Source organism: Grampus griseus (assembly GCF_964374135.1).
Source record: "Grampus griseus genome assembly, chromosome: 6".
In the NCBI taxonomy this organism is placed as follows: Eukaryota; Metazoa; Chordata; class Mammalia; order Artiodactyla; family Delphinidae; genus Grampus; species Grampus griseus.
In genome coordinates this window covers 111894552-111966640 of record NC_139000.1, presented here as the reverse complement: position 1 = coordinate 111966640, position 72089 = coordinate 111894552, and the positions used below count along the sequence as shown (strand labels likewise).

General features: G+C 48.7%; 1 protein-coding gene across 1 annotated transcript; it reads right to left on the bottom strand.

Moving 5' to 3' along the window:
* Window positions 1-17264: 17264 nt before the first annotated feature.
* Window positions 17265-37610, bottom strand: MFAP3L (microfibril associated protein 3 like; the record flags this gene model as incomplete). Its single annotated transcript, XM_082657509.1, has 2 exons — window positions 17265-18193; window positions 37319-37610. The coding sequence occupies 2 exons, from the start codon at window positions 37608-37610 to the stop codon at window positions 17265-17267; spliced, it is 1221 nt and encodes a 406-aa protein (XP_082513635.1).
* Between the last annotated feature and the right edge of the window lie 34479 nt (window positions 37611-72089).

Genomic DNA, 72089 nt, shown 5'->3' with positions numbered 1-72089 from the left:
TTTCTGACAAAGCCTGCCTGTCCGCTGTTCCCACGGGCTGCCTTCTCTCTGCTCCCAAGAGAGCATTTAGAACCTGAAGCCCTTTCCCTGCGCTGGGTGACTGTGCTTGTTGCAGAGCTGCCCGTCCCAGCCAGCCTGGCAGCCCGAGTCCCACATCCTCCTAAGAAGAGCGCCAGCTCCCTGAGGGTGTAGAATTCCCTGACAAACCATGGCTGTGGCTGGAGAACTTGATTCCAAGTGGTCCTCGTTTCTATGGCTACGAGACTTCCCTGAGTGGCAGAAAATAAGGGCAGGTTGCTCTCAATTTCTCAATACATTGATGTAAAATGCTAAAAGAAAATCCACCCTCTAGCTGTTCATCCTCTCCCTCTCCACCTCCTACCACTGGCATTACAGCGAATGCCACTGAGGCCTCCCAGCCTCCATCTGCCTCTACTGCCCTCCTTTCTAATATAACCCTGGTTTTGCTCAGGCCTCCTCACCCCTCTTCATAGCTGACGTGGTTAGATTTCAGGTGAGACTGGCCCCGTCCACGGGGGGTTCATCATGGTTGATATAAGCCAGGGACTGATTTAGGGACAGGCATTTCACTCAGTCCAGGGAAAAAAAGAGATGTCTGACCAGCTCAGCTGGGTGTACTTCTGAGAAAGACTTCCCTTCCTTAAAACAAACAGAACGAACAAACAAGAATAAGAAGCAATGGCCCTTTTGTATTTTCTGTTTCCGAATGCCGAGTGTGAAGGGTGATGCCTGTACTTGCTTTTCCACCTGGAGACCATGAGGGAAGCCAGTGAAGGTCCAGGGGAAATGGAACTGTTGGAGGCTGGATAAAACCTCAGTACTTAATTAGGCTGATGATTTAATCACCCTGAGAAACTCTCCACCGCCAGAGCTCTTATCATGTGAGAGTACAAAAAAAAAAAAAAAAAAAAAAAAAAATCCTAACGTTGCTTCAGTCACTTTGAATAGTGTTTTCTACCTTCCTGGCAGCCCAAGGCACCCTAACTAAGCCATGTGACTCTGCTGTTTGCTCAACATGTCTTTATAAACCCCTGGCTTGGGGACTTTTGAACAACAGCAGGATTTTCTAGTAACGAATACGTCAATATATCAAATAGATGAGTCTCTACCTCCAACAGAAGACAAATCACTGATTCTATTGTTCAGTGTTGTTTGTATCGTATTTTCAGTTTACAAAGCGCCACTGCACACTCTCAAGTCCTGCCCTGTGCGCAGGTCCAAGAACAAGCAGGCACTTCCTAACTGCAGAGGTACCGAGAGAAAGCAGTGGTCCATCTACGTGTTTATAGACACGTACCTGTCAATCTCAAGCAGCCGGAAAGGACTTGCAAACATCACAGCAGTAATGGGTGTAACTGTTCCAAGTGTTCGATTTTTCGTACGTTCTCCTCCCCGCTTCTCTGACGGCAATGTGATTCTCTTAGCCATCCAGGCTTAAAACCTCCAATTTATTTCTGCTTCTCCTACCCTCTTACTCCAGAAACTACTGTGGCCCAAGCCCCCGACGAGGCCCTCAGAAACATCTCTCAGGTCCAGGCAGATCACCCTGCCGTTCCTGCCACTCACCGGGTTCAGACCCTCATCAAGAGCCTCTGAAACCCCCACGAGGGGCTTCACTCTCTCCCGAGCATCTTTCCAAAGCAGAGGTCTGTCCTGTCCACTCTGCACACTGGCCTTTAGGAGACCTCAACCCACTTCTCCCCTGCGCCCCGCGTTCCCCACTCCAGCCCAACAGACGGCCCTCTGGGCCCTTTATTGCCTTCACCTTTCACCTCACATCCAGTCCGTCTCCATCTGCCGAAATCCCAACTACCCGTCACAGATGATCTGAAATTACTATTTTTTTTCAATTTAATTTTTATTTATTTAGTTTTGGTTGCATTGGGCCTTTGTTGCTGCGTGCGGGCTTTTTCTCTAGTTGCAGCAAGCGGGGGCTACTCTTCGTTGTGGTGCGTGGGCTTCTCATTGCAGTGGCTTCTCTTGTTGCAGAGCACGGGCTCTAGGCGCACAGGCTTCAGTAGTTGCGGCACGTGGGCTCAGTAGTTGTGGCTCACGGGCTCTAGAGCACAGGCTCAGCAGTTGTGGTGTGCGGGCTCAGTAGTTGTGGCATGTGGGCTCAGTAGTTGTGACTCATGGGCTCTAGAGCGCAGGCTCAGTAGTTGTGGAGCTCGGGCTTAGTTGCTCCGCGGTGTGTGGGGTCTTCCCGGACTAGGGCTTGAACCCGTGTCCCCTGCATTGGCAGGTGGATTCTTAACCACTGCGCCACCAGGGAAATCCCCTGAAATTACTTTTTTACTCAGAGTTCTCCTGATTTCTCCCAGTCAAAAGTATGGCATTCCTCCCTTGACTTTTACTAGGATTTCAGTTCTCTATCCATGAGGGCATTTATTACTTTTTTTTTTTTCCGGTACGCGGGACTCTCACTGTCGTGGCCTCTCCCGTTGCGGAGCACAGGCTCCGGACGCGCAGGCTCAGTGGTCATGGCTCACAGGCCCAGCCACTTCGCGGCATGTGGGATCTTCCCAGGCCGGGGCACGAACCCGTGTCCCCTGCATCGGCAGGCGGACTCACAACCACTGCGCCACCAGGGAAGCCCCAAGATTCACTTTTAATGGATTTGATAGTGAGGTGCAAATTGGAGCATTTTATACAAGAGCTGATGCTTCTATAGAGCTATGTCTGTTTGAACAAGAACAGACTTTCAAAATACAACATAAACCTGAACCAACTATATTTTTTTCCTGCAAGTTATAATATTCTGATCAAATAAAATATAATAAAATTCTTGCTTCCCCACAGGTGTAGTGTTTCCTTATAGGCACAAGGAATGGTATCTTAGATGCCTGACCACAGTTCTAGGCATTTCTTGAGAGCTGGATTAAGTGGATTTATGCTTCACAGGACATAATCAGTTTTATCCACAGAGCAAAACCCTGTCTTCATTCTGGCCTCTCTTTAACATTAAGTAAGTGTTTTTACCAAGAACGGGGTGTTGGTAGTTCTTCCTCTTGTAATGAGATCCGTGCTGCTCTGGAGTTTCACACTCCATGATCACCAGTAGCAGAAGACAAACATCTGAGGCATGTGTTTCAAGATGATGTTGCAATCTAATCTTGAGCTACTCTTTTCAATCCCTAACATCTCTGAGGGTGTGCCACCTTTTCTCCAACATTTATTACTTTTGGAAAAATCATCTACTGTAGATATTTACTACGTACCTTAAGTACTTTCTAGAAAGTTTTAAGGACAGGAACCAGGTCTTGTTCACTTTTATGCTCTTGGAGTCTAGTGTTTCCTTGGCCCTTACAAACATCCAATAAAGATACGTGTCTGTAAACACACAGTTTGACAGAACTGCTTTCTCTCGGTACCTCTGCAGTTAGGAAGTGCCTGCTTGACCTTGCAATTGCTCACAGGGCAGGACTTGAGAGTGTGCAGTGGTGCTCTGTAAACTAAAAGAAAGTTGAATTACTAAAGAGGGACTGGCTTTCTGTTGAATCCTGTTTTGTGTGTCCGAACCTTATCATCATCTGATTAATTAAAATGAAATAAAATTTTGCAAAAACATAAAGGACATTATTTGGTTCAGCTGGTCACTAATCGACTGTATGAGGGAGAATTCGTTAAGGGTTGATGAATGCAGAATCATATTAACTGCAGAACAGGATAGATACCTTCGTTTTCTATTTCAGAGAGATTCCTATTAATCTGAAAGAGTTGGAATAACATACATGCTTCAGGATTATTCCCCCAAATTTATAAGCACTTTTTGGCCTTTCATCTGAAGATTATCACTTGAACTTTACAAAAAAGGACTGTTTTGCTTTACTGAAAAACACCACTTTTCAACGAGTCAAAAGATTATGTGTACCAATACCAATATGAAGGATGCTTTTCAACAAGCAAATGCCCATGTCTTCGCTGGGCAGACTTCTCTACTGATCAAGGCGACGTCCTACTGTTCATGTGTAGGCACCACGAGACGACGAGGTGCGTGTTACCTAGTGGGCAGTTAACACCAGGACTTCCTGTTGGACCCCAGGAACCTGTACTCAGCTAATCTGCAGAAAAGAAACGCACCACAGACTCATGCTGGGGGAATTCTGAGACACATCTAGGCTTACCCTCCACGTTTTCTTATGCTTATTTTTTCCCCCTACTATTTAAATTTAATACACAGTGTAAAACAGAAGTAGACTCAGAGGTTATCAGATCAGGAAAACTGTCGAGTAAATAAACCCTATTCATGTCCATGAACTTACTGCTTGTTGGGTAAGAAGATGATGTAACTAGATACCATAGTAGGATTTGTTCTGACTCACTTTAAGGACAGGTGACGAAGTAAACACTTGATCACTGGTAAAACTGAATTCCCGCGTATTTAACAGGAGCAATTAAGACTTTATTTGCACAATATTCGTACAAAAGTAAAAACCAACTGGACCCACCTTTAACCCATATCAGGATGGAACAGGTCCTTTATCGGGTGGAGATAAAGAAATCAAGGGCAGCTGAGACACAAAGCAAAGTAGACAGAAGTGAGTCACAAAGGGTTCAGAAGGATTTCTACCCTATAATTAATACCTAGAGTCTAGCCTCTTGTGACTGCAGATGCCAGGAAAGAGGATTTACAGCGAGGTTGGGCACGGCTGATGTTACATAAGCAAGTAGGCGCCCAGTCACCCTGCCGGATGCCGGGGCAGTGGATGGAGCTCTGGGTCTGGGCCCTTCTCTGGTCTGGGCAGCAGCGATTACGAAACCAGGCTCCACAGGGGGGTGGGATAGAGTGGCCGCCGTGGACCCCAGTGGAAATGTTCCCCTGTTACTGCCTCTGGATGGTTACTCAACGTTCGGATGGGAGGGTGGTGTTAGGACCAAGACAGAGACCTGGATGACCTGGTGGCAGGTGCGTTTCTGTCCAGGTGGATGCCATGGAGGGGGTGACAGGGGTTCTTATAGCTCAGATCTCAGTCGCCCCATGGCAAGACCGCGTGTGTACCACGTGTTGATGTGGTTCTGCTGTTGGAAGAGCATCCCCTTGATTTTCCATAGTTACTGTTTCTGAGAGGGACCAGGAGGGATCACAGTCCTGGAAGAAGCTCTTCTTCCTCCTTGCCTGCCTCCGGTTGCAGGGGGTGCTGGGGCGCATGCGTGTGTGTGTGTGTGTGTGTGTGTGTGTGTGCACGTGTGCGGCGTGATGGGAAAGTTGGGCTCATGGCACCTCAGCAGTTTGTTATACAGGGAAGCAGTTCATGGCCCAACAGCTCGAGGCCTCTCAGAAGGGTCTGCACAGTTCCCGAGGTCAAGGGTGAACAGTGACGATGATGCTCTGATGGTGGTGCCAGGGCCGGGGCTGGTCAGTGGAGGGAGGCTGGGGAAGAGGGGAGGCTGGGTTTGTGCGGCCCGGCCTAGGACAGTAAGAAGGAATCAGCCCTAGTGGAGGACAGCTTGGCCTGCTCCCCTGTGACGTTTGGAAGGAAAGGTGGAATTGAGCAAGTAGGCAGGCTGATCTTTCAAAGAGCCTAGTGAGCACCGGGGCGGGGGGAGGTAACTCACAGCACTGAAAGCAGTCGCTGTTTGGACGTGTTTATGTGCCTCAGTCGCGGCACATGGTGACCAAGAGTGGCTGGAGGGGACCAGAGGTCCCCAAGATGGAAACACGAGAGCCGGTGGAAGCCTCCACCTCCTGGGCTGCATGCTGGGGCCTTCTGTGGGAGCCTGAGCCCAGCCCCTCCCCAGGAAGCACCTGACTTCAAGACGGGAGGAAAACACAGGTGCTCCCTGCCCGCCGGGGGCTGAGGCCCCACGACAAGACCAAGATGGAGGGGAAGCTGGGGAGGAAACGATGGTGACCCCTTGAGCTGAGGCTGCAGCTGCAGAGGCCCTTCATCTCCCCAGGAGGGTGGTGAGCGGCGGCCCTTCACAAACCCCGGGCACCGGCTGCACCAAGAAGCCCTCATGGGCGACGCCACAGCACGCAGCTCAGCGGCAGCACACGTGTGAGTCGGGGTGACATGCCTATTATGTCACATCCCGTCTCTCCTCAATCCTGAAATAATTCCCTCACTTAACGAGCCCAGTTTTCCCGCTCCTGCAATGAGGCCCGTGGGCAGCGCTGCCCTGCTGTGCCCTGAAAGCAATTCAGGGGGGTACACACCCCTGGTTGTTCAGGAACAGTTAAACCCATCAGCTGTGTGTGGGTTCATTTTCCACTGGGGCTGGTCTGCCCTGGTGAAGATTTAAGGAGAGGGGCAGCTTGGGCTCGAGGAAGGGGATTCTCCACTAGAACTTTGTTGTTTCTTTTGAGGTAAAAGAAACTTAGAAGGGGGCCAGGGCAGCCTGGGTGGTTAAGCACTGACCTGTCCCCGGGATGCATGGACCGTCCCCACCAGCATCTGAGCTGCAGAAAGGATGCGGTTTTTATTCTGCTCGACCCTCCAGGGTCTGAAAAGTGCCCTCAGAGAATACGACATGAAATGACATAGAGGTGATTCCAGTGTCACTATTCCTTTCTGTTGAATCCACTGCAGGTTTCTAATTGTGGAAAGCTGTCTCACCAAGACACCACCAGAGTGGACGGAAGACTTTTAAACGGCTCTTTAAAAAAATATATTAAGTTAAAGTTCGACAAAAAGAGAAGAGTTATAATCTACTCCTTGAAAAAGAAACCTACCCCATCCTGTGACGGGGGGAGTCTGTTCAAGTATGGTTTTATGTTCCAAGAGATTCTTCAAAGTGTACTTTTTACCCTTCACTGGGCCCTATGAATGAAGACATTTAATCCAATATCAATAAATCCTAATTAGCTAGAAGACAGATTTGTTTTCATTTAATTAACGTTTACTAAAGGCTAGTAATCTTTACGCTCCTGTAGGAAGCATTGTGGGGATACAGACATGATTGCTGTCTGCACAGAGCTCACGGTCTGGTAGCTGTAGATTCTCTTATGCTCTTGGAAAAATGACTTTTTTGTTTAGAACATGGGATCATCTGTTAGGTTACCCTGCCGGTAAGACAAGGAAGAAGAAGGGTGCGTCTTGTTATGAAGGGGAAACCAAAGAAAAGACTTAAGGGTTTATGCAATCATATATCTGATAGGGGACTTGTATCTAGAATATAATAAAGAACTATTACAATTCAACAACAACGACAAAAAGACTTAAGGGTTTACCCAGCTTTACCTAAATACTCTTTGATATGAAAAATGACAGGAAATGTTACATCCCACTGCTGATGAATGAACATATGCAATTTTGTAAGGCTGTGAAATACTGCCTATGCAGAGGAAACAGAGCAAAACTTAGCTGGTACAGAATAAACCTGAACCTCATGGTCAGAGCATGGTGTGCACATCTCGTGCTTAGTCCTGAGTTTCGAGTGGGAAATGCAGAACAGCAACTTTACTGACGTGGCAATTATGACAAAAACATTCTTGAACTTGATGGAGACACATTTTTGAACTTGACGGAGACAAAGTATCCTAATGTAGCACACTCAAAATAAATATTTGAAAGAGGCTTCAATGTTGCTGCTTAACGGAAAGTCTGCCCTCCACTATCACTGGGAATCATTTCTTAGTAATGGTTTAATAACCTGAGTTTTGTAACAGGACCCTACTGATTAGCTTAGCACAAAATGCTTCAGTCGTTGAGGTTCGTGTCACCGGGGAGACAACCAGGACCAAAACTGGAGGGGTTTCTTGGCTGGAAATTAGGTAATGAGTATAATTTTCTGTAATTTTTTTTTTTTTTTTTTTTTTTGCTGTACGTGGGCCTCTCACTGTTGTGGCCTCTCCCGTTGCGGAGCACAGGCTCCGGACACGCAGGCTCAGCGGCCATGGCTCACGGGCCCAGCCGCTCCGCGGCATGTGGGATCCTCCCGGACCGGGGCACGAACCCGTGTCCCCTGCATCGGCAGGCGGACTCTCAACCACCGCGCCACCAGGGAAGCCCAATTTTCTGTAATTTTTATGACTGATTCACACAAGCTAATGCATTTACCATTTTCCATATTTTAAAAATTCACTTTTATCTGGGCACAGCTGCCCCTGGCTAACAGCGTGAAGGAGAGTTGTTTTTCAGTTTTCTCCTGCTTCCAAGAGGTCAGCGTCCAGCTTCAGGCTGCTCAGGACCTCCGGCCAGGGCTGGCCTCCTGGAAGTCCCATACCCTCCTCAACACTCCTGGGTCCTGGGCACTCAGATTTCAGCTGGTTGTTAGATAGAGTCATAGGAGCAAACCGACCCACGCTCTGTACCCATAATGCCTGATGGAAGCCAAATGTGATTACGAGTCCAGGGCATCTGCACAGTAAGAGAACAATATTACTTGGAAGGATTCTTTCACGGTTCCTTTCCAGCGGCTCCGAATGAGGACTCTTCGAGACTCCTCAGATGCCCCTGTTCTGGAATCTGCCTCCTGTGCCTTCCTGCGTCGGGCAGAGGATCTTTTCCTCACCACTGTGGCCGGCTGTCTTAAGTTCAACACTTGAGATGCTTTCTTAATATAACGTTAGAAGTGACAGGTACCTCATGGCGGCCTAGGGGCTGGCACTAACCTGCCCGTCCCGTCTTACCCAAGGGAGCGGAAAACAAGGCTATCGAGATCCCCAGCATCACAGAGCTTGTCTGAGCCTTTACCCCTCTGCGCCTTAGTTTTGGAACTTCTGGACTGTCCCTAGACGTTGTACATTTGGGAGGGAGTACTTTCTCTTGGAGACTTTTCAAGGCATGGAGCAACCACGCCCTTGTTCCGTGCTCTGCATCTTCCGGCTGCTCCAGAGTGCAAGGCGTGAACTGGGCATCCCAGAGTTCCTCCTCCAAGACACCTGCCTCACGTTCCTCCTTCTGAAGGGTTTTCGAGGATTTCAAATGTCTGGCCGTCTTCCCTTTGTGTTTCAGAAACCACACCTGTCTGTCTTCATTGTACAAGTCCTTTTAAAGCAACAGGAATTCAGACATCAAGAAAGTGACAAATTCCCATATATTTCTATTGGTAAAACATACTTATTACAGTTGGTTCCAGAGAAGCTTCCGTTATCTAGTTAAGTTTACCGATGTAAAAAAACATATATATATGTTCTGGGGTGGCAGGGAGGGAGGTGTGCTTGTGAAAGGGCAACTCAGGGGTCCTTGTACTCATGGAATGTTCTGCACCTCGCTGGTGGGGGTGGATGCACAGACCTACATGTGTGGTAACATTTCACAGAACTAAATGCTCACACACAAATGAGTGCGTGGAAAACTGGGGTGACCTGGTTAAGACTGGAGAACTCTATCAGTATTGATGCCCTGCTGCGATGGTGTGCAATGCTTTTGTGAGAGATAACCACCGGGGGAACCGGTCAAGTGTACGTGGGATCTCTCTGTAGTATTTCTTACAACCATGTGGGAATCTAGAACTCTCAAAATGAAAGGTCTCATTACCATAGACTGGCATCTTAAAAAAAGCATTCATTTCTCACAGTTCTGGAGGCTGGGAAGTCCATAACCAAGGCTCTGGAAGATTCAAGGCCTGGTGAGGCCGGCTTCCTGGTTCAGAGATGGCTATCTTCTCGCTGTGTCTTTGGAGTGCTCTGGGCCTCTTTTATAAGGACGCTAACCCCATTCATAAGGGCTCCACCCTCATGACCCCATCACCTTCCAGAGGCCCCACCAACCAATACCATCACATTGGGGTTTAGGATTTCGATGTACGGCTTTTGAGGGGACACAAACATTCAGTCTGTTTGTATGGCATAATCATCTTATTCTTGTGTTACAGCAGAAAACCTTCCATTTTTAGCTACAGATAAAGAAAAGCATTTCTAGATCATCCAGCTGTTCTGCCTTTAGAGTCATACTGAAAATCTCTCATGGTTTCAAAATGATTGGGAATAAAATGTCTGATTAATAAAGCAGTTTGGTTATCGAGTTAGTGAACTTGTATGAAACACAGCAATTACTATTGTCAGAGGACGCACAGAGAGTAAAACATATTTAACTCCGTCACCTCAAATCCATTATGGGATGAGAGAAGGTAACATAAAATAGTTAGATGATATCGAACTACTTACCTGCATATATTTTTTAAAAACTTGGGTTAATTTTTTTTTTTTCAGGATCTGGCAGGGTTTCAGAAATATCACTAATGTATCTCAATAACTACTATAATGACAAAAAGTTAGGAAAGTGGTATTCTGAACACACAAAAAAACGGATCCCACACTTCCCATATGAGCTGTCACAAGTGGAGCCAATATTAAAATGTACCTCTTGTATGTTCAAGTGTCTGCCACATGGTGGATGAATTTTCTCAGTCTCTAACTGTAATCAAGCATCTTACTTCATGCATAATAGCTTGGTCCACTGGCCCAACAGGTGAGGTAATGCTAGCAGGAAAGACAGGAGACATCATCTGACAGTGAGGGCTATCTGCACAGCTGGTATGGAAGAAGTTTACCTCTTTTCTTCAGACAGACTTGTCCTTTCTTTCCTACTTCATGTAAAAACCTTGAGGTTTAGAACTAGGAATATTTTTAAAGCTTTGGGACAACTTTATTCACCTCATCAAACGGCTGGGTGGAAGAAGTATGCCACAGTAGAAGTAATAATCCATCAGACCTAAAAATCAGAGACGCCGATCTCGTCAGGGTCTCCAGTGCATGTGAGCTTCCTACGAATCATGAAAACTTTCAGGAAACAGATGCTGTACAGCATGAAAACCGAACAACAGAAAGACCCTCAATCTAGCTAGAGTTCTATGCGCAGGTAATTTTTTTTTGCATGATTCCTGTGAATTCCCATTCCATGATGAGCTTTAAAACATGAGTCCATTATAAGAAAACCTATGCCATTGGTAGTGAGAAATTCGCTTCTTGAAAAATTCATACTGCTATGCATCAATCTTCATTCATAGTTTATTTAATATGAGTTAATATCTTAGGAAAATTCTTATTTTACTCTTGGCGTCTTTACTTTACCCAACAGTTAAATGCAATTGCTGCTGGCTCTGATTCACCTATTATTGAAAAATACCTCAATAAGCCACTTAACACATACATACGCTTCTTTCAGTGTGTCATCTCTAATGGTCCTTCCAAAACATACTAATCTACTGAGGCACTTAATTTCCTGGTTCTTTCATTTTTCTGGCAGTTGAACCATCCTTTACTTAATGAGCTGTAGCGTCAGGGCATCTCCGGGGTTGGGGGAGCACCTGATTCGCCTACTTCTGCCTCCAACACCGTTGGCAGAAACCATTTCAACTCAAAAGGGTCTGTGCCACATGGCGTGTAATTCATGTCGTGGGTGCCAGGAGCACCCACGTTTTTTGGTAATCGTCTCTTTGACGTGAATACACTTATAAGTTTCATCTGGGGTTGACAGTAAAGGAAAATTTTATCGTGGCAGGACAAACTCACGCTTTCAGCTCCAGATGCTCAACAAGGACCAGTGTGGAACCACTTTTAAGATTTCTGACTCAGCGCTTGAAACCTACCAACACCGGAGCATGTCCTCAACGTGGTCACGGGCTCTGCTACACCAGAGATGTTCAAGCAGAGCGGAACGCCTGCGTGTTAGGGACTCTGCCGAAAAGACAAGGAAATCAGAAAACCTGACACTTGTTTTCCAGCTCTGTGACTACACGCTTTGAAAATCACTCAGATGAATATTAAGCCTTACCTAGGCTCCTGTGATTAAGGCCCATGAGAATGCACTATTCCAAAACCTGTAAAAAAAAAAAAAAAAATGGCAGCTGTTTGTTCTGGGTCTGCAGATAGGTACCGGTCAAAATTACGCAGTTAGGACAAAACTTTCCTATCTTCTCTTCCCTGGTGGCACAATTGTTCATTTTTCCATGAATGCCACCATAGTTCTCTTAAACCTTTTTTTTTGCTTGACAGAACCTCTGGATCTCAGTTATATGCACAGTTTATCCAGTAACCCATTCAATAATTTTGTTGGCCTCTCCAGATCTACAGCAAAACACTGATTTTCTTTCCCATTTGGTGTTGTCCTTTCTTGTTTTGTTTACATGACCTCATCCTATCTGAGAGGAATCCAGCTTTCAAAGCTTTCAAAGGGCACCTCCTTAGCATATTCTTGGATTTGGTCTGGACTGGGTTCTGTCTAGGTGTTTCGTGTTGGATCTATGACTAATGCCTTCTCCCGTGGAATGTTCTGGGTAGGGGAGTTTCCTGGTCTTTGTGGATTTTCTACAATAAGCTTGATGTTACATGTTAAAAATTATTTCTTCGTATAGATAGCCATTTATAAAAAATAAATGGCTATCCTGTTTGTCAGGCCAGAGTTAGGATTTTTGAATTTGGATAAAGTTTGTAGATTCACGTAACAATTACTTCGTTTTTCCCTTTTCCCCAAGATGTGCCACAGATGCAAAAGGTAGGGGTGAGGATTGACTACAGATTTCTTACCACTGGAAAGAGTAAATCAGGCCACACTCACACAGCCTTGAGCTGGGACACGACACGCTCGGCACACCTGTGCAAATCCTTTATTAAAGCAACAACCAAAATACAGGATGGCTCACATGTTTTTTTGCTGCTATATCAATTTAAATATTAGTCATTTGTTTATACCTTTAAATTATTCTTAAAAGGTGAACATTTATAGCTCACAAATCAACAGTTTGACATTTCCGCGCAGATACATTTTTCCATCTTATTTCCTGGCTTTAACAAAGAAATTCCAGAACCAGAGGAATAGCACATCAAACGTTAAGCGCCAGCACCTTCTGTGAGCGGTGCTGGGGTGTCTGAGAGATACAATGAAGGTTTCAATTCCTCGTTAAATAAAAATAATTTATGCCAGAATATTCTTAGAACTATTTGCTTTCTGTTTTTACATTCTCTATGAGCTTCAGTTTCGACTGTGGTATTCTAAGCATTAGTCCCCTTAAAAATGACATTTCTAAAATATCTCAGTGAAAGATCATTATCACCCTCATACAACATTTTCTTGTCTAACAGACACTCAGTCCTTCAGAAAGCATAAGAAGCAATTGTTTTTTTCCATTTTTTCCCCACCACTGATTTGTTTAATTCAAACCTTGTTAATCACTGGTTTAACCCTAAGGGTCATTAGGAAGATGAACTCTGTTATCTACTAAAAGATTTTTAAATCAATAGGTGAATGTAAAAACGACTAACACCGTGAAGGTAACAGGTGCTCAAAACACGTGTGTGAATATACAATGAGATCTGCTGGCTATGTAAAGAGGACCAATGAATTAGCTTAAAAAGCAAGAACAGAAACCAGGATTATGATCTAAAAGGACTGCCAAAAGGGTACGTGAAGACAGGTACAGGGAAGTAGTCGCTGAACTGCGCTGAGTATAAATTAGAGTATCTGAAAGATAAAGGAAATGCTCCGTTTTCTTACCCAGTGAAACACTGGGAGGAAACCCCTGTTCACAGAACCACAGGGGCTGCCCTTGAAGAGTTTTAGCACTGGTACAACACTGAAATTCAACCTGCACACACAGGAGTCTGATCCGCCTTCTGAAACGGCTCGTCCACTGGCTGGGACCAGGGTTTCTAAGGCTCAGCTGGTCTGTGTTGGCTGCACTACATTTAGAGGCTGTCTGTCCAAATCTTGCAAACATTCTGTCTGCCTAACATTTTCTTCACGAGCTAAACAGCTGAACAGCTCTGAGATCACCAATAAAGAACAATCCAACCATTAGATAAGAAACGTTACCAGCCCAGTGAATAAGTTACACAGCCATCCTTCCAGCCAAGTCTTTCAATCAAGTTGCTTTCTTATCTCACATTTGCCCTTCAAAGGAAGTCTGAACAACACGGGATGTCTACAATTAAAAATGAAACACACAACGAAAAAGATAAAGAAGGGAAGGATTCCAGACTCCACTGTGTGGGAGGCCAGGCCTTTTGGCTTGGTTTTGAAAAAAGAAACGCTCACCAGCCATCATTCCGGGTGTAATGACACAGCACAATAGTGCTCAGGATGGGTAAGGACATTCAGTTACTTTCTGAGCGATTTCTATACATTATAGATGTCACATTTGGTTCCTAGAGATTTAGTCAAGTATTACTAGTTCTTTTTGTCAAGCATGATATACAAAAAGATGAGAATAGATGTGCCCTAAAAATATGAAAATATAATATATAAAACAAAACCATTATAAATTACATAGATTTGCAGTATAAAATTTTTTCCCATTTAGAATAAATACCATCCAAGTTTACAGATCATCTAAGTGAATTAAATATGCACACATATCTGAATCATTTTCAGAACTTCAAGAAAAAAAAATCGCTAGAGATATGACCAGATGACTCAGAAACCAGAAACTGCTTACTTTTGAGAATAATGACCTAAGACCCAAAGGACATGGCTTGGGATTTAGTGCTAAGCTGTTAAAACTGCCCAAATGAGTCTGACGTATGCATGTGTGCATACACACACACACACACACACACACACACGCTCACAAGCAGCCATACTTTTATGGATTTCTATGAAGCTCAACGGTTTATCTTTGAAAAATCAGCCCAAAGTCACGAGCCCAAAAATCAGCCCAAAGTCTCCTGCTAGAATATGTTCCATATTCTAGCAGGAGAGCTTTCCTATTCTGTAAAGAAGCTACAGGACGAACAGGAAGAGTGTAGCCTTTCTGGACAGAGAAATCTTCGTCGTAAGCCAGTCTCCTCTTTGGTTAGCTGTTATTCTATCAAGAGCTTTCTGATGCCTTAAAGAGGGGAAAGGTTTTGAAAAATCTATATAATCTCGCCAGTCTAAAGAAGCTAAAACCAACCTGAAAACATTCTTTGGTCACACGTTTCTGCTCCTGCTCCATAAAAAATCTGCCCGTTTTTAACTTTCTATCCCTAATCAGTGCCTAGATGGGAGAGATAGATGCCTTTTCCTGTAATTTCCACGTGGAAATGTGCACATGGGTTTCGGTGGAGGGAGAACTGGACAGAATGGGAAAAAGTTCACGCAGTGTCACAAAATGAGTGTGGGTCCCTGCTGTTGCTTTGGGCGTACAGATCCATGGTAAGAATCCGCTGACCTCCATGACAAGTGGAAAATTCTAAGAGGTGGAGATAAAACTCTTCTGCAACTCCAATACAGAAAACCCTTGTCCAGAGAGTGCAAGTGGGAGGTCAAGGTTTCTCTGGACCGTTCACGACTCATTTTTTATGTGACCACCCAAGACACTCCTACCTGATGGCAATGGGTCATTTGAGGCCAAGAGGACGCTGATCCAACTGAGTCTTGTCAGACCACCTGTCACACCAGTTATCTATACATAGAGAAACCCCTGAAGCCAAACCCTCTGCCCTCAGCTACAGATTCAGATGCTTTTGCCGTGAAGGTTGGCGGCAAGAGTATCTAACCTCACGTGCCCATGTTTGCTCCCAAGACCGCTTGTCTCCTGCAAGGGGGGCCATCACAAACTTTCCCTAAAACTCTAAAATGTCTGAGCCGGATGGGATCTGGGGACCCATCAAGTCCCACCTCCGTGTTTGTCAGATGAGAAAGATTAAACCCAGGGGGGTGTCGAAGGTCACTTATCCAGATAGCGAGAGTGAGGACTAAACATCAGGTCTGCTCTCACGATCCGTGTGGCCCAGGGAACCTCCATGGAAACCATGATGTGGCCGCGACCCTCAAGACGACTTCAAGGTTATGGCTCCCCTGCTCATAAATGGAAATGAACTAATACCTCTCATTCTTCCACGATGACATCTAAACTGCAGACGCTGCCCTAATGATTTTGGTTTTTGAAACCGAACCTCTTGATTTGCATCAATACTAACTTTCACCATAAAGAAGATTAGAGGAACCAGAGAGGAAAGTGAAAAATCTTTCGAGTAATTGTGGAGGAGGGCCAGGTGATTCTGTGGGAGAGGGGACCATCTAGATGGAGCTCGAGCCCGTCTGGTCTGTCCCTCTGCCAGGGAAGGAACGGAGGCCCCACCTGCCCAAAGCCTGCGGTGCTTACTGGCACCATCAGACAAGACGCTAGCCTTTGGGTGACTAGTTTTGTCGTTTCTATAACATCATTCTGCCGCACATACAACTGCTTTCTTGTGGAACAAAATTAATTCAAGAATTCTGGCGTGAAATTTCATGCCATCACCCGAACCTTTCACTCTCCCCTTCAAGGACGGACAAGTTAGCCCTGCAGTTCAGGGAAGTGGGCCTGGCTAGGCGATCCCACGGACCCTCACACTTGCTGCCCCAAACCAAGTGTTTGGGTCACCGGACGGCCCCTGGCGGCCCACATTCTACACCTACATGGATTCCTCAGATGCCTCTGTCTCTGGACGCACCATGCGTTCCAGATCAAGCAGCAGCCGTGTTTGGAGGATGACGTTACTTACACGTAAAAACAGCATCTTTCATGGACAGTTTGGGTAAATTCAAGTTTACAGTCTCCCTGCCACCTCCGCTGAGCTCACCTAAAGGCTCTCAGAATCGGACAGGCAACACATTTTTATTTGGCTATTAAAGTGCTATCCTGGGCAAGGTTTTTTTTTCTTTTTTCTTTCTCAGTTTCACAACAGTAGCTTCATTGGAAACAAACAAACAAACAAAGCAATGGATGGAGACAGGCCTGGGAAATGACAAAAATCACGAGGCTGGTAACTGCTTTGGAACATCACAGATGACTTGTGGGTATCAGCCCTGACACCAAAGCCTCTGAGGTAAAAGCTTGGCGGGGGGTTCGAGGGGGTGGGGGGAGAGAAATAAGGACAAAGTGGCAAAGGGGACGAAACCAGAAGGAACGATTAGCATCCGTATCACAACGACTCGGTTATAGGGGAACGGAGAAGGGGGGTTAAAACTGAGAAGAAAGTGCAACAGACCCACGGACGTGCAGTTGCTCTCGTAGCAGACCTATAACTTTTTAAAGGAAAAGCGCTGCAGTGTGCATTGGACAGGGCTCTTGACCTCAGAGTCTCTCACACCAAAAGGGCATCAGTGATTAAGGTATCTGGCAGAGAAGAGCCTCTGAGATTCATGCCGCGCGCACAGACACCTGCCCAAGGTCGCCGGCTCTGCACCCTGCCGCTGCTTGCATCCTCCGTCGCGGGGCGCGGTCCGGGCACACAGCATGCACACAGGCGCTCCCTTCTGAAGGGGCCTGGCTCCTACCTACGGGACAGGCGTCTCCGGTAAGGCTTAGCGGCGAGGGCGGACTGCGTCTGGCCCTGGGGGTGGGGGGGGCGGCCCTGATTCTCGGGGTGTGCATAGCTTCTCGGGGGGGCGTTGTTAGACATGGCTTTCATAGACGACGCGGGCGTTGCTGTCGCACGCCCCGGCCGGCTCTGTGGCTTCCAGGAGACCTGGGGGCAGGACACGGTCCGGTACCTCGACAGGCGTGGGCTCCTCGGAGGTCAGCGCCGCGGACGTGACCTCGGTGGAAGGCGCCGCGGACTCGGGGGAGTGCTCGGCCGAGGGCTCGGTGTCCTCCTCGTCTCTGGCCTCGAGAGGCCCCCCGTCCCGGTCATCCGTGGGCTCCCTCCGGGCCTGGGGGTGCACGGACACCTCGATGGCAATCTGCTGGGGCTGCTCGTGCAGCGACGAGGCGTCTGAGTCAGCGGTGGGGGACTCGCTCCGCTGCAGGGCGTCGGGGATGGTGTAGACCTCGTCCCCGCTGGTGGCCTCCTGGCCCTCAGGCGCGTGGCGCACGAAGTTCTGGCCCTGCTCCTCCAGCCCTACCACCTCCATGAGCTCCTCCACGATGGTCCTGCAGTTCATGATGAGCGGGGGCAGCGGCACGCTGCGGGCCAGCTCCTCGATGTAGCGGGCGAACTCCATGGTCTTGAACTGTGTGACCTTGGCCAGCTCCAACGTCTTGGCCGACGTGATGATGGGGATGCGCTTGGCGATCTCGAAGGCCTTCTGCAGCTTCTCGGCGCCCTCTGTACGGAAGAACTCGTTGATGGCCTTCTCGGTCTTCTTCAGGTGGCTACTCATCATGCAGAGGCGGGTGATGTTGAGGGCCAGCACCACGGTGAAGGCCACCAGGCACACCACCATGTAGTACACGCCCATGTCCCCCGACGTGAAGACCACCCTCAGCGTCACCGTGTTGTTCACGGTGCCGTGGACGTTGGCCGCCACACATGTGTATCGACCTCGGTCCGTGAAGGACACCTTGGTGATGTTCAGGAGGCCGTCGTGCATCTGCCACTTTCCTGCAGGAGGAAGAGGACAGAGTCAGCCGGGCCCTCCACTCCCTGCAGCCACTGCCCCGCACGTCGCTGAGCACATCTCCCACCACCATGTCTGCCACTGCCGACAGCGCCCACGGCGAACGCCGACTTCGCCAGACGGTGACAGTGTTAGCTCGCCTAATCCTCACAACTCAGGGAGGAGCTACCAGCACCGGCCCATTTTACAGGATGGGGAAACTGAGGCACAGGTCCACTAAGCCACCTCCCCAGGGCGCCAGTTTGGAAGCAGTTGAGCTAGACGTGAACTCGAGCCCAAGAGGCTGTACTCTTAATACCAAATCATACTGTGTGATTCCACATCCTAGAACAAAATTAGAAAAATAAACAGTATGGAAAATGCTTGCTCTTACTAGAGAATTCCTTCATGTAGCATCTGATTTTCTAGCCTGCCTGTGAGCGTGGCTCTACAGAATATATATGTTCACTGGAGAGTTTTAATACTTTTCAGAAGATAAAGTACTTTAGGATCAACATAAAAACTGGAGTAAATCAATTAAATTGTAATTGTTCACCTGGGTTTCTCATATTTGAGATTGAAGTAGTCCTGGTATGACCTCCGTTGATGGAAACATAAATAATTAATTTTGAGAAGCTACAATGAACTACGTCACTTACAGTTACAAGCTAATGCTGTGGAGACTCAGAGGCTGGGTGTGAATAAGCAACAATTGGGTTTCGCTTTGCAAATAAATCACAGACCCATCAGGTTGAAACCAGGCCTCACACAATGGAGAATGCACACTGAAAAGCGTTGTCATAGATAAGAATTCTACCCCCCTCTGGCCTAGAAAGGATCGTTGCCCTGGGAATGAGGTTCTTAACCTGAATTAATCTTTGCTAGGGATTACTCCTTAGTCTGCCTGTGTACCCGTCGGTCAGAGGACCCCGGGAAACGTGATCCTAGCTTTGCCTTCCAGGTCTTGGGTCTGAGCCTTTCTGAAAACCCTCCACCTCCCTAGACTGTCCTGTAGAGAGAGAATGGTCCCGGCCCGGCCTCGGGGGAGTTCTGAGTAGCAGGAAGATCTTTCTGCGTAAAAGCACTTGCGTCCCCAAGCAAGCCAGAGGCCTCTCCTGAGAGATGCGGCAACTTAGCGTGTGGTTTCCTTTTAAGGGTGTATTATCGATTTGTATTTATTTATTTATTTATTTTTTGCAGTACGTGGGCCTCTCACTGCTGTGGCCTCTCCCGTTGCGGAGCACAGGCTCCGGACGCGCAGGCTCAGCGGCCATGGCTCACGGGCCTAGCCGCTCCGCGGCATGTGGGATCCTCCCGGACCGGGGCATGAACCCGTGTCCCCTGCATCGGCAGGCGGACTCTCAACCACTGTGCCACCAGGGAAGCCCATATCACTTTGTATTTTTTAAAAAAAGAAGAAATTTGTGAGCACCAAAGCGCCCAGGGTCTCCAGGGACTGTGGGATGAGACAGCAGAGGCCCCCGTTATTCCAGGTCCTCTGCTCCAAGGACCATCCTTCGGGAGGCTGGCCGGAGCCGTGGGGGCCGTCGGGGACCTGCAGCCCCTCCTCCCGCTGGTCTGGGGAGCCTGGCAGGAAGCCTCTTGTAGATGCTGCCACATTCCTCTGCTTCCTGAAGGAACATCTGAGAAGAGTGGGTCCTGGTGTCCCCTAGTACCCTGCTTCTAATAATTCAGCCAGTGTACTTTCCCGAGAGTAGGAAACACTGGTTTGGGAAATCGAGCGCATTTCCGTCTCTTGTGAACGTGTATGAACAGACCACCCTAGCGCCCGGCCTGTGAAACCTTCTCTCGTCCAGATGGGCAGAGGCAAGCCTCCCACCCTGTCCGTTCGTTCCCGAACATGCAACTTGATACTTCAGTGGCAGATTTATCCAAATAGAGAATAATCTGAGCAAGGGAAATGATCAGTTTGTTTTCTTCAAATGGGCATGTTTCATCAAACCACACTACAGCAGGCATAGAAAAAAATAACAACTCCGGTTGCCTGAAAGCTTATGATAGATGTGGAAGGTACTGGGTACCAGAGAATTACAGACTCTACCTATAGGAGTTTCTCATACTGATTGTTGGAGAACAACAGGAAACAGGAAGGGAGAAGGTGAGAAGGTGAGGTTCTTTGTATGAGGAACAGTTAGGATCAATTTGTCCACCTCCTAACCTCCCACCCTCGCTCCCTCTGTGGAGGAATTATTATCTACAAATTCAAGGACACAGAGGAATTATCTACAAATTCAAGGACAGGGTAGGGGGAACCGGGGTGTGGAGGAAGAGCAGAAAGGAGTGCTGAACTCAGAAGGCAGGCACCTGACGGTAACAGAAACAGCTCTCTCCCCACACCTAGGCAAGGCGCTCAGCGATAAATGCACCTAATTGTGATAGAAAAGTGAAGTGTAGAAATGCAGGCCAGTTACAAGATGCCAACAATTTCCTCTACTGACTATTCAAAGGGTTTCTGAACTTGGATTTTATAGTTATCTTTAGGCATGTTTTTATTTTTGGTGGTATGTGGGCCTCTCACTGTTGTGGCCTCTCCCGTTGCAGAGCACAGGCTCCGGACGCGCAGGCTCAGCGGTCATGGCTCACGGGCCCAGCCACTCCGTGGCATGTGGGATCTTCCCGGACCGGGGCACGAACCCGTGTCCCCTGCATCGGCAGGCGGACTCTCAACCACTGCACCACCAGAGAAGCCCTAGGCATGTTTTTAATCGTCTATTGATGTATATTTATCTATCCTGGACCTAAGCGATTCAAAGCAGATACCGACTCAGACACTCCAGAAGTTCCCTGTCGCACGGTCAAAACAGGCACAGTCTGGAATCAAACACAATTAGGTGACACTTGTAGTTCGTTCTGGGGAAACCGGTGAGATGTACAGTGCATAACTTATTAGTTTGGCACGTATTCTGCTTCTCAGCCCAGGGCCGTGGGTCCTTGGACGAACATCTCTCATATACCTTATCCAATAATTAACCTCGTTTGTTCCGGAAGCCCGAAGCCCAGCCATGAATCTGCCAAGTGACTATATTTGCCTAACGATAAACCACAACAATGAATCACATATGATTATCCTGAAACAGGCAGGTATCACCCCTAATAGGAGCTGTGACACTACAGTTAAATAACTGAGACCCATCTCTCTGCCAGCAAGTCCCTGTTTCGAGTCCACGACAAGGACACCAAGACGTCCCTCTCTTCAGGGTTCAGTCCTTCACTGTATTTCGCTTGAAACAAAACCCATGTCACATTTACTTTATGGATTACGGTAATAGTAATGCTGCTTAGGCTTCTCAGGTACGACGAGGTAAAGGGAACGTGTGACCTGGACTAAACCTTGTTTTGCCAGATCTCAAAGCGAGTCTTGGGAAGCCAACACACACACACACACACACACACACACACACACACACACACACACACACACACACACACACACACACACACACACACACACACTCATTCTGATGAAAGACGATTCTGGCCTCAAAGGTGATGTATGTCTGTATCATGTCCTGTTTAAAGGCTGATACATTCCTTCCTTCCTAGGAACTAAGACTCTAAATCCTGCCTCTCAGCCTCAGCATGACCTTCGATTAGTGAGAAATAAAGATTTCTGCATGTTCTCCTGCTGTATGCAGCCCCGAACACTATGAACCCCACCCTGGGGGTCCTACCACATCAGCAGGGGCCCAGGCTCATGGAGAATCACAGGCAGCCGCCCCACTAGGATCGTCTCGAGAACATTCCTGGGCCACATGTTGCCTTTCTCCTTACTCTGTAAATACCTTGTCCTGAGACCCAGCCTGGAAGGTCTGACTTCAGCCATCAGGAGGTCGAGGGAATAAAAAGGGCCCCAGTGACTGTCACAGGGACCCGAAGACCCAGCCACCTGGGGCGGGGAAGCTGGGTGCTGCAGCTCCAGGGATGATTTTAAACTGGAGTTGAGCAGGGAGGTCACAACCATGTGCTGAATTCTCACTAAGCTGCATCATTTCAGCACAAGTAAACACCTAAAATGTGAGCCGCTGACGCTGAGTCACTTCAACAGGCAATGATTCTGGAGGAAATGCACAACTAAAAGATCCTGCATGCCGCAACTAAGAGATCCTGCATGTCCCAGCGAAGACCCCAATGCCACAACTAAGACCCGGCGCAGCCAGATAAGTTAACCAGATTTGTCTTTGATTTTTTTAAAGGCAGATGTTGAGCCATCACTTTCTGATTCTAATACCAAAGATTCTGTGTCAAACGTTTCCCTGACAGACTGGTTCAAGATGGCCGACTAGAAGGATGTGATCTCACTCCCTCTTGTGAGAGCACCGGAATCACAACTAACTGCTGAACAATCATCGACAGGAAGACACTGGAACTCACCAAGAAACATACCCCACATCCAAAGACAAAGGAGAAGCCACAGTGAGACGGTAGGAGGGGTGCAATGACAGTAAAATCAAATCCCATAACTGCTGGGTGGGTGACTCAGAGACTGGAGAACACTTATACCACAGAAGTCCACCCACTGGAGTGAAGGTTCTGAGCCCCACGTCAGGCTTCCCAAGCTGGGGGTCCAGGAACGGGAGGAGGAATTCCTAGAGAATCAGACTTTGAAGGCTAGTGGGATTTGATTGCAGGACTCTGACAGGACTGGGAGAAACAGAGACTCCACTCTTGGAGGGCACACACAAAGCAGTGTACGCACTGGGACCCAGGGGAAGGAGGAGTGGCCCCATAGGAGACTGAACCAGACCTACCTGCTAGTGTTGGAGGGTCACTTGCAGAGGCAGGCGGTGGCTGTGGCTCACCGTGGGGACAAGGACACTGGCAGCAGAAGTTCTGGGAAGTACTCCTTGGCGTGAGCCCTCCCGGAGTCTGCCATTAGCCCCACCAAAGAGCCCGGGAAGGCTCCAGTGTTGGGTTGCCACAGGCCAAACAACCAACAGGGAGGGAACCCAGCCCCACGCAACAGCAGACAAGCAGATTAAAGTTTTACTGAGCTGTGCCCACCAGAGCAACACCCAGCTCTACCCACCACCAGTCCCTCCCATCAGGAAACTTGCACAAGCCTCTTAGATAGCCTCATCCACCAGAGGGCAGACAGCAGAAGCAAGAACTACAACCCTGCAGCCTGTGGAACGAAAAGCACATTCACGGAAAGTCAGACAAGATGAAAAGGCAGAGGGCTATGTACCAGATGAAGGAACGAGAAAAACCCTAGAAAAACAACTAAATGAAGTAGAGATAGGCAACCTTCCAGAAAAAGAATTCAGAATAATGATAGTGAAGATGATACAGGACCTCGGAAAAAGAATGGAGGCAAAGATTGAGAAGATGCCAGAAATGTTTAACAAAAACCTAGAAGAATTAGAGAACAAACAAATAGAGATGAACAGTACAATAACTGAAATGAAAAATACACTAGAAGGAATCAATAGCAGAATAACCGAGGCAGAAGAACGGATAAGTGACCTGGAAGACAGGATGGTGGAATTCACTGCCGTGGAACATAATAAAGAAAAAAGAATGAAAAGAAATGACGACAGGTTAAGAGACCTCTGGGACAACATTAAATGCACCAACATTCGCATTATAGGGGTCCCAGAAGGAGAAGAGAGAGAGAGGACCCGAGAAAGTATTTGAAGAGATTGTAGTTGAAAACTTCCCTAACATGGGAAAGGAAATAGCCACCCAAGTCCAGGAAGCGCAGAGAGTCCCATACAGGATAAACCCAAGGAGAAACACGCCGAGACACACAGTAATCAAATTGGCAAAAATTAAAGACAAAGAAAAATTATTGAAAGCAGCAAGGGAAAAACGACAAAAAACATACAAGGGAACTCCCATACAGTGAACAGCTGATTTCTCAGCAGAAACTCTACAAGCCAGAAGGGAGGGGCATGACATATTTAAAGTTATGAAAGGGAAGAACCTACAACCAAGATTACTCTACCCAGCAAGCGTCTCATTCAGATAAAATGGAGAAATCAAAAGCTTTACAGACAAATAACAGCTAAGAGAATTCAGCACCACCAAACCAGCTCTACAACAAATGCTAAAGGAACTTCTCTAAGTGGGAAACACAAGAGAAGAAAAGGAACTACAAAAACAAACCCCAAACAATTAAAAGAATGGTAATAGGAACATACATATCGATAGTTTGGGTAATACATGTTGATAATTACCTTAAATATGAATGGATTAAATGCTCCAACCAAAAGACACAGGCTCGCTGAATGGATACAAAAACAAGACCCATATATATGCTGCCTACAAAAGACGCCCTTCAGACCTAGGGACGCATACAGACTGAAAGTGAGAGGAAGGAAAAAGATATTCCATGCAAGTGGGAATCAAAAGAAAGCTGGATGTAGCAATACTGATATCAGACAAAATAGACTTTAAAATAAAGAATGTTACAAGTGACAGGAAGGACACTACATAATGATCAAGGGATCAATCCAAGAAGAAGACATAACAATTATAAATATATATGCACCCAACACATGAGCACCTTAATACATAAAGCAACTGCTAACAGTTATAAAAGAGGAAATCAACAGTAATACCGTAATAGTGGGGGACTTTAACACCTCACTTACACCAAAGGACAGATTATCCAGACAGAAAATTAATAAGGAAACACAAGCTTTAAATGACACAATAGACCCGATAGATTTAATTGATATTTATAGGACATTCCATCCAAAAACAGCAGATTACACTTTCTTCTCAAGTGTGCATGGAACATTCTCCAGGACAGATCACATCTTGGGTCACAAATCAACCCTCAGTATATTTAAGAAAATTGAAATCATATCAAGCATCTTTTCGGACCACAACACTATGAGACTAGATATCAATTACGTAAAAAAAAATGTAAAAAACACAAACACATGGAGGCTAAACAATACGTTACTAGATAACCAAGAGGTCACTGAAGAAATCAAAGAGGAAATTAAAAAATACCTAGAAACAAATGACAATGGAGACACGACAACCCAAAACGTATGGGATGCCGCAAAAGCAGTTCTAAGAGGTAAGTTTATAGCTATACAGGCCTACCTCAACAAACAACAAACATCTCAAATAAACAATCTAACTTACACCTAAAGGAAATGGAGAAAGAAGAACAAACAAAACCCAAAGTTAGCAGAAGGAAAGAAATCATAAAGATCAGAGCAGAAATGAATGAAACAGAAACAAAGAAAACAATAGCAAAGAGCAATAAAACTAAAAGCTGGTTCCTTGAGAAGATAAACAAAATTGATAAACCATTAGCCTCACTCATGAAGAAGAAGACAGAGAGGACTCAAATCAATAAAATTAGAAATGAAAAAGGAGAAGTTACAACAGACACCATTTTATTGGCAACTCTATGCCAATAAAATGGACAACCTGGAAGAAATGGACAAATTCTTAGAAAGGTATAACCTTCCAAGACTGAACCAGGAAGAAATAGAAAATATGAACAGACCAATCACAAGTAATGAAAGTGATTAAAAATCTTCCAACAAACAAGATGGCTTCACAGGTGAATTCTATCAAACATTTAGAGAAGAGCTAACACCCATTCTTCTCAAACTCTTCCAAAAAATTGGGGAGGAAAGAACACTCCGAAACTCATTCTATGAGGCCACCATCACCCTGATACCAAAACTAGGCAAAGATACTACAAAAAAAGAAAATTACAGACCAATATCACTGAGGAATATAGATGCAAAAATCCTCAACAAAATACTAGCAAACAGAGTAAATCAATCAATGTGATACACCATATTAACAAATTGAAGAAGAAAAACGATATGACCATCTCAATAGATGCAGAACAAGCTTGTAACAAAATTCAACACCCAGTTATGATAAAACCTCTCCAGAAAGTGGGCATAGAGGGAACCTACCTCAACATAATAAAGGCCATATAGAACAAATCCACAGCCAACATCATTTCAATGGTGAAAAACTGAAAGCATTTCCTTTAAGATCAAGAAAAGACAAAGATGTCCACTTTCATCACTATTATTCAACATAGTTTAGAAATTCTAGCCACGGCAATCAGAGAAGAAAAAGGAATAGAAGGAATACAAATTGGAAAAGAAGAAGTAAAAGTGTCACTGTTTGCAGATGACATACTATACACAGAGAATCCTAAAGATGCCACCAGAAAACTCCTAGAACTAATAAATGAACTTGGTAAAGTTGCAGGATAGAAAATTAATGCACAGAAATCTCTTGCATTCCTATACACTAACAATGAAAGATCAGAAAGGGAAATTAAGGAAACAATCCCCTTCACCACTCCAACAAAAAGAATAAAATACCTAGGAATAAACCTACCTAAGGAGGTAAAAGACCTGTACTCAGAAAACTATAAGACACTGAAGAAACAAATCAAAGATGACAGAAAACATATGGAGAGATATACTATGTTCTTGGATTGGAAGAATCAATATTGTGAAAATGACTATACTACCCAAAGCAATCTACAGATTCAATGGAATCCCTATCAAATTACCAATGGCATTTTTTACAGAAGTAGAACAAAATATCTTAAAATTTGTATGGAGACACAAAAGTCCCCAAATAGCCAAAGTAATCTTGAGGGAAAAAAATGGAGCTGGAGGAATCAGGCTCCCGGACTTCACACTATACTACAAGCTACAGTCATCAAGACAGTATGGTAGTGGCATAAAAACAGAAATATAGATCAATGGAACAGAATAGAAAGCCCAGAGATAACCCCATGCACCTATGGTCACCTTATCTTTGATAAAGGAGGCAAGACTATACAATGGAGAAATGACAGCCTCTTCAATAAGTGGCTGGGAAAATTGGACAGCTACATGTAAAAGAATGAAATTAGAACACTCCCTAACACCATACACAAAAATAAACTCAAAATGGATTAAAGACCTAAATGTAAGACTGGACACTATAAAACTCTTAGAGGAAAACATAGGAAGAACACTCTTTGACATAAATCACAGCAAGATCTTTTTTGACCCACCTCCTAGAGTAATGGAAATAAAAACAAAAGTAAACAAATGGGACCTAATGAAACTTAAAATTAAGCCTTTGCACAGCAAAGGAAACCATAAACAAGATGAAAAAACAACCCTCAGAATGGGAGAAAATATCTGCAAACGAATCAACAAAGGATTAATCTCCAAACTATATGAACAGCTCATGCAGCTCAATATTAAAAAAACAAACAACCCAATCCAAAAATGGGCAGAAGACCTAAATAGACATTTCTCCAAAGACATACAGATGGCCAAGAGGCACATGAAAAGCTGCTCAACATCACTAATCATTAGAGAAATGCAGATCAAAACTACAATGAGGTGTCACCTCACACTGGTTAGAATGGGCATCATCTGAAAATCTACAAACAACAAATGCTGGAGAGGGTGTGGAGAAAAGGGAACCCTCTTGCACTGTTGGTGGGAATGTAAATTGATACAGCCACTATGGAGAACAGTATGGAGGTTCCTTAAAAAACTAAAAATAGAACTACCATACGACCCAGCAATCCCACTACAGGGCATATACCCTGAGAAAACCATAATTCAAAAAGACTTATGTACCACAGTGTTCACTGCAGCACTATTTACAATACAGGACATGGAAGCAACCTAAGTGTCCCTCGACAGACGAATGGATAAAGAAGATGTGGCACATATATATACAACGGAATATTACTCAGCCATAGAGAGGAACGAAATTGGGTCATTTGTAGAGTCGTGGATGGACCTAGAGGCTGTCATACAAAGTGAAATAAGTAGAAAGAGAAAAACAAATATTGTATATTAACGCATATATGTGGAATCTCGAAAAATGGTACAGATGAACTGGTTTGCAAGGCAGAAATAGACACAGATGTAGAGAACAAATGTATGGACACCAAGGGGGAAAGGCAGGGGAAGGGTGGTGGTGGTGGGATGAATTGGGAGATTGGGATTGACATATATACACTAATATGTTTAAAATAGATAACTAATGAGAACCTCCTGTATAAAAAAGAAAATTAAAAAAAACAACAGGGTTTCCCTGGTGGCGCAGTGGTTGAGAATCCTCCTGCTAATGCAGGGGACACGGGTTCGAGCCCTGGTCTGGGAGGATCCCACATGCCGCGGAGCAACTGGGCCTGTGAGCCACAACTACTGAGCCTGCGCGTCTGGAGCCTGTGCTCCGCATCAAGAGAGGCCACGACAGTGAGAAGCCCGTGCACTGCGATGAAGAGTGGCCCCCGCTCGCCGCAACTAGAGAAAGCCCTCGCACAGAAACGAAGACCGAACACAGCCAATAAATACATAAATAAAAATTTAAAACAATAACAAGAAACCGCCTCCTTGACACTCGGGAGGGCAGTCCCCGGTTCCGGTCCTGTGCTCGGATGGGAGCTCCCCCGCTGCCCCTCAGGATGGCCTTCCCCATCCCATCCTCCCGCTCTGTCCTGATCCTGATGCACGGACGGAGGCTGACACCCCAGGACATGGGCCGTGCGGCCCTCGGGAATCCTTCACGGTCTCCCCGGATACTCCAGGCACGAGAGGCCCATGTGGAAATCTCCCCCATGTGAACTGGGGCATCGCCTTTGCAAAGACAAATGCTAACAGAGGTTCGCTTGTAGCTGAACCACGCTGAGTGCTGCGCTGTGTGATGAAGTTAGAAGGACAGTGGTATTTTTTATCTTGTTCATGCATTCGGTCAACAAACATTACTGAACACATTGTCTGTCACCAGGCTCCCTGCCAGAAGATGCAGCTACAAAGATGAGTAAGACATGACCCCCGGCTGCAGAAACCAGCGGGCCCCGAGAGGGCTGCAGACTCGCAGCCAACCTGGGGCACGTGGCGCGTGCCCTGTGCGCGTAGCGGGGATGGTAAGGATGCTGCTTGGTGGGGGTGCGGTCCCGAGCGGCACGGGGGTGCAGGCAGAGGAGTAGGAGGGAGAGGAAGCACTTCCAAGGCCAGAGGGGGCAGCAGGGCAGGTGAGCAAAAGAGGGGAGCCCGTGTGCACTGCTGCAGCTGACAGACGTTGTACAAACCAAGAGGGGATGCGCCACCTGCACGTCCCCTGCTCTGACCCCTGGTTCACTCAGCAGAGGAAACCTCAAAGTCCAGATGAAGATGCTGGCAAGCGTGGGAATTTTAAATGAAGGAAAAGGTCATTTCAAATCGGGGGGAAGAATGCTGGGATCACTGACGACTCATCTGAAAGAAAATGAAGTTAAATTCCTAGTTTATGTGATACCTAAAAATAAATTCCAAGTACTCTAAACATAAAATTAAAACTATAAAGTTAATAAAAGATACGAAAACATTTTTCTAACCTTGGGACCGGAAAGCCTTTTCCAACATTTCAAGAATCCCAGAAACTCTAACAGAGAACCCTGATGGGATCGGATTTCTCCCAAATTCAACGTTTTACACTGTAACATCTGTTACACTAAAGTTGAGAGCAAATGAAAGAGTGGGAGAAAATTCTAGAATATTTGACAGACAGATGCTTAATAACGCCGAAACATAAAGAACTCCTATAAATCAAGACAAAGAACCCAAAAGGAAAAAAAAAAGGGAAAGGAGACGGACAGAGAAGTCACAGAAAAAAGGAATGCAGGTAGTGTCTAAGTGCACAAAGTCACTCGTGGTTAAATCATAATTAAATTTAAATAGATTGAAGTAATTTTTTAAAACAGATGACTTTTCCACCTTGCAGAGCGCCAGAGGAAGGGGGGCCCTGATTATACAGTGTGTTGCTGGGAGGATGGAAAGGCACACTGCAAGGTTGGGTTTTCGCACCGACCAAAGTGCAAGATGAATGGAGCCTGTGACCCACTTCTAGAATTCTTGAAACGCTTCAAATCAGGCAGGCCTAGATTGACTGGGAAAATATCAACGAGTGTAAGAAAATCAAGGTAGTGAAAAAAATCTCCTTGTCAGCATCTTTCTCCCCAGGGACACAGTTCTAGAGCTTTCCTCACAGCCTACATCCTCTGGGTGAAGCCGTCACCGGGGTCGCAGGCCAGGAAGGTGGCTGACCTCGTATCACTGTGTCACTGTGGGGCCCAGGCATGGGGAGGGGGAGGCACTGAGGACGGCACGAGGTCAAGTCGACAGAACTGGGTCAGGGGACCATCCAGTAACTAGAGAAGCAGGTCAGCGGTGTCGCGTGGCGACAGTTAAAACCCGTGCCACCGGGCTTCCCTGGTGGCGCAGTGGTTGAGACTCCGCCTGCCGATGCAGGGGACGTGGGCTCGTGCCCCGGTATGGGAAGATCCCACATGCCGCGGAGCAGCTGGGCCCGTGAGCCACGGCCACTGAGCCTGCGCGTCCGGAGCCTGTGCTCCGCAATGGGAGAGGCCACAAGAGTGAGAGGCCTGCGTACCGCAAAAAAAACCAAAACAAAACAAAAAAACTCGTGCCACCAGGAAAGGCCACGGCACATGGGTTACTGTGACTTGACATGACAGATCAGGACGAATGCCGGTGCCAACACCTTCCGACCAAATGACCGCTGGACAGAAACAGCAGCACCAACTCTTCCCGGAACCCAAGCATCATGAGAAAGGTGACAGCACAATCACAAAGATGCTGTAACTACAACTTCCCTCCAAACCCACGTCTGCCAAAATCCCCAATCTTTCCAGCCGTCCTGAGGATGGCTCAGCATTAAAAATTAACACCATGCCCCACTGAAAAGCTCTTAGAATTTCCCTCAAATTATTTATGAGAAGAAAAGGATTTCTCTTTTTCCTTGGAGATGTCTTTCCGTGAAAGTGTCAACAAGCTGATGTGTGGTTCGCCTACATTCCTGATAGGTGGTATGAGAACATTAAGCCTCCGTTCACAATGCCATTTAGACACGGAGGCTCTTAAACTTTTCAAGGAGGAGAGCTCAGTCTGCTAAAACAAGGAGGTTATTTTCCTGAAACCAACTTAAAACTCTTCAGGTGGTGAGAGTTCCAACAACGTTTATGCAAACAGAAAGCAAGTGCAACACTCACTTGAGCGATGCCGCACTGAATCCACACTCTTCAAATAAGAACCAAACACGCGCATGTGTCTGTAAGCATGGGGTCTATTTTCTAACATGTGAAATAGAAGCTATGAGGGGAAAGGATCCAAGCCTTTTTACAAAACAGAACTGAGAACAAATGGAGCCCCGCATGGCTGCACCTGTTACGGGGCTTCTGCAGGAGATGATAGCTCCCCCGAAGCCACTGCAGAGGCCCACGTTATAAACACTGCAAGCTGCAAGGGCTCCTGTGACACCACCCCCAGCTTCCCAAGCGGGCTCTTCGGATGGTCCTGGGGCAGCTCTACCAAGCTGCTTCCTACATCATGTGGGACAGAGGTGGCCTGGGATCATCAGGGATTAGCTCGGCTCTCAGCTCAGGAAGGTTGGGGGGAGGCCCGGGCTGTTCAAAGCCTGCAGTTGTGCTTTGCTTCAAGGCATAAATAATATCTGAAAAGAACCCGTCTTTTCATTTCCTGGCAAAGGAAACATCTGACCCTCTGGCTCATTCGGCCTGATAATCTCCATTTTTAAAGAAGTGCCAAGCACGTCAGTCCATGCAGGCTGGCAGGAGTCTCTTCTGAGAGTGGGCGTAGGTGGTCTTCTGAGAGCACCCTGCACTGGGTGGATGGAAATAGCATCTCAGCCCTCACATCCTCATCCGAGGGGGATGGGGAAGGGTCTTCCCACTGCTAAGACTAAAGCAGTCTGGGCTCACACCCCAAAGGGGGAGCACAACCCATTAAAAAAACGCTATAAATGGTGGCTCATTACCAGGCTGGCCCTCGACGTGACTCAATTTGGCAAATGAACTGAAGTACCACTTTTATGGAAAAATACATTATGGGTTCACGCAAGTGACTTGACCGACTTTGGAATGATTCTTTAGCGGGCTGAGGTTGCTTCTTTAGTTGAGACCAGGCTTTCTTCTCTTGGGCTGGCATTTTGCATCAGATAATTCTTGGGAGGGGTCTGTCTGTGCATTGCAGGATACTGAGGGCATCCCTGGCTTCCACCCTCCAGATGCCAGCAGCACATCTCCCCGGTCCTTTCCCTCCTGCCCCGGCTGTGACAACCAAAAACACCTCCAGACTTGGCCGGTGTCCTCTGGTGAGAGAACCAGTGGGTTAGGCAAAGGGAAAGTTCATCCTGTGCATAATACACTCCATAACATCCACACTTGCTGCTCCGAGGCTTGGGCGCGTTGGAGGGCAGCGGGCCCCTTGCATGCGGAGGGTATGTGTCGGGGGGTGGGGGATGTTGCTGGTGGAGGGGGGAGCGCCACTCTCGCCATCACATCCGTCCCAGCGTTAACTCGAGCTTCTAAACAACACTTAAGGGATATAAATGTTTTTGGTCTTTACTGAATGTGTTTTTAAAAGGTTGAGAACTTGAGAGAGCGAATAAGAAACTGCCCAGAAAACTATTTCCTTTCTTTACAAAACACACCGTACTACGAAGCAGAGACAGACGCACTTGGGATCCTGCCTGTGACAACACAGGACATTGGTGATGTGACCAGTGACGGTGGTAGCTGCCGTTTACTGATGGCTTGGTGTGTTCCACGTGCTGGACTGACATTTCACACACGACACAAATTGCATAGCCTTGCCTGGCGGTAAAAGAGGATTATCTCCGCTTTATAGATAGGAAAACTGGCTCCGAAAAGTCGAGGAACTTGCTCAAAGAGATGCCATTGTGCTGTTCTGCTGAATTTGCAGTAATATATTTATAGTTACATAAATTTTATCTCATGCCTTTGGAGGAGTTGATTTTTTAAATCTCAAATATTGAACATATTTAAGAGAAATTCGGTATAACACTTCCATAGGTTAATGCACTACTCCACGCTTCATCTGAGAGGCAAAAGATGCTGTAAACTTAGTGCTGTGGGCGCTGACCCCCTCCTGGATATGTTGCAGGGGGTGATACACTCAGGTCTCAAGACGTGGCTGGCACAGTTGGTTGAGGCCCCCTGACAGAAGGAGTTGAAAGCATCTCACGGGCTACTAAAAACATTTGCAAAGCAGAGGATAAAAACACTAGAGCCATGTAAACTAAAGCAAAATGTATAACAATAAATTCCACAAAGGTCGAGTAGCTGTGAGACAACTGTGAACTTTGTACAGTTCGGCTCAGCTTCCTTACGCTGTGCGTGTTTATTTGCAGAGATAATTCTTAGTTATTTTTGGTGGCAGAATGGAAAACAAATCCACAGGAAAGTCTAAAACCTCTCCTGAAGGAAGCATTTCCAAGTTAATCGCTAACGAACCAGGCATGTTTACAAAGGCCTGTGCCTTTTCCAAAGCTGACTTTTTTATTTTTTTAAAATTTTTATTGGAGTCTAGTTGCTTTGCAATGTTGTGTTAGTTTCTGCTGCACAGGAAAGTGAATCAGCTTTATGTATACATACATCCCCTTTTTTAGATTTCCTTCCCATTTAGGTCACCACAGAGCACTGAGTAGAGTGCCCTTGCTAAACAGCTGGTTCCCATTAGTTACCTATTTTACACATAGTAGTGTGTATATGTCCATTCCAATCACCCAGTTCAGCCCACCCTCCCCTCCCCCCTTGGTAACCATAAGTTTGTCCTCTATATCTGTGTCTCTATTTCTGTAAAGCTGACTTTCTTGAAATGTTTATTTATCATCTGATAAAGGTGCCAATGTGCATTTCAATGGTTTAAAGTCAGAGTACGAAGCTACAGTAAAAATACACTGGATAACTGGTACCTGAAATAACAGGGAACCACTTTCTGGCACCTATATATTCCTACTTACCTCCAGCAAAAGGAAAACTGAAAACAGGACATTTTGTGGCCATTTGTGGTTCCTCATGTTATTGGACTTGTGGGTTATTTCTGTAACATGGTTGGTGGACCACCCCAAACGTGTCCTTCGGTGAACTCCAAAAAAAGTCTTCCTCCGGAAATAGCTCACACATTAGCCTCTCCTCATCTGTGGGAATGAAGTGACAACACGAGGGACACAGAGCAAAGCAGCTGCTGCCCCTGCCAGGGACAGGAAAGAGCCCGTCCCTTCTAGGACCCGCGGGGCTGGCGCCAGGAACAGCCGTCTCACTTTCTCAGCACCAACAAGAAACGGGACTCCTCCTGGAATCACAGAGCACACGTGGTGGGCAACTCGCCAGACGGCTCTGAACACACCTGGGTGTGTGCACGCCTCGTACGCAGATCATGGCGGGGTCCTAACCCTGCTTCTTTGTGACGGTGACGGGGCTGGTGCAGCGGCCATCCAGCCTCTCAGCCACTCCGTCTGGTCAGAGGCTTTCACCACCCCTTGCCTGCCAAGACCTGGAGGACGAGCAGGTGCTGGTGGGCACGGTGGGCACCACGCACCCGCTTCTCATCTGGATGTGTGAGCACCGAGGCCACCAAACCCTCACACTCACTGGAAGGACCAGAAACAAGGTGTGCAACGTGGTACGAGGGCTTAGTCAACGGGAGTGGCTGCTAACGGGAATTACACTCATTTTGTTTGCTTTCAGCAGTGGTCTACTGTGTACACAGGTAACATTCCTACGTAGGAGCACCATTTTCCACGCTGTATCAATCACCTCCTTGTTACTAACACTGCTGCATTCAAACTCCTAGCCAATCAGCCCAGAAACGGAAATCTACATCCTGGTTAGCACGTGGGCATCTTCCTGTCAGAAACGGAGACTTAGAGACCACGGGTCCTCGAGTGGCACCACCATGCACGTATTTTATGATGAGGATAAATGTTCTGCCGTTTCCCCTGTCTTGCCTGGTTGTTCTGAATATTGCTCCGTGTTACTTGTGTCCTGAAATGCCTGTTACGATGTACGGTGACTACCAAAGCTGAGCTGGAACATCAAAGGCCAGGATCACCAGTTCTTTTACAAACTCCACAGTGTGTCTTCCTTACGAGGTTTGAGAACAGCCAACGGATTTCTCAGCACAGCCACTGGCCACAAGCATGCCCAGAGGCTTCTGATGCCCCGCCCTGCACCCAGGCTCTGTCTCCGAGGCACTGGTGTCTGCCCCTTCCTCTCCCGGCGCCCAAGGACGGAAGAGAAGTGAGCCCAGGGGACCCCGGCTCTGCCAACCTCCCAATGAGAGAAACGACATACGGGGGCCACTTGCCAAGGCTGGACCCCTACCATCAAGACTTCGCGCAATCTCCCTGGCGGGGCCACTACGACTCCAAGGCAGCCCTCACAAAGCCACGGTTGAGGTCCAGGCCCCAGCCCCACTCTGTTCCCACGCTTCCCTCCTCTCCCGGATACAGGGCTCAGAGCCCCACCCTGGCTCTTTATACCCGGGACCACCTCTGCTCTGGGCCCACGGGAGCCGCAGGCTCGGTCTGGAGTCCCTGGTCCCCCGAGAATCCTCCCCGAGGCCAGCCCAGCAGAAAGACCCGGTGGGGTCCAGGGACCTGAGTGTGTACACGTTGCCATGGTCACCGCCCCTGCACAGGTGTGACGTCACTTCCTCCTGTCCTGCAGTAGGAGGAAGGGGCTGCGCCGTCCCATCTGCCCACTGTCAGCACGGACGGTCCAGTCACAGCCACTTAATGACCACAGGACCGGAGAAAAGTCACATAAAAGAGGGGTTGGGACTGCACCGTCTCCAGGGTCCCTTCTAATGGGAAAGTTCTGCGGTCCCATCGTTTTACTTGGTAGGGAGGGTGCCAGGTGAAGCATGCAAACGTACACATGGTATTTTCGTGACCATGATACTTGCACTAGAGGGGAGAAGCTGCATGACGCTGCCTGGCCTTGAACGGCCGTGTAAGGAGCAGCACAGGCAGTGAATGTCGGGGCATGACTGGGAGCCGAAGCCTGGACGTGTCAGACACCCCATCACCCGGCACCTAAGGAGACGCAGTGTTAGCCTCTGGGCTTTCTTTTTTTTTTGTTAAGTTTTTTTGATGTGGACCATTTTCAAAGTCTTTATTGAATTTGTTACAATATTGCTTCTGCTCTGCGTTTTTACTTTTTGGCCGCACAGGATGTGGGATCTAAGCTCCCCGACCAGGGATCGAACCCGCACCCCCTGCATTGGAAGGCGAAGTCTTAACCGCTGGACCGCCAGGGAAGTCCCAGCCTCTGCTCTTTTTCAGAGCGATTAAGATAAAATGAGGAAAAGAGATTAGCAATGCAGGCCTTCCTGGGGCAGAGACTTTTCTGGGGGTTAGAGGGCTGTGGGCTGGGAGGTACACGAGGGAAAGGGCGGCAGAAACGGAGCAGCTGCTAGGTCAGATCCGGGTCCTTTCACCCTCACCCCCACCTGCCAGGTCATTACTGGAGAGGCTCAGAAAGTACATCCCGGGCCTTCAGGTCAATCAATCAGGCTTGGTTCTCACACCTGAGATAGGAAGCACGTAGACTCCTGAGGGCCCACAGTGCCCCGCTCCGGCCACAGTCCTTCCTGAAGTGATCTGGTACGTGGGAAGGGGATGTGCACCTTTTGGCCAGAAACTCATTCACGAGAAGCCAAGCACTGCCCCTATGCCACGGGTTATTTCTCCCCCCCTGGCCAACAGTCTAGAAACTTCAGCCGGGTCCCCGGGAGCACACATGATCTCTGGCTGCTGGTGAGAAGCTGCACAGAGACTGCTCTCAAAAGATGTGACCTTTAAACCCACAGTGCACGAATTAAACTGACCTTTAATGATAGACAACTGCTATGTTCCTTGAGACAAATTAAAACTCCCATATACACAGAACATATACTTAAGGAAAATCCACTTTACATCCACCCCTACAACATCCTGTACGCGTTATACTGCAACATTCCAAGAGGCCTTTTAAAAGACTCAAACAATACATACAATATTTTCGTTACTGTGATACTTTCATTAGAGGGGAGAAGCTGTTTGCGTTTTGTCTTCTGAGTCAAGAGTGGAAGAATGAATTCATTACTGCTTTGAACCCTTAAGGATATCTACTTCTTGGATATCTCTCTCTTGCCTTAGAAGAATAAGACAAAAGGAGATGTTGAAACGATCTGCATAAGAACAACGGACACTGAGGGTGCTGGCCCCCAAGTCCCTCCCCGGCCCCCAAGTCCCTCCCCGTAGTTTCTGACATGGGACACGACTGAACAGCCTACCTGCCCCTCGGTCCTTGCTGTCCTCATGCAGCAGCTTGCCCACGGAGTTATACCACTTGAGCTGGGGCTCAGGGAGGCCATACACGCTACAGTTGATCAAGGCACTGTTCCCTTCCTTGACGATGATATGGTCGGTTCTGGCAATGACCACGGGCACTGAGCCCACGACCGTGTCAGTGCCATTTAAAGTGCTGTTGGCCACACTCTTAGCAGTCGCCAGAGTGGACACTAGGATTAACAAGGACGCAGAAGGCAGCAGGCACACAGGCAGAGGGCGCGTCACTCCGTCCATCCTCTTCGCTTGCTCTGCAAGGCACCAGAGCAGGTGGGCCAGGGGAGTCTTCTAGCAGACAACACCCTGCTCACAGCAGGCCAAGGGCCAAACCCGGCCTGGGTCCATGGAGTTGGCTCTGGATTAAGAACCTCTGTAAAGAAAACAAACAAAAAAAACCACGGAAATGTTAGTGCCCATACTTTAAAAGGATTATTTATAAAATGTTAGAAACCCAGCTAAAGTACACATCTGTGTAATTTTTAAATAGCACACAAATTCAGAAGATGTTCCAAATATTCATGGAAATCGTGATGATACACGTCTGTTATTTTTGCTACTGAAACATATGACTCTTAGCAGGAACATGTTAACTTTGTACCACACGACTTCCTGGGGCTCAAAACCTGACTCCGGGCTTCCCTGGTGGCGCAGTGGTTGAGAGTCCGCCTGCCGATGCAGGGGACACGGGTTCGTGCCCCGGTCTGGGAAGATCCCATGTGCCGCAGAGCGGCTGGGCCCGTGAGCCATGGCCGCTGAGCCTGTGTGTCCGGAGCCTGTGCTCCACAACGAGAGAGGCCACAACAGTGAGAGGCCCGCGTACCGCAAAAAAAAAAAAAAAAAAAAAAAAGCTGACCCCTGCTTCTTTCATCCCGCACCTCGAGGCCTCCTTCCATCCCTCACCTGTCCCCGTCGTGGACACCGGTGGTGCACCTGGGCCCTCCTAACCTCTCTGCTGGCCGAAATGAATTCCAGCTCCTGCAGTGAGCACCTGGGTTCTGCCACATCCGAAGGGCCCCCCAGAACCAGGGCGGTGTCCCCCTCACCCCCACCAGGACACCCCCTTCCCCTTTCAGGCAACTGCCCCGGCTCCTGGAGCTTCCGGGCGACCCGCGCCACCCGCCCTCATCCCTCGCTGAATGCCTTGCTTTCCATCTTCACCTGCCTCCCTGGATGCAGGGGGTGACATGAGGGGTGGCTGCACTTCTTCACCCAAGGATCTAACCTTCACCTACACCTCTACTCTCCATTTCATCCACTAATCACACGGCCACACCCAGGACCCTTCTTCTCTCCAAATTCTAAATTCTGAAGTTCCAGTTCATTCTGAAGTTCTCAATATCCATCTTTCCCTGCACCCCACCTTCTCAGTCCCCTCACTGGGCTTCCTGGCCGTCCTACTCTCCTCAGGTCCTCCCTCTCACCCAGCTGGCTCACTTCCTTTCTGCCCCCTGCCCACACCCGGGCACACGGACTGCACCCCCTGCACCCTCAGCTCTCACTCTCCCGCCACAATCCCTCTGCCAGCGCCCAGCCGCGATCCACCCATCGCTTGCCGTCCCAGCTCCTACTCCTTGGAGACCGGAGCAGGACTGGGTGGGCATCCTACACCCATGACGTGACCACAAGAATAAGAGGACGGTCGCCAGCCCCAGCCAGGTCCTCCGTGACAGCTGGCAATCCAGGAGAACTTCACTGAGGAGGTGGCCCCAGAGCTGAGGGCTCTTTGGGAATCAACCATGCCTAGACCCCAGAGAAGAGCATTCCAGGAAGAGCCGACAACCAAAGGAAACGGGGCACTACGAGACGGGCCCAGATCACCTAGGGCTTTGGAGGACAGAGTAAGGAATCTGGATTTTAGCTGACGTTCATTGAAAAATGTTAAGCAGGGAAGGGACAGGATATGATTTGTCTTTCTTAAGATCAACTTTACTGTGGCATAATTTACAAATTAAAAAAGTGCCCATTTTACGTGTGCATTTTAATAGGTTTTGACAGATTTATACACTCCCATAACCACCACGATAAACAAGATATAGAATGTTTCCATCACGACCAAACGTTCCCTTGTGTCCCTTCCCAGTTTTAGTTTTGCCATGGACCCATTCCAGTTACTTCTGTGTACGGCGTGAGGGAGGGATCTCCCCACATGGACATCCAGCCATTTCTGCACCACCTGTAGAAAAGACCATCCTCTCTCAGCGGACTGGGTCTCAAACACAGTGACTCTATCACTAAACTCTTCCTGCTGTTCCACTAGTGCCAGTGCCTGCCCTGAGTCCGATGTCATCCTGACCGTACTGTCTGCCTCAACTTTCTTGGTATCTACAGAGTCTGAAATTGTCCCTGACACTTTACATGCCCAACGGATTGCTGAACGAATGAATCTGTCTGCAAAAGCAGAAATTATCACTTCAATCGTGTGGACAGTAACACTGAAGAAGTACCAGGGGTGATAAAGCAGCCTCAGACCACAGACTTCTTCAGTCGGAAAGACACGGGTTTTCTTAGACCTACAGCCTTCCACACATACACCCCACGGGGCCGGGTGCCTTCCTGCCCAAGGCGGCCCACACACGACTTCCCAGTAGGAATTGTAGGGCCCAGGAGCATGACAGACACCCTGCCGTGGCTCTGTCAATGGTTTTCTATACTTGGGCTCATCTTGTGGTTTCCTTTTAGCAGGAAAGCTGACCTGCGCCATACAGAACGCTTAAGAGCACGGCCTCAGGTTTGAGAGCGACTGGGATCCAACCCGGATCCAACCACCCCGATGGCCTGGGTGTTTCCGGCCCAGGACTTACCACGTAAGGACTGTTAACAAGGATTCATGATCAAATATACATCAAGCATGCATTGCTCAGCTTGAAAAATAAAAATTACTAATACAGCATATAAAGCGTCCTTTACTGAAACTACGCTTCTCGAGTTTATTCTTATTTCAGGTTGTTATCACACCTTGTTTTTGGTTTTGCTGAATACATTATGACTACCATCCCACCACCAGAAGTCATGACAAATGGTTTCTGGCACTGGTTCCTTTGGTGGGACTCAGGTCTGAGAAGCATGAGCTCTGTGGGCAGCGAGCACCTGGGGACACTCACTCCCTGGCATGAGGCCGGGGCAGACGCCCGACCAAGGACCTCAGGGAGGATCAGAAACAAGTCGGTGAGCGAGACAGGTTCTCATAAATATGTGCAGTAAATACACTGTGACCTTTTTTCCCACAACTAGGGAGAATGCAGCAAATGGGAGATCACAATGGGTTTTAAGGTGTGTAAATCAGAGCTGCTTTCAAACAAAGGCTGGCCACATGGTTTCTACTTTCCAACACACGGTGCCAGCCAGGACAAAGGGAAGGGGAGACGGCTGTGCTGTCATCTTTTAATCACGTCAGTGGGTGTTCTGGGCTGGACACACAGCGACTGCTCTGAAATGGCACTAGCTCGCTTAGAGGCCTGACCAGGTGAGGGGAGAGGCTTCCCCTCTGCTGCGGGCACGTTGGAGAGCTGACTCATCCCTCCCCTCCTTTTCCATCTGAAAAGTCACTGGGGTGCTTCGAAAGCAGAACACGTTGCCTATGCGCTGTTTGGAAGCCAAGCGTTTGTACTCTAAAACTCTCTGTGAACACTCATTTTTGAAAAGAAAGCACTCATTTTTGAAAAGGCGCACTAACGAATTAACAGGCTTTGGTAAGAATTCACCGTGTCTCACGCCATGCCCTTTCAGTTCGGAGTCTCAAAAAAGTATTTATTATGTGTTGGGCACACCGCCAGGCGCTTGGGGGCGGCAGGGGGCGTCGGGAGCGCTAGGAACCCAACAAGCCACAGGCCGTGTCCGCTTACAATCCCTTGTGGAGAGAGACAGGTAAATTCAATGTGCTGTGCAGGTGCCGGGAGACTGAGAGTGGCTGTTGGCCGCATCCAGGCCCAGCCCGGCTCCCCTCCCCACCTCCAGGAGTCCCACCGCCGATCCCGGGGCAGATGCAGCTTGTGCCAGCCTCCTGACACCCCTCCCACCCAGGCCCTTGCCTTTTCCCAGTTCCGTGCTGGGGAAACATCCGCTCGGTAACAAGGAGAACGCGTGGAGGGCAGGAACTCGGCGCAGTTCTGCAGAGTTTCCTCCATCTCGGCCGCCCACGGTCCTGCTTCCCTCCCATACCTGCCCTGTGGCCACGCTGGGATGGGATCCGCCGGCACCTGCTCAAGAGGAGGGAGGTGCAAGAAAAACATAAAGACATCGCGTCCCTCTGAACGCTGGGGAAATGTTCTACAAACGTACTTTGTTCAGCCTGTCGGACTCTGCAGACAGCATCGTGACAAGTTCAGTTGATAACACTGTCACGCTGGGAAAGACATTTCAGCCACTGTAGAATTAACCACGAGGACTGTAATCCGGCGGCTTAAAACGCAGTCCTCCAAAATACCACAAGGAAGGCCACAGATTCCCAAACCGGGGTTTAAAGACAGCCACAATGGACAAATTGTTAAGGTTCACATGTTTGCTCAGGGCCTTTGGGAAAACGTTCACAGAATACTTGACTTTTTTTTTTTTTTTAAACGAATGAAACAAAAGAGAAAACGCTTAGCAAGCATCAAATGTCCTTTCTTTAACTTGACCCCTTTCTTACTTTCCAACAATTGCATCTTATCTAAAAGCATTTTAATAAAATGCTTTGTGGAGGCTTATTTGCTATCTCTGCACCTATAATAAAACATGACTACTGACCATGAATTTCTGGAGTTGGAAGGAAAAGGGCCTCTTGTTTCAGGGTGTTTTGAACTACATGAACGTACAGGATTGTTTTTTCTTGGCAGTATTCATGCTGGCATTTCCCCATCAACTGTGATGAATAATTTTATACTTCAAAGAATGGGGTTTTGTCACAAAATCTACGAAGAGTTATCACCATTTTTCATTTGTGCGTAAATGATGTGACGGACACAGGCGCCACCTTTTAGATAAGACACAATCTTGATAGGTCCCTACTCATCAGGCGAGGTGGGAAATCTCAACTTCCGGTGGAATGGACAGGGCCTGATGTACTCATTACATCGTAGATGCTAACGTTCAAAAGGGGTAGCCAGCTGCGGCCACCCTAGTTACAGATATCTTTCTGCAACTTCCTTTCCCATGCATCATAATCAATGAAAACTACCTATGCTAACCTGTTTTACAAACATGGTTTAAAAAAGATTTTCTTTGGCAATGTTAAAGAAAAATGACAAAATTCTACCAGGCCATTCTTTCTCCCCTAACTTGAGTTTTTAGGTAGTTAAGGTGATGTCTGAACATGGGCTACGGGAATCCTAAGTCAAAGATGAAGAGCTTTGTGGAAGAAGCACGTTCCTGCCATGGTGACTGTAGCCCAGCATCACATCATTTAAGCTCTAAATCAGCTAAGTTCTATCTCAATGTCCAAAGTCGCGCTACAGAAAGAGGTTCATCTGGGCCTTCTTTCTTCCCGACATGTGTCCTAGAATCTGTCTGGGCAGGGACTCCTGATGTCTCTAACCACACAAAGGTAACTCTTGACTCACATGGTGATAGTTACATGAAAGCATGAAGAGCATCCTGTTTAGGTGACGTTCAGAAGCACCGAGCACCAATCCAAACCACTACACTTTAACTGAGAAGATTCCCTGTGCGAGGCACACTGCAGGGGTGTGGAACACCCAGGGAAGACACGGTCCTCACCCCTGTCACCCAAGAGTCAAGGAGGAGGACAAAGTCAATCAATAATTACAGGACAGTGTGGCAACCGCCCCATCAGAGAGGGGTCAAGGATCCACGTGGTACAGGACAGGAGACCCAAGCGGCAGAGGGCCCAGGAAGACCTTTCTTCCAAGAAGTGACCCAGCGGTTTAATTACAAAGGAGTCCACCAAGGGGGCCGGGGCCAGAAGCTGACCCTGTAAGAGGAAACGGTGATTAGAGAGGACCCAACACACTCGCGGAAAGGTGTGCATTAGGCATCACTGGTGACGTGCATAAGGCGGGGGGCTGGAAAGGCAGAGCGCCCGGATAACAAGGGGGGGCCTGTAACACCAAGGATGGGGCGCGCCCACAGGTAACGGGGGGAGTGACCTCCAGACAAGGTCGGTAAGCTCACTGCACAATTCAGAAGGAGCGAGAACAAAAGGTCTCATTCCTACTTTACCAACTACACTGATGTTCAGGCCTCTATTTTTCCGATACACAAAAGGCACCTACTTTTCAAAAACGGATCTGTTTTAAATCACTGTTTTTCAGACCTAACAATGAATGACAGGCCCAGAGATGCCATCTGAGTAACAGGTTATTTTCTATGGGTGCATCGTGTGAAGAAACCCTTCTTAGAGCTTCAACAGTTTTTCCACAGGGTACGTTTTTCTGGTTAAAAGTAAGAATCATGTAAGATAAAGCTCTCATAAATATAATGGTTAGAAAAGGAGAAAGAGAAAAAGAAGAGTATTAAAGGCTTCCCTCTACAGACAATGACTATTGTCAGGTGAGATAAAAATGGTCCCATCACATGGGTTTGTTCACAGAACAAGAGGAGTAGATCTGGAAGAACCTGGGTATCTCTTCTCAAAGGCGTTTTTTTTTACACAAGATGAGAAAGGGAGACCAAAGAAGGTAAGCAACTGGCCTAAGGTCACACAATTTATTGGCTTCAAACCAGGATACAACGTCACGCCCATGTCAGGCCTGATATCACGTTAAAACCTCTCATTCCGTAAAGGCGATTTTTCGTTGTTCTAGCAGTTGAGACAGGCACAGAGGACTATTCTAATCACAAGCGTATCTTTTAGAAGAGCTTATTGATGTTTTAGGGTGTAGTTAACGTCTTCTACTTGTCATTCTAAATGAATAGGCTAAAACACTTTTGGGCCCAATTAATGTAAATTCTTAATTGATCAGAGAGATAACTTCCTCAGGAATCTGACGGTCCAAGGAGTAAGCCAAACCTGGGAACTGAATACAGATGGGACACATACACTGGTGGACGGTGCCTCTGTGCTACCAAACCTGTTCCTGAAACACATCACGATGCAGATAAAAGGTGAGGATGCTGTGTTGGCACTTTTCTCTTACCTTTGAAACTCTGATGATCAGATCCTATACGGGCCCTAAAGCTGGTCCAGAAGCACCTGGAGCTGCTTGTCTTTCTCTGCCTGCCTCTACCACTAGAGATGTTGTCCAGCATCTTCCAACACCACTTAAAAAGACTGTCCTTTCCAAACATCCTCCCTACTCTTTGGAACGTGTATATAGGGAGATACATATTTTCACCCTAGTGCAGTTAATTTCTCTTACGGGCTAACCTACAGCACAACTTCAGCCAACCTTCAATTCTTGTTTTAATTTCATTGCAAGCCCGTTTCCCGAGACGCTCTTGATGTATTTCATGCATAAGCTCCTCTGTCCAGAGCGAAGCCAGACAGGAGCTGGTGGGCGTATGGGAGCCTGGACGCATCAACAGGCCGGCCTGGAAAAGTGGCCAGAGGATTCGACGTCTTGGGGCGATGTTGGATGGACACGCTGACCCCCGGCTGCCTGCCCGCAAGGCCAGCGTTCTGCCTGGACAGACGGGCAATCCGCCCCCCCAACCCCAGCTGCCAAAATCAGAGACCAATATTCTTAACCTGCTTCCTAAATATGATGTTTAGGCCCGACGCGATTGCGAGTTTAGATTTTCTCGCGGATTCTGGCACACGCCGTAAACACTTAAGGCCGTGGCAGTGAAAGCCCCTTTCTCAACCCCACCTGCCTGTACACAGACCACCTCCCAACTGCCAAGGGTGAGGCACTGTGTGCACTAAGGGGGGCCCTTTTCCACAGAAGCCATCCCTAAGGGATGACTGATTACTTCTCCTCCAAATCCACCATCCTGTACCGCAACGAGCAGGGGTGTGGCTGAGCTGTGGAGGGAAGGAACAGGGAGGTGTCTGTGTCCAGACCAAGGTCCCCCTGCAGGGAACAGTCAGGGCAGAGCACCAGGTTGCCAGCTGTCCAGGACTTGGTGGATGGCCAGGAAGTGGCCTGGGTACCACACAGCACGTGGGGACTTGTCCTTTGCCGGGGATGCACCTTCCTGAGTGTTCCCACCATCCTGTACAACAGGGCGCCAGCTCCTGAAGCCTTTAGACGTCCATCCACACCCTCCAGATGCCTCACCTCAACACAGAGGGGAAGCAGCTCGGGTCCCTAGCGGCGCCTGTATGCGCAGGCGGGATGGGGTGGCTGGGGGCTGTGGGGAGGGACCCTCCTCCCGCAGCAGGGTCAGGGCTCTCCCTCAGCCCCACCCCTGGCGAGCTCAGCGCCACCACAGAGCCTCACTGCTCGCGTGGACGGCGGTGAGGACCCAGGTGCCGTGGCCACACCACCCAGCGCCCCCTCTTCAGACCAAGGCCCACCACGGAGTTAGCCCCTGCTGTGCCCCTGCCCGGGCCCTGCCAGCTCCATTTCGCTTGCTAATGCTTGACAGAGAGGCCCTGCAACTGCTCTTGCAACCTGGGGGTATCACTGTCATCCTGGCGATGCTGTGACCGGACAATTTCTCTGTAAATTCTATGTGAACTACAGAAAGGTGCGGTTGGTGCTCAAATACCTGCCGCCATCCTGGGCACCAGGCGTTCGCTACGTACTTCTGTAAATGTCTTGTAGTGGCCTGTGCATGGGGAGGCCTCAAGGAAAACACACCAGGAACACTCTTCAGTTAGCGCAATGCACATTTCCCAGGGCTCCTCACTGAAGGGTAAAAGCCAGAGGGCCGGGACTTCCCTGGTGGCGCAGTGGTTAAGAATCCGCCGGCCAACGCAGGGGACACGGGTTTGAGCCCTGGTCGGGGAAGATTCCACACACCGCGGAGCAGCTAAGCCTGTGCGCCACACCTACTGAGCCTGCACTCTAGAGCCTGTGAGCCACAACTACTGAGCCCACATGCCACAACTACTGAAGCCCGCACGCCTAGAGCCCGTGCTCTGCAACAAGAGACGCCACCGCAATGAGAAGCCTGCGCACCACAGCGAAGAGTAGCCCCCGCTCGCCGCAACTAGAGAAAAGCCCGCGCATGGCAACAAAAACCCAACGCAGCCAAAAATAAGTAAATAAATTTATAAAAAGAAAAAAATAAAGCCAGAGGGCCTTCCCATGGCCACTACAATATCTGCTCACTGGCTGCCTCCCAGCCTCAATTTCTGACCTTTTTGCCCCTCTCGCTCCCTGCCAGCCACCTGGGCTCCGCTAACCCCGGAAGACGCCAGGCTCGCGGCAAGCCGCCCGCGCCATTCCTTCCTCAGGTCCGAGCCCCTGGGATGCCGGCAAGGCTCCTGCACACCCCCATTCTGACTCTCAAATGTCACCTCGTCAGCACCCTCCCCCTTGTGTGATGTGAGTCGGTGTGCTCCCCCCTCCCTCTCCCGGGGGCTGGGCTTCTGTCCCAGACGAGGGTGGTTCGTGGTCACGTGGGTTGCCGCCCCCCTCAGGGCAAGCACCTGGCTACCCACTGGGTGAGCTTAAACCCCTCTGGGTCCTTTCCTTTAAACAGCTGACTAACTCACTGGGCATCCACACTGGCCCTGCTTTCCTCCAAATTCCACCCATTTCTTAGGAATTCTAGGTAACTGTGTCCATTCTTTACCACAAACCTAACTTTAAAACATAAACCAAGGTTTCCCAAGAGCTCAGTCTTCACAGCACATCCTTCCCTTGCAGGAGAGGCAGGTGCTCCCACGTGGACCTGGGAGCAGAGGCCCAGGACCTGGGCGGGGACCATGGGGGCCACAGGATCCGCCGTTGGAGGACTCGGGCCTGCGAGGTGAGTGAGGTTTACGTGACTCTCTTCTACACCTGAAATGTACATTCCTATGGCTGCTGAAATGGAATTTATATTTCACAGCGTCAAAACCATCCCTCATTCCTTGTCTTGCTGGTGTCTGATGAAGGCCACTCAGAGTCACTGCAGAGGAACTGGATCACCCAGGGTTTCTTCTTTCATCAGGATAAAATCTCATCTATTTGAGAAAATATGCTCAGTAACTGCAGAGAGTAGTTAAAATCCTTTTCTTTCTCCCTCCTTTACCAGCCCATTTTCACGAAGTGTAATTGTACGACCGTGTTTCCGAATCACACGGTTGTTCTTACTAGACTCTCTGAGAACTGGATGTCAGGAAAAACAGGTCAGAAGAGATTCTGAATTCACACTCTGCTTGATTTCATTCTTATTAACAGCATGAAGGCAACATCCCTTATACTCACCTAGCATTTATGGTTTACAAGACACACCCGAGGACGTTACTCGGCCTCGCCTTGCCACGAGCCTATGACGTGGGGAAGGACCATGCAGATCTGTCTACAATGACAGCCGAAGAGGCAGAGGCCAAGCCGCCAACCTGTGCATGGAAGCCCCTCCAGGACCACATCACCCAAGGGCCCACCCAAAGGGCTCCTTTCGCCTGCCCACGGTGACCTGGGAGTGGACACCACAGCCCCGGCAAACTGGCTAAATGCCACTAACATCCAAACTGTCATAACTGTTATTTTAAAATGATAATTTAAAAATACTGTGATTATGTATTATTTAAAGAATTATTATTATTTTAAAATTCTGTGCATAGAGCAATACTTTTCAAAATTCAGTTGGACCGGAATAATCTTCTAGCTGAGTTTAATGCATATATCCTAAGGTCAGTCCTCCCCCCAAATTAAGTGGGTTTCAATGTGGCACTATGGAAAATCATCTTCACAAAAACACCAGAAGGAAGTTGGAAATGTGGCTTCAGTGGTTTCCATGCAGCATCTCTGAAGAAAGCTTTGCTTTTCTCTCAGCTCTGACGGGAGAAGGCCCTGCTAGGCTGGGCACACGCTCTGGGTGTTCTCAACGATCTCTCAGTGGGGCAGTCAGATTCATCTGGGTGATAAAAACAATTAGGACTCAGTCATCCCAATGAAGGGGAACTCCAAGTATTTAAGAGGCCACTAGTATCACTTCAGTTCCAACTGCTGTGGGGCTTAAAAAAACTTTTTAAGACCAGGTCTTTACCCTAAAGGTGCTTACAATCTTGGTGATAACCTGTATACAAAATGATACATCATTAATTAAGCACTACTGGGTAAATACCACAGAAATTCAGATGAGGGCCAGCTGGAAAGGTCAAAGAATGGTCACTGGGACTGGCCAAGTCTTGAAGGGTGAGTAAAGGAGACAGGACAGTTTCCCCAGCAGGAGTAACGGCTTAGTTTAGCAAGTAGGGATGGAAATAAAGCACGGCCTCCCAATTAAAAACAAAACCCTTCACTACAGTATGTTTCAGCAGGACTCAGGCCGTGGATCTGCTGTGTGTGCTCATCTCAAGAACGCTGGCACATCAGGGCACTCCTCCAGAAGTTCTACTTAATAAGAGGGCCTCCAGGGCGTCTTAGGAGCAATGACAAAGAGGACTTTGCGACAGAGATCCATTACCCCAGTGAAAGAAGGAGGGGAGACAGCCAAAATCTGGAGGAAGGGATGGATGCCCTACAAAGGCAGGAGGGAATCAAGTCCAATATAGGTCCTGGGGTCCGATGTACAGGGAGAAATGCCCAGCCCCCAGTCAGGTAAAGGACTGGTAATGCTCAGATATTTTCTGGAAATTAATTTCAAGTTCCTCAGAAGTGTTTTAAAATGGAGAAAGCCGTGTTACCTTTGGGGAGTCTAACAAGAGCTAGACTCACTCAGAGACCAGGTCATCTAGGGCTGTCCAAACCCTGAAGGACAAAACCCTTCCCTCCAGCACATCTAGTGACAGGGCGGGCAGTGCAGCCCAGTGTGGTCTTTAGCATCGCAGCAGAAATCTACAAGATGAAACTAACAACAGCATCTGAGAAGCAAGCACAGCTCCATGGCTGCTGGAAGTTTAAGCCACCCCACGGGCCATCCCAGGGTGTGAAGACCCAGAAGGAAGGACTGGGTGGGAGGCAAACACGAATGCGGTCAGTCTTAACTCCAGTACCTTCTCCTGCAGAGGACCAGAGAAAGTGGGCTCTGCACCTTTAAGAAAGCACAGTGGCTGTACACCTACCTACCCCCCTCCCCTTTGCAGGGGAGAAAGGGGTTAGCTGGCCAACTTGGGATGGTCCCCACTGCCACAAATATCACAGAGCTCTCGCTAGTTTCGAGAGGGTACAGAAAGGTACAGACGTGGGAACAGGCACATCCCGTCTTGTCTAGGAGACCTACTGCTTTAATGAATCCAGCCTGCCACCTCCAGCGCTGTCAATGGGTAACTACTCCGATCCACTGATTCTTTTTTTTTTTTAAGGAGTAATCTCTTCCCTTCCAGTTTTCCTCGAGCCCTCAGCCAACTCAAATCCTCAATGGAAGGAAAGGGTTGGGATGATATCTAAATATCTGCTCAGCAAGCTTCTTCTTTCCCACTAATGACAAAGACAACTTCAGCCCAGCTTCTCAAAGAGTTACCTTCTAAATCCAGAATTAGGAAGTCCACCCACAGCGACTTCCTCTCAGTCTCATTGGCAAGCCCCAGAGGCTTCTGTCCAGAAGCTGGACAACCACCAGGGAATTAATCCCTTCTTTCTTTCTCCCACGTCACTCTGATGGGCCCCGTCCTGGCTGACCTGCCTCGAGTCCTGCCTGCCTGCAATCCACAAACCAAGTGGCTGCTGAAGTGGGCTGACTCTGAGAGATCCGATTCAGACGTATTCCAGGTCTTCATCCCGCCACCAGCGTACATCTCAAGTCCATGGCAGGACACACGTGATCCTTCATGCTCTGACTCCCGCCTGCCTGTGTAACCTCATCCCTGGAGCTCCCTTGGCACCTCTGCACCTTGCTTCCTTCCATATTCTCACACATCTGGCAAACCCCTACTCAGCCTTCAAGTTCAAAGCCAACCAGGACTGCCCAGGTAGCCCCCGACACCCCTTTTCTCACCAACCTTCACCCAGAACTTCGTATTTTCACGGTAACCGTCTTTGTGCACATCCATCCCTCCGCTAGGTTATAAGCTCTCAGGTTATCAATATTTGCTGAATGAATCAGTGAATGAATAAGAGAGGCTTATCTGAAGGTACAGATATGGGGACATCGGCGTGTGGGTGACTGATGCAGTCATGAGGAAAAATAAATCACCCAGAAGGAACACAGTGGGCCACAAAATGAGAGGACTAAGGTTAGAACCCAGGGAGGACAGACCCTCAGAGGACGAGGGGCCCGTATCCCAGAGCCCAAGGGAGAGGAGATTCAAGATAGATAGAACGGTTTACACCGACCTTGTCCTGTACAGCGGCAAATAGTTATTGCATCACTATGTAAGGAAGTATGGGTAAAAATCTTACAAAGTTCTGCAAACGGAAGCTAAACAATATAGATCCACAGTTTCATTTTCATTAAGATAAGTTTTCATCAAGTCTTACTGTTGTTCCCAGGATCGGATTTTGCCAACGCAGGGCTTCCTGCACCATGTTGTCTGAAAAATCTGTTGTCCCTTACCAATTTTTCTACATATAGTTCGGTTTCAACTTGGAGCCACTCCTGTAACACTAAGGTAGAAGATTTCTTCAGATGAGGTTTTCCAGACACACAGAGATGTCAATTCAACCAGACCATATGTTTTTATACACTATTAAGCCCTTGTACATAAAGGAGACTGAATAATATGTTTGGAGGGAATGACTGAATTTCTTATATTTAAACCCACAGGTTAGGGCATCTGGTAGTGTAGCTGTTGCCCATCCCCCAGCAAACACTGCTGACGGGTTGTCAGAATTTCCCAGCTGAGCCTGTACAAGCCCATGACATGGCAAGCAGCTCCTACCAACTGGTCAGAGCTGGCCCAGGTGACGTGGCATCATTCTCAAGGTAACTATGTTAAACCTGACTTTCCCCCAGGTCCCTGCCCACATCTGGTCTGCACGGGTGTGTATGCAGCAGAGCAGCTGCCTGTTAAGAGGGCAATGAACAGAAACAAAGTAGTCCAGACGAGACTCGCCCTTCTGCTCTACTTTCTACATCCTTCCTGCATTACTAGCTGTGAACACAAGTCTTCTTAAGCTCTTAATTCCACACATGCGTACTAATGTCATTTCAGATCAACGGAGAGAACTGAATTATACGACACGCTGGTTCCAGACTCCCATCTGCCACTGACCACCTCTAGTTACACACCCTTTGTCGAACTGCCCTGTGAAACCTGGGGTTTAGCTGTATACTGCTTTTTCAGGAAGAGAAAACTGGCAGCGGTTTGTCCATCACATGCTCCTGTTTAAAAATCTTCAGTTGATTTCCCATCGTTTATCTATAATAGGATGAAATCCAGACTCCTTTGCCCCGGCCCGACTCCATCACACCAAACCGTTCTTTGTCTATGGCTGGATGACCTTTCTATGGCTCCTTTCGAAGGCACCAAGTCGTTTATTGACTTATACACACATTGGTTATCTTTCAGTTCTGTGGGTGAGAAGTTCCACATGGGTCAGGATGGGCTCATCAAGGAGCTGGCAGGCCTGTGCTCCTTCTGGAAGCTGGGGGGGGGGCAGCCATCTGTGTCCTGGCCTTTACCAGCTTCCAGAGGCTGCCCCCATTCCTTGGCCCCTTCATCTTCAAGGCTAGCAATGGCCAGCCAGTCTTCCTCCCACGCATCTGACACTGACCTCTGCTTCCCTCTTGCGATTACATGGGGCCCACTGGATAATCCAGAATAACTTCTCCATCTCCAGATCCTCCATTTAACCACGTCTGCACAGTCCCGAAGTGGACACCTTGGTGGTGGGGGGGCATTACCCTAACTACCATCATGGTGGTCTGCCTGGACTTCCCTGGTAGAAGACTCCTATCCAATTCCTTAGGCATTCCTTAAGATCCTACGGAAATGTCACTATTTTCATGAGGCCCCTCCCCTTCCAACCCAAGACCCGTCTCTGGCAGCACTGACTCTGTACTCCAGTTTATTTGTGCTCAAGCCTGTCTCTCTGACTAGACTGTGCATCACTGCGTCTTACTCATTTTTGCAGCCTTAGGGGCCTAACTATAAAAGATTGTGGGGAAGAAAAATGAATATTTTAATGAGTAAAGCCCTCAGGCAGAGGCAAGACCAATAAACACACAGGACTTCTGAGTATAACTTAGAAACTAGTTCTGACAGCTCTTAACTGGTTCTTATCACATAATCAACCAAGCCCCTTAATCCGTTAACGATTCCAGGGAGGTCTTCCTGCAAACTTAAAATCAACCATTTGCATCTAAGGCTGTTTCTGACTTTAAAGTGATTTGCCACAGATCACAAAGTGTTGTCAAGTGTCCTCCTGGGCTTGGCTAGAAAAGGGCAAGCCACATCCCAAATGCCTGGTTAGGTGCTGAATTAGGGAAGTGACCTTATTTGCACTATTTCTGAATTCCAAGAAAATGATTCTCATCTAACAAATCTGACTGCACTTTGTTGGGGGTTAAAAGCAACTTTGCCACCATATTTGTTTGACATTTCAGTATCTGGAAGTTCTTGCATAGAACAAAAAGTTCAAATTAAGCAAAGTTTAAATGGCCTCAAATCTTTAAATTGCAAGGCAAACAAGGAATTGAATAAATTTCGGTCTCGTGAATGGGCAAAGCTGTACTTTTAAAGGCAATAGTTTGCCACGAATATCCAATGTGACTAATAGGACTATGCACTATAGAAACCTAAGGACACGGAATTAAAAGTAAAATCTATGTGCCCAGCAGTTGAGCTGCAAGAACCCAACAGTTAGGTACAAAAGAGGAGAGATTATCACCTGTTTCCGAATTTGAATACAAAGTCTACTCTGCTATTTTTTCTTCATTAGCAGTAATAAAACCTCTCTTCAACCTAACTCCTGTTGGTTTTGTTAGTTTCAGGTTAGCAGAATGTGGAGTTCCCAAAGCCAAGAGTGGTGTTTAAATGTGCCTTCTGTTAAATTTCATTGCCTTTCCTAACACTGATAAAATAGGTAGGATTTTCAGATCCACAAGTGGGGGGGCTACGGATCTGTATCAAACTTCACATTCACAAAGCGGAAACTCAGGCCTAGCTGCTTCCTCCAGGTCAGCAAAAAGCCAAGGGTGAGGGTGGACGGTCCGAACACCCACTGAGGAATGGAGCCTGAGAACATGGGCCCTGCCGTAACGGATAAGCTGTACATACGTGTAGTACACACGGCAGATTTTGAACTGGATGCATTTTTATAGAAAAGGGAAGCACAATTTCTCAGTATTTGTGTCGGGCTTTTTTCAAACTTCTAAATTCTTCTATAAATATATTAAGAAAAACATTTAGGGCAATGAACACCACCAACCAAACTCTGGCTAAAATGGAGGACTGCAGGCCTAATTTGCAGAAAGAGTCATCATGTTGCCGCTCTTACTGTCTGGACACTTCACTCTTGTTATTACATCTCGGTCACCTACAAGCACGACACAGACCCCACTTGGGAAAATGGTCTGGAGCATCTGGAATGAGAGCTGGAGCCATCTCACGAAAGAACAAACATTAAAAGCTATTCACAACCCAGTGAAGAGCAAATGCACCTCAAAAGTCTAGGTCTATGAAGAACGCAAACCAGATGTTTTGTAATAACCTTAATAAATAAAACAACTGAACCCACTAAGTGGTACTTATGGAACCTGGCTTGAGAGTTAGAGCTTTAGTTAGAGGTGGAACTCGTTCCCACCAGGAAAAGGATTGTTTGCGTTGCTCCTAAAATCCAGTAATCCTAAGGGTGATAATGGTACTAAATGTTTTAAGAACCAACAGAAACGTTGGTGGGACATACAAATTTCATTTTCCATAAAAGTTAAACGCCCAGTAGAACTACATTGCTCTAACTTAATCCCTTCTGAAAATAAATTTTCTTGCATCTTGTGTTTCATCTTGAACAATTTTACTATGTTCAGCATAGTAGCAACTGAGAAAAAAATGTGTTTCCTTTAGAAACAAAAGTGAGAAAACTTTACAAAAAAAATTGTGCTTCTGCGACGCTACGCTTCCAAGTTCTTAACATAAAGCCAAAGTAACGCACAACATAGATGGCTACAGTAACCCAACCTTTCTGCAACGAGTATGCTTAAAAACAATGACCATTCAACCACAGTACATTATTTTCTACAGTGTGAGCGGGTAATGGACCCGCATACATTTTTTTTCTTTTTGGCTAGTTTGCTTTAAAAATCTTGCAACTTGCAAGCTCAAGTTTTTTGGAGGGGAAGGCCGGTTAATGGTCGAGCTTAAAATAAATCGGCTCTGCAATTACTCCGTTTTTTAAGCCGATGAAACACGTTTGCCTACTCCACGCCATGAAGCAATTCGATGTCAACTTGCTATGGAGTCAAATGCGACAAACTCCGAGAGCTCCAGTGGAGGCGGCGGCTGGCGGCGCGCACAGATCCCGCACCGCTGCGGCACCAGGACGCGCAGCCCGCGCTCACGGCCTGCCGGACCCGGGATAGTGCACCACCGCCACCCCCCGTCCCGGGGACACTGAGGAGTCGGCGAAGGCCCCGCCGCGGCTTGTCGTCCCCTTTCCCCGGAGGCCGGGAGGCTCCTCGGCAGCGCGCTGTGAACACCACGCTCCTGTAGCCGTGGGAAGGCTATGGCACAAGCCTGGGACGCCGTGTTCCCGACCCGCCGCTCCCGGATCCCGCAGCATCCTGCGACCCAGGAGCCCGCCGCGGGGACCCGGGCGCCTCCCGGCGCGCAGCCCCGACCGCGGGCCCCTCCAGCCCGAGAGCCCCAAAGTTGCGCGGCCGCGTTGCCGGCGGCGGCGACTCGGCCAACACGCGGTGCTGGGCTCCCCGCCGCCCGCGCCCCCGCCCACCGGCGCCCGGCTAACCTGACGCCGCCTCGCCACCCCGGCGGCCGCCGCGCGACCCTAGCCAAGGCCATCCCGGGAGCCGCGCCGATGCCCGCAGCCTCCCGGCGGCCGCCTCTGCCCCAGCGCTGGCGGCGGCGCGGGCTGCGGTCTGCGGGAGCGCGGAGCCACCCGCAGCGCAGCGGGGCCGAGCGGCAGGGCGGAGCATGCCCAGTGCGCGCGTCGTCGCCGGGTCTTCTCGGCAGCGCGGCGGGGCGGGGCAGCGGGCCGGCCCGCGGGGGAGGGGCCAGGGCCGGGGGGCGGCTCCTCAGTCCCCGCGGCCCCGCGACTGGACCCCGCGCCCAGCTGTACCCGGCGGGCGCCCGCCCCGCGCGGCCGTGCTGCAGCCTCGGCCATCTCGGCGTGGGTCCCGGGTTCCCGCACGTGGGGCTCGGGACCCGCCCTGGGACCGTGACCCCGGACCTACCCCGAGCAGGGCCCCCGTGCGGCCGGGGTGCCCGCGCCGGCAGCGCCCCCGCCGCGCGCGGAGCCTCAGGAGCGGGACGTCCACCGGAGGCTTCTGAGCGGCGGGCTTGGGATTCTATTCTCCTCCTTTGTGACTATCTGGAGGTTCTAAGTTTTCTCTAGTGACCACTGTGGTGTTTTGTCAGTGAGGAAAGACGGGTTTTCTAAAGCGCCTGCAGAAGTTGAGCGGCCCGGCCCCACAGTGCAAGCTGCCCTTTTCCAGACTGCGGGACTGCTTGGTGCCAGGCCAGCCCCCAGCTCCTTCTCGGGCTGCCCCCGCCCCTGCCGACCCCGCCCCTCCCCGCCCCTCCCCGCCCCCTCGGGCTGCGGCGAAAACCCGGAACTGCAGATTTCCCACGGCGCCCGGGAGCCGGTAGTCGCCGGTAGTCGCCAGGCGGGAGCGCTGCCGGGGGCGGGGTGACGCAGCTCCGCTCTCCTCCTCTCTCCCTGTCCCCGGCGAGCTTTGCGGGGGAGCGCCCCGACCCCCGCCGCGGGCCCGGCCGCAGAAATGGGTCAGGATCCGACTGAGCATGCTCGCCGGTTTGCGGCCGCGTCGGGCGCCCAGGTGGACCCAGCCGGGCCTCCGGTAGGGCCGCGCGGGGGCGGCGCAGGTGCGAGGTACCCGGCCGGGCCGCGGGCCGGAGTGTGTGTGTGTGGGTCTGGGTCACAAGTGAGTGGAATTAGAAATCCTATTTCAACATTAGTTTCATTACCTGAAGAACTTTCAGCTGGTTTCTTTTTCAGGAAACCCAAATCTTTCATTCTCTTTTCGTATTTAATAAGAATCCTTGACAACTGCACGAGGACACGAAGTTTTCACCTGCTTTTTCGAAGATGAAGGCCTTGTTCTCACTCTCAGATCATTGCGCGGTGTTAGAGTCCATTTTTTCTTCAGACAGTTCTTCCGTCCTCTGAGACTCCACGTTCTCCAGGACCCTGCAGAGCGCGCTCGCGCCGCCTTGGATGCACTTGGGTGGGCGTGGGAACTTGCTGCTAGCCATCGGTTTCGGAGGAGAAGACGGGAATGGAGAGCTTCCAGGGAAAGGAGGCTACAGGCAGGAGAGGAGTAAACTCAGGAACCCAGAGAGATGCTTTCAGGTGAGTGGGGTCTTGCGGGGTTCCTGTCTGGGGAGGGGGACGCTGCCGCACCAAGCTTGGTGCCATGGTGGTGGAGTATGAGGGAAGGGGGCAGGGCACAAGCGTTAAAAGAAAACATAGCCCGAGGACATGACATAAACTGGTTACAACCAGCTAGGTCCAAGATGGCGGACTAGTCAGCATCCACTAGGCCTTGAGCCTCAGTATAGGCTCATTGTAACACATCAGCTAAATGATAAACCCACAGGTGCCATGACAGTTCCAAGGCTGACCCTAAAGGTCAAAAAGTAGGCGGTGGCCAATTCCTGGAAATCGCCACCCTCCCCCCAAATAGCTGGAATACTCCTCCACTCATTAGCCTATGAAATTACCCACCCCTATAAAAACTGACAACCCTATGCCCTGGTGCTGCTCTTGCCTCTGAGATGGCCCACACTCTTGTCTGTGGAGTGTGTTTCTAAGTGAATCCACTTCTTCCCTATCACTTTGTCTCTCACTGAATTCTCTCTGTGTTGAGACGTCAAGAACCTGAGCTTCATTAAGTCCTGAGACCAGGTGTGTGATCTCAGTTAAAACACCATGGGTTCAAGTCCCACTCTGAGTTACACGGTTTCATTGGGATTCCCTCCAAGGGCGGCTTCACTCACCCCTAGTCCAGCCCCAGTTCAGCGCCAGCGTGCTTGGGGACACCCCCTGTAGTGATGGTCCCTCTGGGGAACAATTTCCTGGGGGGCTTACTCTGGTGCTCCCCAGAGCCCTACCTTGTGCTGAGGTCCCCCGCCTCCCTCTCGTGAACTGTGAGGCTCCATCATTGCCCGTGCCTCGTGAGCCCTGCCCTTGAGCTCGCCCAGGCCCCTTGGAGGTCCACACCGCGAAGAGTCTAGCCTGGGAGAGGATGGGTGAGAATTTGAACCCGGTATGTCCCCAACAGCAGTCACGAGCTGTAGTTGCTCCTCCCTTGCATGTCCTAGTTCGGTGACCGGTACCCCCTTCTTCTTAGCTATGCGCAGCACACATATGGATGTTATCCCAGATTCGCTCATTTGCTTTCCCCCGTCATCCAGCTAGTCGCTGGCCTGTCCACCCTGCCCTTAGACCTCGCTGGATGCAGACCCTCCACCTGCACCACCCTTTTCGGGCCGTGTCAGCTTCCCCATCAACCCCAGAGCAACGACCTTCCAGAAGGATCCTCCCTCTGCCTCCACACACTTTTCTTTCTCAGCAAATTATATTTCAGTATATCTGCGAAAAATCCTTACACGGATTCCTGCTGCCTTCAGGAGGAAGTCGAAGTTTTTAAGCATGAACTGGCCCCTGTCTGCCTCTCCTGATTGGCCTCCAGCCAGTGTCCCCTCGTGACCCCCATCCTAGCTGACCCCAAAAGTCACACCTCTGTGTTCCTGTAGTTCTCTTGTCCCTCCATTTGCCTCGCTTACCTCTTGGCAAACGGTTACATCTTCAACACCCAGTTCAGGCTGGATCTCCTCTGACCTCCCCAGGGGTTTCTCTTGGGTACCTCGCCTGTGCCGTGTGCTTTGTCTCCATCCGACACGCCTGACCTTGATTTATTTTCCTTCATCTCCGCTGCATTGAGGCAGCGTGACCACAAGGGCTCCTGTCAGCCCTCTCTGTGTCTTCGCTCTCAATCCTCGGTAAGATTTTTACTTAATAAATGAATGATAGGTGTATGTACCCATCTAATGTTTAAAGTTCATTAATTTAAAAAATTCTTCCCAAGAATTGTAAGTAGAGTGCACGGAAAAAAATACTAGAACAAAGTCACATCGTATGCTGTTTGCCAAATGGTTCTACTCCTTTGAGTGATGTGAGACCTCAGATTTGACTTTCAACCCAGTGGATTTCCTTCAGCTTCAGAGATCAGGGCATGTCTGAGGTCCTTGTTTATCAGTATGTGGCTGCACAAAGTTCCGTGTTGTATTGCTTATTAATCCACAGACTCCATTGTTCTCACTCCTTGTTTCCTTCTCCAGTGTAGTCATTAGCTTCTAATTACAGGTTACTCCTTAGAATAGATTGTGTTTGATTTTTTTTCTAATGAGAGTGTGGCACACAGAGAGGGCAGGTTAACCATTTAGGAAGGAACATGCTTTTTGCAGTTCGGCCAGCTTGTATTGCCTTCCAAGAGCACTTCCAGCTGACTGGGGGGGTGACTGGCCACCTGCTTCAGAATCACCGGGGAGGCTTAACCCACCCAGACCTCCTGAGCCGAGTGGATGGTGGGGGGAGGGGCGGGGGGTGGTGGTGGCCGCAGCGAGTTTAACAAGCCCTCCAGGTGATTCTGGATACATTTGAGAAACACAGTTGTAAGTCATATGGATAAAAGGAAAAAAACAAAGTATTAGTCCAGAGCTTCAAGTAAGTAGCCCGTGTGCTGGTTTTCTCTGGTGGAGAGAAGCACGTGGGTGGGGAGAGAGTTGGCCCGTTTCAGAAGCGTTACCCGTGTTTGTGCGTGTTAAACAGCCGGGGCTTGTGTTGGGGAGTCTGGGGATCTAGACCAGCACGAGGTAAGGCAGCTGCTTGCTCATCGGTGTGTTGAGCCGCTCGGGGCTTTACTTGGTGGCCTCTTAGGCCACGTGTGAGATTCCCCAGCACCTGTGTCCTCAGGGCAGCCCCCTTGGTGGGGGTGAGCGGGCTGTGGAGGCTCTGACCGGACCCCTTCCTGGAAGAGGCCAGGAAGAGCTGTGGGACTCTCATTAGGCAGCGTCCTTGTTCCTGGGAGCCTGACCAGGCCAGTGAGGAGGGGGTGGGGGAGGATTGGAAGGAAGCAAGCCTTTCTCTCCACAACCCTGTGACTTGCTGGCCGAGGAGGGCGAAGCTTCTTGAAAAGTCTGAGTCAGGGTTAAGAAAATACTCCTTCCTCGTCTGGGTGTAGACGGAGCCCTGATGTTGGTCCTTTGAGGGGTGTGTGCACATGTGTTGTCTAACCAGTTAGCCAGGAACCGCAGAGCCAAGGGCTGCGTGCAGCCCGGTGACCCAGCTGGGGGTCCCGCCCTCCCTGATTGTTTTCTGAGGCCACAGCAAGGCCCTGGTCACCTTCCAGCTAAGCCTGCTGCCCACTTTGGGTCTCACTCCCGACGGTGACTTGCACTTAGGGACACGGGTTATTGGCAGGAGACGGGATGGATCCGGGGGTCACCTCCGTGTGCAGGGCTTTCCTGAGAGGCGGTGGAAAAGGCAGAGGCGGGAACCTCTCCGTGAAGAGCCGGGAGAGGCTGCCTGGGAGGTGGGGCGGGGCCAGGGGCGTTGTGAAAACGGACTTCACAGCTGCGTTTCCCTTGCATTCTGAGGAAGTTAGGTCTTGTGCGTAGCTTGGTGTCCTGGTCTTTGAGTTTATAATTTCCTCGGGAAGGAGGGAAGGCCAAACATCCACTTTCCCAGCACGGGTCAAAGTTGGGTGACCCGAGTCATGAAACTAACAAACACATCACTGGTCAGCACATGGGAGAGAGACACCCAGGGATGCCGAGGTGTTCTTCAGGAACACAGCGGCTTGGGAGGCCCCGCGCCCAGGTCAGGTGCGGCTGGAAGCCCTGGGTTCCGCCCAGGGGACTGTCGGCAGCCTCTCTGACCTGCGTGGGAGTGACCGGGACCCCTGCACAATGAGGACTCCAAGGTGAGCTCAGAGAGTCGAGGTGTGAGTTCTGTGGAGGCGATTCCACGCCTCGCGCTTTTCTCAGCAGTCATTTGCTAGAATTAAGAGGGAAGGAAAGGAAATTCCGTCCGTGGATACATGTGATAAAAAGTGGACACAGGGGCTCCAGCAGGGATGCAGGCGAGGGGGGAGCCCCGAGGGGCGGCTGAGCTGAGCCGAGCCGGGCGGGCAGAGGCCAAGGCGGCTGACGGGGGTTACGAGGACATGTGGTGGGTGGGAGGGGCCGGGGGAAGGGGCCCCGCCCGAGGCAGGAATGGGGAGAGTGAGATGCTCGCCCCACAGAAGGTGGAAAGAGCTGGTTTTCACAGGAGATTTGAAGGACTGGGAGGTGGAAGCCTTGCTTTTACTTGGGTACCGTCTTCCTCTGGAGCAGTCCCGTCTCCCGGCTGAGGTTAGGGTCCAGGGAGCTGGTGGCCCAAGCCCAGGCCCTGCCGGGGGAGGGGGCTCCGCAGCGGGCAGCATGGAGGCGCTGGACATCCACACGTGATGCGTCACCACGGGCCGGGGCTGACACGGGGCCTGAAACTTATTTTTTTTTTTTTGCGGTATGCGGGCCTCTCACTGCTGTGGCCTCTCCCGTTGCGGAGCAGAGGCTCCGTAAGCGCAGGCTCAGCGGCCATGGCTCACGGGCCCAGGCGCTCCGCGGCATGTGGGATCTTCCCGGACCGGGGCACGAACCCGTGTCCCCTGCATCGGCAGGCGGACTCTCAACCACTGTGCCACCAGGGAAGCCCTGAAACTTACTTTTGATGCTGTTACAACTGCGGCTTGAGCCCCGCCTGGGGATGAAGTTTCCTAACAGATGGGAACTTCCCTCCCGGCACAAGAAGCACAGCGGAAGCGTGCCGGCCTTCACTCAGATACCTGCCCCCGTCTGCCTGATAATAAGTACAGTTTCCACCTGTCACCACAGGAACGGTTGTGTGGTGTGTTCTCCATTGTGGCGAGTGTGCTCATGAATAGTTTTTCTTTGCTTCTGGCCCGCGCGGGGGTTGGTACAGCCGAACTGTCTGGCTGAGGGCACGGGGCTCTCCTGGACCACGCCTGCGTGTCAGGCGGACACAAACTCTGCAGCTTCTCTTTAGTAATCTTTTCAACCTCATCTCGTGTAGGTTCTGGCACATAATTGATGCCCATCGATTTTGTGGAATCACGTGTTGAAATTGGTGTTAGAACTCCAGGTCGGAGTATCTCGGAGAAAGGCGTGTAAAAATACACAATCTGTCATTCAGCTTGGTTAGTGGGAAACGCCATCCAGACTTTGGCCTCGGTCTGTGCCATCTTGATTCGGCTTTTCTTTCTGATGAAGTGTTTCAGGTCGGTTACCAGACTGTTCCTCCCTGATTTGGGTCAGCTGGCAAAAATGCAGAGCTGCAAATATATCCTGGAGGAGTGTATGGCTGAGTTCATGAAAATGTTTGCAGGAAAAGGTTGCTAAGTGGCTGGTTTATTTTAGCATCGTGGTTCAAGGGCTCTCTACTGTAATAGGTCAGCATTTCTGCTATTAATTGCAACGAGCCTTTCCTTTTGCTTTAATAGAAGTTCTAAAAGTGTCTCGGAATCAACCATCCCTAAAACTTGAGGAATGTTGTAATCGTATGTGTGAAGTAAACGAGCCAGTTTGCTTAAGTTGAATGGAAATTGTGATTTGCTGCCCACAGTGTAGGGTGTAGGGTCAGGTGAGAAGTGCAGCTAGGAATTGCTGAGATGCCTAGTGACGTTGGCTGGCGATGTCGGCAGCAATCAGAGTGGAGTAGGAGAGGGCTTTGCCCAGCTGTCTCCACGTGGCTGATTTCAGTGATTTATAATTGCGTGTCTGTGCTTTGGCCTGTAGTAGTAATGACTGCAAATGGACTGAGCTAACCAGCGCAGCTTCAGGAATGTCTGGCTGGTACATGAATATTACATTTAATTACATTAAAAGTCCGCTATTGCTTATTCCCCGTAAGAGACGCAGCAGGTAGTACCTCATCATCTGTTAGGCACTTACCAACCTATAATTCACCTGGTGCTGGGTCCCGACTCCTGAGGGCACCAGAGAAGCAGGAGAGCCGGGGACAGCTCTGAAGGTGTCAGTCCTAGCTGAGCACCAAGCTAGTCCTGCGGGGAGACCACGTTCCCGCTGCGGCGTGGAGTTTGCATTGTCAGGTTCCCATGTCCGCCTTCCACTCCCTGGGGCTTTGGTTCTGAAGGCTGAGTCTGGTTTTCTGTCTCTCTCTTATTTTCGCTTGTTTTGACTCTCACACGACTTCTTGAGAGCGTTATTTCCTTCCCTTGCGTAGTGTCGTGGGGACAGTCATGAGAAAACTACCAGGGAAAGGAGGAACCAAGTCAGTGCTGAGACCCCCGGCGTCAAGCCAGGCTGGTCGCGCTGACCTCGTGTCCAGGACGGCTCCCGGGACCGCACGCGGAGAGGGTTGAATTGATTGATTTCTTAGAGATTCTGGCTCAGGTTTCCTTTAAATGGTAGCTGTTATTAACTTAAAGTATTCAAAGTGTGATCTGACAGGCAAGTTAGGAGCATAGAATTACATCATTCTAGCATTGCCAGCTTTTAGACATGAAATACACCTTTCTGGTGTTTGTGAGATATTGTCAGGAACCAGTTAAGAGAGCAGGATGCCAGCCGCAGCTTCTCCAAAAGTGCCCCCTGTCGCTGGGTCCACCAGGGCCTCACTTCCTGTGGGAGAAGGCCGTGGTCTGAGTGGACCTCTCTGTGGGCAGGGCCTGGGGGGCCAGGAGGCTGAAGGCTGAAAGCGCAGTGTGATGCGACCTTCCGGGGGCTCGCGGTTACCCTGTTCCGCTTCCTCTCCCGTCCCTGTCCTCAGGGTCGGGGGTGATGGAGGAGGGTGCGGGTCCTTTGCCTTCAACCCCCCCAGTCCCCCACCCCTCGTGGCAGCACCAGGTTGAGGTCTGGCATTGGGGCTGGATGACCCTCCCGCTGCCCTCCTGTCACCTCTGCTCCCCCCCCACCCCCCTGAGCACAGGCTGATTACCTGCTGGTTTCTGGGGCTAGACTCTGTTACGCTGACCCAGCCCTGTTGAGGATTCCCAGCGTCCTGTGGGTCCCCCTGGGCTTTCCTCGAGCCCCTCAAAGCCAGCAGCCTCTTTGAGCTGCAGCTCAATCCCAAGTGTCAGTGAGAGCCCTGGGTTCCTTGCGGCGGACTGTGGAGAGATAGGACACAGGAGCTTAAGAGGGAATGTACGTCCGCACTTCATCCTCTTGTCAGGTGAGTGCCATTCCATTTCATGGAATCAGAATCTTTAATATCTATAAACACATATTGATCGTTTTAGAGTGAGACTATATATCAGTTGCTGCACTAACTGTCAAGCTGCATCCTCCTAAACATTAAGGTGGTGGTACCCACTTGAACTGTTAAAGGGGCAGTGTTGTACAATCGTGACAACAATTTACTCTTAATGTCGGTGCAGGAAATTAGCCGTAGAATCTGTGACTTTCAGAATGCATTAGATGCACTATTTTGGGCCAGTGAGACTAATACTGCACCTAAGTGGGAACATTGAGTCTCCTACATACATTTTAATGTATTATGAAATTAATATGCCAGATGTGTCTAACAGTTTAGGAACACTGCATAACTTATAGTGACAGTTCATTTACGAAAGAACTAGGGTGCCTGTTTCTTAAGCCATAAAACAAATGGGAGAGTGATTCTTACCCGTGAGTTATTTATGTAGGGAGATTAATAAAAACATTAAGCACGATGAATGCATGTGCTGTGACAGGGTTACAGCAAGAACGCATAATAACGAATGCCACATTTTTAATCGGGCTAAAGAATTTTACTACACAGCAAATTAAGGAATCTTATTGTTGTCTGGCACCACATTAAAACTGTTTTATCCTGCAAACGGCATTGAACACACATTGCGCATCCCCCCAAACCAGTTGGAACTCCTTGAGGACGGAGGCCACGTCTCCTGTCCGTGCAGCCTCTGCATCCAGGGTGTTATCCTACACATGGTTGGTACTGGCTCAGTGTCTGCTGGGTAAAACCTGAACTGAAGAGTGACTTAAACAGTGTTTTTTTCTTTAATTAATTTTTTTTGGAGTATAGCTGGTTTACGATGATGCGTTAGTTTCAGGTGGACAGCAAAGTGAGTCAAAGTGAGTGGACATACACATATATGCACTCTTTTTTAGATTCCTTTCCCATATATATAGGTCATTACACAGTGTTGAATGGAGTTCCCTGTGCTATTCAGTAGGTCCTTATTAGTTATCCATTTTATATATAGTGGTTTTAAGTGAGCTAGTCTTCGTGAGGAAATGTACATGAAAGAAAGGCAATGACTTCCTTTTGAATAGTTGTTTACCTAAAAAACCTGAATGATGATTTGATTAGAAGCAGGTTGGTATTTGGGGAGGTGACTTTTCATGTATGGCTAATCTCTGAGATTAGTATGTAGTAAAAATTACTCTAGAAAAGCCCTCGCCTTGACCGTAAAGCTTAACATTCCCGTTTGAGTATATAATCTGTCTCCAGTGGGAGAGTGAGAGGAACGTCTCTGTACCAATGTCCGGGCAGTCCTATCCACGGTCTTGAAGGAATCCCCCTACTCGTTCTGCCCTAAGGTTAAACCTTTCTTCTTTAGTACATTTCACCATGAGGATTAAACGTAAGGAGTTGCATTTTCTGCATCCCACGTAGGGAAGGGTCAGATGCGGGGTCAGAGACCACATTGCCTTTTGTGCTAAAAGTGGGATTTCTGTGATGGGAAGGAGCCTGGAAGTCAGGGCAGTTCTTTGATTGAGTTATGTTAGGTGAGAGGCGGCCATTCTGGAGCTGGGCTGCGCGCACTTGTGTTGATCCAGCTTGAACTATTCAAGAAAGGCCTGTTTGGTTGGTTACTGCTCTCAGGTCACAGGACACACCAGCGTGAAAGTAAAGACAGGGTATCATTTATGTTTGGAATTTAACCTCACTTTGTTGTGGTTTTAAGATGGTCACGGGAAGTTTCATATGAGGCAGAGCGGACGAGTGTAGCTTGTCACCGAAATTAGAAAACCGGGAAGATCGGGTGGGCAGTTGGACATTGATTTTATGTCTGAATTGCATCCTCAGTACTGTCTATGGACCAGAGGTGCAGTATTCCTGCTCCATTGGTACGAGTGCACTGTGTGTTTCTTGGCCTTTCCTTTTAATGATGACCTTGCTAATCTAAGTGTCATCAGGGTCCTGTTTGTAACCTGCTCAGGAACCTGGGTGATCAAAGCCAGTGCGAGATTTACTCTGAAACAACCTGATGGTTTAAATGCCAGGGATGCTGCTTAAGTTTAGGCTTAAGTACCAGGGCCCACAACGGCTTGTCTTCCAGCACGAGGCATGCTGACAGCGGGCTCCAGGTACAGGGAGCCAGGTGGGAACTGCATGTGGAGAGTGTGGATTCCACAAGCTCCGTGAGTTTGGTGTCTTCTCTTTGTATTAATTACATTTAATTTTTATTAATAGTAATTCTATTTAATTTAATAATTTAGTAATAATTAAGTTTCATATTCCCAACAATGAACCCTTCCCGGCGGCCTAGTGTCCCTCGGTGGCTGAGCAGCTGGACCTCCGTGTGCTGAGTCCCTCAGAAGCCAGAGGCTCTGCCTACTGCTTGTCCTGCTGGCGTCCCCTGGCCGTCCTGCCAAGGGGCGTCTCTCCCCCACCCGTGCACTCCTGCCCTCTGAGCTGCCCTGCATTTACCAGGGCGCCTGGTCCTTCACCGACATGCCATGACATGGTGCGCGAGCGAGTGTGTGCCCTGCAGGGCCCTATGCGTGGGTGTCCCTGCGTCCCAGCACCTGGGAGGGGGCAGACCCCAAGCCCACTTGGGGGAGTCCTGCTGGGCTTGTACCAGCTGTGCGCCAAGGAGTGATGTCCATGGGCAGGACCGCAAAGGCGGGCAGGCTGGGTCCATCCTTCTCTGTGCTGTGGACGGAGTCCTGTCCGCCCAGAGGTCCCATGTGGAAACCTAACCCCCAGCGGGATGGACTTAGGATGGTGGGGAGGTAATCGGGTGGTGAAGGGAGAGCCCTCCTGCTGGACTAGTGCCCCTGTGAGCAGAGCTGGAGAGGACCTCCCCCAGCATGGGGACATGGCAGAGGCAGCCACGCAGGCGGAGGGGGGCTTCCTGGGAATCCGGCCCTGGCTTCAGACTCCCTGCCTCCAAACTGCGCTAATAACATCTGCTGTTTAAGCCCCCAGCCTGGGGAATTTGGTTACAGCAGCCTGGGCTGCCTAAGACAGTACGTTTCCAGAAAACGTTTTTCTGGAACATGGTCTTTCCCAGACTCCTGTCTCCCAGTGGAGCCATCAGCTGACAGCAGGGCCATGGGGAGACCGTCTAAGGGGGAGTGACAGCGTTCGTGTCACCTGAGTGCAGGTGCTGCTGGGAGGGGGCAGAGAAGCTTCCTTTTTGTGAGATGCACTGAATGAAGCTTTCAGAGTAGAGCACGCGGTACTGCTGTGGGGTCGTTTGTATGTGGTGTTTATGGGACTGAGATTCCAGTGCAAGTACCAGAGATACAGCTTTTGAAGAGATGGTTCTGGGTTTTGCTTGTTTTGAGATCCTATAGGATAATTCAAAAGATCTCCTACAGAAAAAGCCTATGATTTACGTGTTCACACTGAAACTCTTGGATTCTGATTTTTTCTTTGAAAATTTTCTTAAAAATTAATTTGTTAAAAATGTAAACTTTTCTAAGTTATTCCCCACTCCTGCCTCTTTTCTTGAATTGCTTTTCTCTGTACAAAAAACTTGTCAGGAATTGTAGTGCTTGAATGGTTATTTCTCTAGAAAAATGGACTCACTCCATTCATTTCCATTTTTCCTATTCCTTTTTGCACTCCTTGTTTTCCTGTTATATATTTGGCTCTTACTATAGTTTTTTCTATCTTTAATTTTTTTTAAAAGTTTGATCACCATTGAGTATACACAAGAATAAGTTAGAAACATAAAAAATATTTTTTTCCCACGAAGTAAGTTTTCCTGCAATGTAAGGAATTATATTGTCTTTCGGAGCCTGTTATAGGGGAACGTGATGAGCAGATCATAAGAATGAGTGAGGACTTTTCCCCCCTTTCTCTGCCGTGGACACTAATCAGTTTACCTGTGATTATCTGCTATGTGTAGAGGATGATGTCCTGGCCGATAAAACTTATTTCAGAGTTTGAAACACGTGTTGATCTAGGAGCACAGACAGACGTTTCCAGGAGGTATCTGAGAAGACCTTACAATCCCATAAGAGCAGACATTATAAAACGTGTAACAGTTTATAATGTACATGTTGGCCAGGTGTTGTTTTTAAGTTACCTCAAGTCCTTTTTGGAAGTAGGGGTGTCTATTAATAAGTCACCCAAGACACAAAGAATCGTGGCCAGTGTTTTCAGAATCGGCATGGTACTGCCACCGGACAGAGGGTCACGGCATCCTGGGCCCTCTTTCAGGTTGGCATCGGAGCTGAAAGCCCAGCTCTGCCACACGAGGTGGTCCCTATGCCAGTGGATGCCCTGCTTGACCAAAAGCAAGAAGAACTTCTCAAGGAAAGCATTGTGAATACCTTGATTCTCCAAACAAGCCGATGATGGACAGAGCAGAGATGCGAGCGGCCCTCCACGCGATGTGGAACCCACAGGGTGGCCTCATCGGCCCCTTGGCTATTTCACTGGCTGCCACCAGCAGCCATGCTTGATTTTTTAAGGCAGCAAAAGAGGCTTTACCCAGACTCTTTGAATTTAGCCAGCCTCTGTAGGAAAGTTTTTTTTTCCCCCGATCTGTAATTCTAATGGCTGACTGCATCTGAATACTTAATGTTGGATTTCACCGTGTATGTTTACACATACCAAATATTGAGATGAAGGTAGTGAATTCTGGTTGATGTGTGTTAGTAGTTTTCTAACAAGTAGTTTGTTACTACGTACCACAAACTGAGTGGCTTAAAGGGAAACTTGTTTCTTAGTTCTGGAGGCTAGAAATCCAAGATCACGGTGTCAGTAGGGCCGTTGTCCCTCTGGGGAAGGATGCGTCAGGACTTCAGTATATGAATTTTGGGGGACACAGTTCAGTACATAAGAGTGTGATCGGCATGAAGATACTCAGTTTATGGAGGGGTAGACCCAGTAGGGTCTTGGGAGATGGTTGGATGCAACCTGATTATTTTGTACGTGAGATCAGTGGGCAGTGAAGATCGTATTATTTTAAAAATTAAATCAGGTAAAGGGTCCTTCAAATGCTGCAGAATAATTAAAGCTCCTTTGTTTGCCCATGTGTCTCTCCAGCCCCAGTGGTCCTTCTCTTTCTCCGACTCTGCCTATCCTCCTGGCTCCAGCCCACCTCCATCACTACCAGGAAACTTTCCCTAGCTGTTCTCACCAGCATACGGCCCGACTCTGTACCACCAGCCTTTAGTAACTTGGTTCCTTCTGTCTCCTGACTTTTATTCACTGAAATTTGAAATGTACACACCATCTTATGTTTTAATCACGCCATGCGTTTATTAGTCTCCTGGCATTTGTTGATGGAAAGATTTCTGGTTCCGTTATTAAAAGGAAGTCTGATACATAGGCATGTAAAATTTTTCTGAAATACAAGGTGGGTTGTTTTGTTTTGGTTTGGTTTTTGACCATGCCACGCAGCAGGTGGGATCTTACTTCCCAGACCAGAGATTGAACCTGGGCCCCCTGCAGTGGAAGTGTGGAGTCCTAACCACTAGATTGCCAGAGAAGTCCCCTGAAATACAGGTTTTAATCACCTGGATTTTGAAGAGTGGATATGTGGGGCTGGGCTGTGGAGTGGGTGGTAATGGGTGACCCAGGTAATGAGCACCTGGCTGGCCTTTCTTTACCTAAATGTGAAACTCGCTGACATTCTGCACCTTGATGACGTTAAGTCTTTTGTTGGGACTGTAGGTGCAATCATACCTTTGACAGCTTTAGAAAGCTCCCAGGAACAGAAGACTCTGACGGTCTCATCTGTATAACAAAGCTATGGGCTCCTTGAAGGCGGGAACCTTCTCTCTCCTGCTTCATGCCAACTTCCTGCTGGGCAGGGCCATACTTGTTGACCTGTCACACCAGCTAGGGAAGCCAGAGGTTGACTTAATGTAAATAAGGTCAACAGAGGAAAATGTGTTATCTTACTGGACTAGACTCGGCAAATATTTTGAGAGTAAACATATACTTACCATGATTATCCTACAAGGTTTACCATTTTGAGTACTATATGAAATATACTTTTAAATATTATAAAAAATCACAGCCACATATTAATCTTTCTGAAAAGTTAAAAGTAAATTTTGTTATTTCTCTACAATGAATGAAAACTTGAACTTTTTGATGAAAACTTGCACTTTTTTTAAATTAAATGAGACCCAGGAGTATGCAATATACAGTTAGTGACAGGCCTCACATAGGAAGACAAAATATGTTAAATATCTTAATGGGAAAATCAATGTTTAAATATATTACTTCCTCCCACTATGACTTAGAATGGCCTAGACATTATGCATTACGTGGAGTGTGCAGAAATGTCTTGACAATTAATTCACTTAATACCTACATGTATTATCTTGTATTCTTGCAGTTAATTGAATGAACACGTTCAGACAACATTATTCATGAAACTCAAGGCCATAGTATGATTAAACAATGCTGCGTTCATAATTCCTGCTAAATATGAGATACATTTGGATTTTTGCGGTGGTATCACTCAGAATCAAAAATTTACTGTCATCCTTTCTGTGAGCTTTTGAAGTCATCATGAGGCAAGCCTGCCACCTGCTGGTCAAGGCTTGTTACTTCAGTCTACATTTCAAATAACCTGGGTATTACAGCCAAAGAATGTAATGTGGGACTTCCCTGGTGACGTAGTGGTTAAGAATCCGCCTGCCAATGCAGGACACACCGGTTCGAGCCCTGGTCCGGGAAGATCCCACATGCCACGGAGCACCTAAGCCTGTGCGCCACAGCTACTGAGCCTGTGCTCTAGAGCCCGCGAGCCGCAACTACTGAGCCCACGTGCCACAACTACTGAAGCCCGTGCGCCTAGAGCCCGTGCTCCGCAACAAGAGAAGCCACTGTAATGAGAAGCTCGCACACCGCAATGAAGACCCAACGCAGCCAAAAGTAAATAAATAAATATAATTTAAGAAAAAAAAGAGAATGTGATACAGTTTGAAGCAGTCCTACATATGGACTTCTGAGATTTCCCAGGCTGTCATGAATTATTGAAGCTTGAACATCCTAACCATTGTCATTCCCACAAGCCTTTCATGTTTATTCTTCCCTTCTGATGACCGTTGATGATAAATCTAGGGCCGTATATTTCTGGGCATTTGATAGAGAGTCCAGGTTCCAGTCAGGCTTCTTTCTCTTGAGCAGTTGTGTGCCAAGTCGGCCCGTAAATGCAGCCCACCCTCCTGCAGAGTCTCACTCCTCTGCCTCTGCTTTCCTGACCACATTGCACACACACCCTGGTGCAGCCGCCATGTCCCCGTGGCGGACCCCAGCTGGGCTTCCCCCGCTCCTCTGTCTGGCCCTGAGCCCAGCCCAGGGTCATTCATCCCCCAGGTGTCCCAGAACCTCAGCTTCCTCATCTGTGAAGTAGGGCTGATGACTCCTCTGGGTTGCCTTGAGCATTAAGTCAGGTAATTGTGGGAAAGCACTTGGCCTCCTGACTGTAAGACTCTGCTGTGCGTGTCCATCGTCAGCAGTTCAAAGACTCGCCAAGATACAGCCCTGTGACTTTTCTCCTCATCTGTGTCATCCAACCTGGCTTTCAGTCCTCATTTTCTTCCCTGTTGTACTTTGAAGACCCGCTTCGTGGGCAGGCAGACTGCAATCCCAGGGACTGGATGTTTAGGGCATCACCATGAACAGCGTAGAAACCGCCTTGAGGCTGGAGAGAAACGTCGGTGGGTCCTGCCAGCATCTGAAGCTTCTCCATGATCATTCGTCTGCACTCATTAAACCTGACTTTGTATTTGCTAGAAAGGGGGGTAATTGTCATGACTCAGGAAAGAGAGCAAGGGAGATAATTAGTGCAATAAGTGTTAATTAAGTGATAACCATACACAGTGACCGGGGGAGGTGCTGGGAGCACGAGGTCAGGACAGGACCCTGTCCAGAGCCCTGCGAGAAAGTCTCCTGACTGTGTCAACCCCAGTAATAAGGTCCCTTCCGCAGCTGTTTTATGTGTTGTGTTACAGTTGGATTTCCCCAGGTTTTTTACCTTTTTAGGTCTTCCGAGCTTCAAGTGCCTGAAATTTCTGCTTTGCCTGCTTCTCAGTGGAGCTGACGGGTGTGGGTGTGGCTGGCACTGTGCTCATCCTGGGTAAACGTGGCCACAGTGTAGAGTAAGCATTCGGCAACCCCGTTCATCTCCTTAAATGTGGCGTTTAGCGCGTTCTTGCTGCATGGAAAGGGTTCCATAAACGTCTGTTTGAATTACTGAAAAGAATCTTCAAGTTGTCAGGGGCCTCGTTAATTTCACAGTGCCCCATCACTGAAGTTAGGGAACAGTAGACGGGATGTGCGTCGTCTGGTCTTGTTGGGAATCAGGAGAAGGTGGGCACCGCCTGGGGACTGTTAACTTTGCAACAGTTGAACTGTTATGTACTGGACCGTCTCATGTACC